This window comes from Hibiscus syriacus, unplaced genomic scaffold, assembly GCF_006381635.1.
Source record: "Hibiscus syriacus cultivar Baekdansim isolate YM2019G1 unplaced genomic scaffold, ASM638163v2 tig00001292_pilon, whole genome shotgun sequence".
Lineage (NCBI taxonomy): Eukaryota > Viridiplantae > Streptophyta > Magnoliopsida > Malvales > Malvaceae > Hibiscus > Hibiscus syriacus.
In genome coordinates this window covers 1-71,560 of record NW_024061859.1, presented here as the reverse complement: position 1 = coordinate 71,560, position 71,560 = coordinate 1, and the positions used below count along the sequence as shown (strand labels likewise).

Here is a 71,560-nt window from a genome sequence, read left to right as displayed (position 1 = left end):
ACAATCGACTGAGCTAGACGTTAATATGTTACATGAAATATGATAGTCGTTTGAGATTTTGTGATCAAATTTTAGCATATCTCAGTCAACATATTAACGTATAGCGCAAATTGTCATCAATTTATTTAAAGAAAAATGAAGAGTTTAGAACATATAAATAGTAGAGTGGTCATTTTGTAATTTTTAATAATTGAGTGAATCAACAAAGTAACATCCTATAGTCGGATAATCATTTGTGTACTTTACCCTAATTATAAATATACATGATATTATATTAAAATAAAAATGTGGAAATCCATTTTTTTACAATTTAATAAAATTAACTATTAACGCTAAGCTTGTTTGATAATAATAAGAAACATTAAAAATAAGATTTTTAAGAAATCCATTAAAAACATTGCACCGTTGATCTTAAAAATATAATATTTAAGTATTCTGTTATACCAGGGTTCCTGTCCTTTTTCTCTCGACCGATTGGCTGTTTAAGGTTTTTGCCTTTGCCCTTTAGTCTAATCGAAACAGATTTGGCTACAATACATCGAACCTATCAAACGATTCTGCAGCAGCAGTTTGAACCATGGGAGATCTGGAACGAGACTTGGGAGCGTTGAATCTCGATGAAGAAGAGGAAGAAGCGTTAGAGATAATACATAAAATCGACAATGAGGGAATTACTTTTGAAAATTGCTTGGTGGGTTTCTTTTTAACATCTAGCTTGATTAATTTTCAAGCCATGAGAACGATGCTAGTAACGTATGGCACCCAATTGGAGGAATATCAATAACAAAATGAGGATATGGACGATTTTTATTCCGGTTGTACCATGAAGTTGATGCAGACAGAATAGAAAAAGAAGGTCCTTGGTACTTCTACTCGCATATATTGATCTTTCACAGATTACAACAGGGAGAAGACCCGAAGTCAGTCCTACTGCAGACAGTCAATTTCTGGGTTCACATCAATAACCTACCGGTAGGGTTTATTTCAGAACAAGTGGCAAGACAGATGGGAAACTTTACGGGAAAATTCTTCATATATGATACAAAGGCAGTATCGTTCGGTTACAGAGGCAGAATAAGAGTACGAGTAAGACTTGATATACGTAACCCCTGAAAAGGAAGAAGAAAATAGCTTTATCGAATGGAAACTTCACATATGTTTCCTTCCAAAACGAAAAGCTGCGATTGTTTTGTTATTTATGCAGAAAATTAGGTCACGGGGAGGTTTCTACCCACTAAAATTGATGAAAGAATACAAGAACGCAATACCGCAGTGGAATGAATCTTTAAAAGCTTTGCCTTTACAAAGAATGATTCCAAAAAACCCCTGGTTAAGAGAAGACAATGATGCACAGGGAACAAGGACAAATAATGATGCTAGAAGAGGAAATCAAGCCACGACCCCAACACAGGAGACTAAAGCTACTTCTAATTGGGTAAACACCCTAGTTAGACAATTTTTTCATAATGAAGGGATGGATTCTCTATCCAATCAAGCAAAAGATATGGTAATGTTGGGAAGCGAAGAGAACAGACCTATGGACAAAGAGGAATGATTGAAAAGGCAACAAATTTCTCAATCCAAAATCTCGAACCCGAAGTAGCAAGATTTGACCAAGGAAAAAAACAAGTTATCAGCAGGCCTGAAGAATCAGGCTGGCCTGTCACAATGAAAATCCTAAGCTGGAACGTTCGAGGTTTGGGGAATCCTCAGACGGCTAGACGTCTCAGACACATGGTGCGAGACGTTAACCCCTTTGTAATTTTTCTCATTGAAACAAAATTACGGAGACAAAGAATGGAGAGTATTCGCAAATCAGCTGGATTTATCAATGGAATTGAGGTGGATTCGTTGGGTTGCAGTGGAGGATTGTGTTTGGCCTGGAAACACACGTGAAACATTATACTTCGATATTTTTCAAGATCGCATATAGATGTTCTGATTAACGAGGAACACGAAGGAATCATATGGAGACGTACGGATTCTATGGAGCACCAGAGGACAGCAGAAGAAGAGAATCATGGAATTTACTAACACAACTCAACGACTCACCTGATTTACCATGGGTAGTCATTGGAGATTTCATTGAGATTTTATTTTTGAATGAGAAGCAAAGGGGCCTCGATAGGAACGAAAGACAAATGAACGAGTTTCAACAAGCATTAATTGACTGTGAGCCGGATATCGGATACCATGGCCCATCGTTTACCTAGGACAGGGGAAAATAGCATAAAACAACATTAAGAGAGCGCCTTCACTGGGGAATAGCAAATTCCATCTAAGGGGATCTTTTTCGCCAACATAACATGACACATCTACCACATTCCTTCTCGGATCACTGTCCATTACTACTGGACACAAAAGGAGAAACGGGTGGAAATAGACATTGGCATTTTTAGTTCGAAGCATCTTGGCTCTTGGAAGACTTGTCCAGAAGAAGTCGAACATATTTGGAACTCTCATTCTGGTTTGGTGCCAGAAAAGTCGAATTTAATTCGAATAGGGCTAGATAAGTGGTTTCAGAAGATCCGAAAGGAGAAAGGGTTGACAGAAAGAGACTTAAAGAAGCGACATCATGAACTTACGGAGATAGACCAGTCTGATGACACGTTGGGGGAGATGACTGATGTAAAACTGCAATTAAATTTGGAAGCTAATAAAAAAATCTACTGGGAACAAAGGGCAAGAGCAAATTGGTTAACAAACGGGGACAAGAACACCACATTTTTCACCGCTATGCAACTCAAAGGAAAAGACAAAATCATATTAAATCCCTTAAGAATGAGGGAGGCGAAAGATTTGATGATGAAAACGAAATTCAAGATTTGGCTTGTCAATATTTTCAGAATCTTTTCACGACGGAGTTTGAAGGGGTAAACGAAACCATCACTTCCGGTTTCACGGCAAGTATCTCCGAAGAAAAAAACGAAAGCCTACAACGTTCATTCTCATTCGATGATGTCACACGAGCAGTTAAAGCAATGAGTCCTATAAAAGCTTTTTTGGGCGAAGATGGATTGGGTGCTACTTTCTACTAAAGATTTTGGCATATAGTGGGACCAGAAGTATCGGAGTATTGTATTGGGTTAATTAAAGGTTCCCATAATATGAAGAGTGTTAATCGTACACACACTGTTTTAATTCCGAAGGTTCACACGCCAAACAGGTTATCTCAGTTCAGACCAATCAGTTTGTGTAACGTTTTATACAAAATTGTCTCCAAAATGCTTGTACACAGAATGCAAGACTGCCTTCATCTTTGTATTGACGAGGCTCAGATTTATGACAGGGAGACCCTTTAAGTCCGTATCTTTTTCTCATATACAGTGAAGGTTTATCTGCGCTATTTAGAAGGCTAAGATGCGCATTAGAGAATTTTACAAGTGAAAAACATGCATAAATACTTGTAAGTATTTGGGCATTGTGCTTTGCCCGAAACAAAAGGTTACATGAAGGAAAAACTACAAGCAGAGATGAACTCATCACCATCATCAAGGGCCAGTGCAAAGATTTTACCTTGGCAAATTCCAGATTAAATGACCCCCAACACAAGACTGTCGAGAAATGGACTCCACCTCCACTCAACATAGTCAAGGTAAACTACGATGCAAGTTTCAATCAGAATGAAAACAAAGCATGGTCAGGAATCATAATGAGAAACAACGAAGGCTTGGAAAGGGAGCATGCAGACGACTAACCTCACGGGTCTAATAGGCATTTGCAATTGAAGTAGTGGCTGCAATCCATGGTATTCAATTCGCAATCGACTTAGGCTTTGATAAAATCATACTGGAAGGTGATTCTCGAACGGTGACCCTGAAACTTAAGACAACAACACCAGATTACTCGAAAATAAGTGCCCTGGTGTGGGAAGCACAACACCGAGCTCAACATCTTACCACATGTGAGTTCAATTTTATTCCCAGACAAGGAAACAAAGCAGCTCATTTTCTAGCCACAAACTCGTTCCCAGGAAGTGAAGATGCGTTTTGGGTAGAAGAAATTCCAAATCGAGCGGCGAATCAAGCGGCAACAGATAGACGGTGGATTGACCCACCATAGCCGCCAACCATGATAAAGAATCAAGAGTAGATAGCTCCATCAATGTAATGTGTTTACATCTTCTTTGCGCAACCATCACAGAAGGATAGCAGACGAGAGAGGCAAGGAAGAAGAAGGGAGTCTCTGTATAATTAATTCTAAATGTGATATATTATTTGATAATATTTTGAATCATTTAGAATATATTTTTTTATTAAATTATTTAATATTTTTTTATTAAATTAATTAGTACTGAATCATTTAAAAATATAAAATAAATACATTAAATATTAAACGGTTTAATATTATTTGATAATACTCTGAATTATTTAAAATATATTTTTGTGGTGAATTATTTAATACGTTAAATAAGAGGCAAACAAAACCTTTTCTTTTGTTTTAATTAGGATTTACTTTTTTATGGGTTTTTTTTACTTTAACGCTTTAAATGCAATTTATGATGTACAATTGGAACCCAGCTTTTCGTTTGTTTGCAATAAAGTAATCCGGCGTTTTGTTTTAAAAAAAAAAACAAAATCTTGATTTTCTCTGAATTAAGGCCTTGGCCCAATTAAAATCAAACCAGTATTTATAATTATAAATTTAATTTTTTAATCAAACCCAGTATATTAAAACTGAACAGTGTCTCCAGGAAAATAAACGGAATCAAATAAAGAGTAAATTATATTATTAATAGCTAAATTATCAACTCATATATTTATTATTATTTTTTGAATAATTTGAAATGATTAAATTAATATTGAAAAATAACTCTTGTCGTTATTATTAGTTATTCGTCGTCCGTCACATGTCTCATTCTAAGATTAATATCAAAATCTTCACCTTTCACTCTTATTTATTTTTCTTAGATTGATTTTTGACAAAGTCAAGTTAAATTCGAGGAAAACTCATCTAAAAATTTGATGTTATAATATCCTGATTTTCTTCGACGATTATCTAATGATGTTAGTTTTGAGATATATTAGTCGTCTTCTTGAAAGAATACTTCTCACTATTTTGAATTTTCCAACAAACACAAACCCCTCGAATATATATAAAAACTTATAAATTCCTAAAAAGGTTTATTTTTGTATTTAAATTCGTGAATTCTAAATATACCTTGAGAAAAGTAAACTGATAAAAACGTATAGTACAATGAAATAATTCATCAATGTTTAAAATGATCATAAAAAACTTTAAAAAATTAACATTAACTGAAAATAGATGAAAAAACTCAATTTTAATAAAAAAAATTAAACTTCCACGTAAATATGGATCAATCTCAATCTAACACATCATCTATTTGTTAATGATTTAATAACTTTTAGTGACATAATTGAAAATTTTAAAGTTCAATCATTAAATCAATATAGACACCAAAGTTTAGTTACTAATAGTATAATTTATCCAATAAATTAATATTTCAAAGTTAGGAAAAGAAGAAAAGGGAAAGAAAGGGAAATGCTAGAAAAGAAATATCCTGATCTTGAAGTGGAGGCATGGTGGCATTTGAAGCATTGTTTGTCCATTTGAGTGATTATATATATATATATATATATAAAAGAATGCTTAATATAAAAAAATATTGAATTATATATTTTTTCTATTTTGATGTCGATTTGTATCTATTCAAATATTTAATATTATAAATATCATCATGTATTGATCATAAAAGTCGTTAAAAAAATTTAGTAAGTGAAGCATGCCATATTTAAATAATTCTATTTTTTTTAATTATATACTTTTAAAAAAAACTTTAAAAAATTTCAAATATTAAAAAAATCTTAAAACTTTAAAAATCCTAGTTCTAATCCATCTGCTTACATTGCTCGTCATCGTTTGTCATTGTTATTATCGATTGAACTTCTATCAAAATTTTCACCTAACAAGAAGTGTAACATCCTCAATACCGGGAATTATAATACTCATGTGGAGCATGTTTTGAGAATATAAGTTTACATACTTATCTTCTTCATCTTCTCCAACGTGAAGCCCCGAGATAAGGTGAGTTCGATTTCTTTTGCTTAATCCTTAAAATTTAAGTATGGTTTTGGTTAAGGAAGGCTCATGAAACACGATGGAGATTAAAAAGGTTATAGAAACTCAAAGATTGGTAAGTTATGAAAGATTAAAGAGAATGGGTTTTTAAGAGAATTTCTGGAAAAGAGTTGATAAGTTGAATTTGAAACTAAATTTGACTTGTCATCAACTTAATTAAGAGATATGAATTGATAGAATTAGATTTAGAGCATCTTGAAAATTTGGTATGATTATTAATTTCCATATGAAAGATGGAATTTGAGGTTAAGGATGTATTGAATGAGTAGAAATTAGTTTAAGTATATGTACATGAGTTAAGAATAGAAAAGGGAATGAAGCATGAAGAATTAAAGCTGAAAAGGATGAATTTTCGGGCTTAAAATATAATTATGGGCTAGTGTGCATCAGTACATATTCAACATGTACCGATGCATCAAGGATAAATTTCTAGAAATTATTCAGTGTGTATCGATGCATCCCTTAAAATGAAAACATCGAATGTTATGAGTGCATCGATACACTATAGTGTGTATCGATGCACTACAAAGGAAAAATGGAAATATATCTTTATTTTAGTTTAAGAAATGAAAGATTAGAGTATGCCTAGGGGAATGTTGATATATATATATTATATGTGTGATTATGTAGATATATAACATAATTCCGTTCTAGAATGATCAAAGAATTAGGATCGACTCAAAGTAAGCAAGGCTAAGGTGAGTGCAATTTAACTTGTACTTATGTTATAGAACAAACATTGGCTTGCGATGAGCCAGTGACGGAGTTATTATGGTAAGAAGTGACTCTTAAAATGTTATTTGATTTGTAATACATGCATAACATTATATATAGATGTTGTATACATCATTGGGAAAGATTTATGATAAGTCTCATTTCCATGTTTAAATGCATGATTCCATAAGCACAAGCCTATGATGGTTATGATTTATATGTGTGCATAAGTATATGTTAGTGTGATAAGTCGTGTAGAATAATAAATTATCTATATGATTGTATAAGAATATGAAATAAATTATGTGATAAAGGCATAAGGAATGAAATGAACATGTGAACATAAGATGACCAAGTATAATTTATACTATATGGTATAAGTGAGTACACGAGAAATGTTATGAAACTCTATGAGAACAATATTTAAGTTATGAGGTATAGACATAAGTGATTTTATAAATATGTAAGATAAGTTATATGGTAAAATTTATGTGTTTAAATGAAAGCTTAAATTTGTATGAGTTTTATATAAGTTGAGTTGAAGTTACTGTAGCAGTGCATCGATACAATGTAGTAGTGCATCGATACACAATTTATATTCGATGTTTTTGTGTATCGGTACACTGTAGCAGTGCATCGGTTTTAACGAAGCATAATTCAACAATTTATTATCGTATTTTCTTAATATAAGTCCAATTATATGAAATGATATAAGTTAGTATATACTTATATGATATATATGTTATTAAGCATGATATATTTGATTATGAGAAGAAGATTATAAATCATGTGAATGCAAGTTTATAAACTAATATATATGTCTATGAGAAGTCATAAGAATAAGATACAAGAAATATGAAATGACATGAAAAGTTGATAGAAGCTAGGTAAAAGTAATCTACGTGACTACATGTATATGTAATACAATTTATGTGACATAAGCTACGTGATGGCATTCCATGAGAGAAGGTATATGTGATAAGCTATGTGCTATGTGTTATATGTTATATGACATGGACCTATGTGACTACGTGAGAAAGAATATAAGCTATGTGACTATGTGAACATGTGAATATATGTCTATGAAAGGACATAATGTTGAAAACATTTTGTGTTTCGATATAACAAATTAAATTTAAATGAATTTTAAGATTTTACAAATGATTTTCTAAGTATATTCGATTTAATTAATTGAATATCAAATTATTACTCCAAGTCTTTTAAGATCAATTTCAAACCTTACTAAATGTGTAAAATTGTGTTTTATACTTAATATATTTTTGAAACAATTTTCACAAAGTATTTTGAACCAAAATCAAGCCTAAAATCAATTTTTTAGAGTGATGCACCGATGCACCAATCCATGCATCGATGCACCATGAATTAAATTAAACATCGAATGCATTTGATGCACCAACCATGCATCGATGCACTCTGGCTATTTTGAAACATCGAATGCACTTGATGCATCGATGCACTCTTAGTGCACCGATGCACTAAGGGTCCAACTGTCAAAATATTTGAATTTTACACGGATGCACCGATGCACCATGGGTATGCATCGATGCATTGACGCTCCCAACTATTTTTAATTAATTATTTTCACACTTAAACGACTATATTGACTCCATTAAGCATCCCCAACGTTCAGAATCATTTGAAGCTATATTTAAACAAGCTTAGAAGCCATTGATCAAAAACAAGAAACATCAAGCAACTAAAATCAAGAGTGAATCAAAGAGAAAGCATCAAACCTCAAGTTTGAGCATTTCAAGCCTATTTTTCATTCAATATTCATTTTTCTTTCAAGAACACTTATTGTGCTCAATTGTATTCATTCTTGAGTGTTCTTTTCTTTGTTCTAGAATTGTGCAAACAATCTACCTTGTGAGGATTTCCCTGTAAGTTTGCAAATTTGTATTGTTCTCTTTGGGAGAGAGTGTTCTTAAGAATTTGGGATATAATTCTTGAGGGTTTGTAAGGTTACTCTTTGTCCTCAAAAGAAAGACAAATTAGTGAATTTGTGGAAAATTCTTAGCATGGATAGCTAAGGTAGTGGACGTAGACTTTAGTTGAGAAAGTCGAACCACTCTAAATCGCTGTGCAATTTCTTTCAATTTTCTGCAAAAGCTTCCACCAAAATTTTTATTGTCAATTCACCCCCTCTTGGCCGATTCCGTCAATCGATTAACTCAATAATTGGTATCAGAGCCTAACTCAGTTGAAGGTTTAATCACCTCTTGAGTCGATTCGGGAAGAGTTACATCGATAATCAAAGTCATCAATGGCCTCTACTTCAAACTTCGACTCCGGTCTCGATTCGATGCCCGTCAACAAGCCCCATTTCTTCAATGGGGCTAATTATGCCTATTGGAAAAATATGATAATGTACTTCATTCAAGCAAGTGACATGGGAGCATGGAATGTCGTAGAAGAATGATACTTCAAGCCTCTCACTCATCCAAGATTATGGAGTGAAGGAGAGACAAAAATGTTCCAGCTCAACTCTAAAGCCATCCATATCATATTTTGTACTCTTGGACCAGATGAATACGGAAGAGTTTCATCTTGTACAACCGCCAAATAAATATGGGGAAAACTTCAAGTCACTCATGAAGGTACCGATGAGGTAAAGAAATCTAAAATTAGTATTCTAACGCATAGCTATGAAAATTTCATGATGAAACCAAATGAAGATATCAAAGCTATGACGGATAGATTCCCAACAATTGTCAATGGTCTCAAATCATATGGAGAGATCATTTCAAATGAAAAGCTTGTGAGGAAGTTAGTCTACTCCCTCCCAAAATCGTGGCAATCAAAGAAGATGACAATCATCGAGTTTAAGGATCTAACATATTTAACTCTTGAAGAGCTAATCGGTTCACTCCTCACTCATGAAATGATGCTTGAAGATGAGTGGACCTTGATAAGATTGAAGAGACACCAAAGGAGAAGGAGAAGAAGAAAAACATTGGAGTTACTCTCAAATCCACAAAAAATGAGAGTGATTCGGATGAAGATGACGAGGAAATGGCATTGTTTGCCAAACGGTTTAGAAAAATAATGAGACCTTACCGAGGAAGAAAATTCAAACGAAATGAAGGCCTCAAAATTGAACCAAAAGAGAAGGACCCGATCATTTGCTATGAAAGCAAAAAGCCGGGGCATGTCAAATATAATTACCCACAACTTAAGAGAAATGGTCAATCAAAGAATAAACACAAGGCTCATGTGGCTACATGGAGCGATGAAGAAGGTTCCGATGAAGAGGAACAAGAAGTAGCAAACTTGTGCTTGATTGGCTTTGGATTATGAGAAATTGTTTTTAAAATATAAAAATGATGTTTCAAAATTGAAAAATGAAAATAAACTCATATCCAAAACCAACAACGATCTTGAAAGTAAAATCAAAGATTTACAAATCAAACTAGAAGAGTTTGAAAATAAAAATTTGGATTTGAAAAATTTACTTTCAAAGGTCAATGATAATCATCAAAAGAAAATTGATGATCTTAAAACTTCTTTTGATAAAGTTGGAACAAAACGTTTTGAAAATGGAGAAAATTCAAAATCCAACTTTGCTAGAAAAAGTTTTTAAAACTACAATCATAGAGGTCCCCAAAGAACCTCTAATGGAAAAATCGTTAGAAGTATATGGGTTCCTAAAGAGCTCATTACTACTAAATATAAGAATATCCTACACAAATGGATACCTGAGGGGACTAGAATTTTGGAAAGTAATGAATATGGACCCAAAAGATTTTGGATACTAAAAATTAGAAATTAATCTATGTTTATAGGAAAGGAGCATTGCTACAAGGCACATGAAACAAATCCAAACTCATGGTACCTTGATAGTGGATGCTCAAGACACATGACCGAAGACAAAAACCGGTTCAGTGAGTTTAATGCCAAAAATAGAGGAGAAGTGACTTTTGGTGATGATTCAAAAGGTCACATTGAAGGTATTGGTACTATTGGTAATACCTCTTCCATGCAAATTAAGAATGTTTTATATGTGAATGGATTAAAGCATAATCTATTGAGTATTAGTCAATTTTGTGATAAGGGGTTCAATGTCATGTTTGATATTATTGGTTGTAAAGTCATTGACATTGCATCTAATCAGATTATGCTTGTTGGTCATAGAATAGGAAACATATACATGGTGCATTTAGATTCTATTGATATGACTAATTTGTGCCTAGTTGCTAAGGATGAACATGATAGTTGGTTATGGCATAAGAGACTAGGACATGCTAGTATGAGTGTTTTGCAACGGCTAATTCAAGGTGATTTAGTTCGAGGGTTGCCTAAGTTTAAATTTGATAATGATAAAATCTGTGATGCTTGTGCTAAAGGAAAACAAAAGCTAGTTTCTTTTAAATCCATTAATGATGTATCAACTAGTAGAATATTACAATTGATTCATATAGATCTTTTTGGGCCAACTAAGACTACTAGTTTGGGTAGAAAACAATATGCATTTGTCTTGGTAGATGACTATTCTAGATATACTTGGGTTCTATTCTTAAGTACTAAAGATGAAGCATTAGAAAATTTCATCACATTTTCAAAACTAATCCAAAACGAAAAAGGTTACTCTATCACTAGTGTTAGAAGTGATCACGGCACTGAATTTGAAAATCTTGGATTTAATGAGTTTTGTAATTCTAATGGTATTAGCCATAATTTTTCAGCACCTAGAACCCCTCAACAAAATGGAGTTGTTGAGAGGAAAAATCCAACTTTAGAAGAAATGGCTAGAACCATGCTTTGTGAAAATAATTTGCCAAAATATTTTTGGGCAGAAGCCACAAATATCGTTTGTTATGTTGTAAATCGAGTAATGATTAGGCCAATTTTAAAGAAAACTCCATATGAAATTTTCAAAAATAAAAAGCCTAACATTAGCTATTTTCATCCTTTTGGATGTAAATGTTTTGTTTTAAACAACGGTAAAGAAAACCTTGGCAAATTTGATGCTAAAAGTGATGAAGGAATTTTTCTGGGTTATTCCTTAAATTCTAAAGTTTATCGAGTATTTAATAAAAGAACTTTAGTTGTAGAGAGTCTATACATGTTATTTTCGATGATAATCCCCTTCCGATGAAGGATTCTTGTGTGAATGATGATGATATAGGTATTATAAATACAAATGAAGTTAGAAATGATGTTGAAGAACCATCATCAAAGGAAAAAACAAAAGATGAGGTAACTCATGATCCTCTTGAGAATCCAACCATTGAAGAAAGGGAAGTATCTTATCCAAGAGAGTACAACTATGTCAAGGATGGTGAGATTATAGGTGATTCATCCAAAGGGGTAACAACTCGATCTTCTCTTAGAAATATTTGTAATTATGTTGCATTTATTTCATGCATAGAGCCTAATAATATTAAAGAAGCATTAAAAGATGAACATTGGATTATGGCTATGCAAGAAGAATTAAATCAATTTGAGAGAAGTAAAGTATGGACATTAGTTGAAAGGCCTAGTAATAAATCTAATGTAGGTACTTGACGGGTATTTAGGAATAAGCTTGATGAGAGTGGTAATATAGTGAGAAACAAGGCTAGACTTGTTGCTCAAGGGTATACTCAAGAAGAGGGCATAGACTATGATGAAACATACGCTCCCGTAGCTAGGATGGAAGCAATTAGAATGTTATTAGCATTTGTATGTTTTCATGAATTTAAATTATATTAAATGGATGTTAAAAGTGCATTTTTAAATGGTTTTATAAAAGAAGAAGTGTATGTGGAACAACCTCCAGGTTTTAAAGATTCAAAATTTCCTGATCATGTTCTTAAATTGACAAAAGCACTTTATGGTTTAAAACAAGCTCCAAGAACTTGGTATGAAAGATTGTCAAACTTTTTAATTGAAAAAGGGTTTTTAAAAGGGAAGGTTGACACTACATTGTTTTTAAAGCATAAAGGTAAAGATTTATTAGTAGTTCAAATTTATGTTGATGATATAATATTTGGTTCTACTAATGATTCTCTTTGCCAAGAATTTTCTAAGCTAATGCAAAGTGAGTTTGAGATGAGCATGATGGAGGAGCTCTCATTTTTCTTGGGACTCCAAATCAAGCAAAGAAAAGATGGCATCTTCATCAATCAAGCTAAGTACGTCAAAGATATGCTCAAGAAGTTTGGACTGGAAAATGGCAAACCTCATGACACTCCAATGAGCTCTTCAACAAAGCTTGATTTAGATGAAGGAGATAAATATGTAGATGTTAAATTATATAGGTCAATGATTGGATCTCTACTTTATCTAACTACAAGTAGACTGGACATTATGTTTGGTGTTTGCTTATGTGCTAGATTTCAATCATGTCCTAAGGAATCACATTTACTAGCTGTTAAGAGAATCTTTAGATACCTTAAGGACACTCCTAGTTTAGGACTTTGGTATCCTAGAGACTTTAGCTTTAGCTTGCATGCTTTTTCTGATGCGGATTATGGAGGATGCAAATTAGATAGGAAAAGCACATTTCCTTGGAAATATGTTGATTTCTTGGTTTTCAAAGAAACAAAATTGTGTTGCATTATCTACCACTGAAGCGGAATACATTTCAGCCGGTAGTTGTTGTGCACAAGTTTTATGGATGAAACAACAACTTTTTGATTATGGAATTGAAGTAGGTACTATTCTATCAAGTGTGACAATACTAGTGTTATTTGTCTCACTAAAAATCCCATCCAACACTCTAGAACTAAGCACATTGAAATAAGACATCACTTCATTAGAGACCATGTCACTAAGGAAGATGTAGTTCTAGAATTTGTTGATACTTTGCACCAATTAGTGGATCTCTTTACAAAACCTTTAGACAAAGAAAGATTTTGGACACTTAGGAGAGAATTAGGTTTAACTGACATATCTTCACTTAGTGTTTAAAATAGTTTTTAACACTTTTAAGAATAAATGAAAAATGCTTATAATGATAAATTTTGATGCATCTATGCATCCCTTTGAATGTGCATCGATTCATCATGTTGATACACCGATGCACGCCTTGAATGTGCATCGATGCACGAGGTCATGCATCGATGCATCCATCGGGTTTTAGGTTAAATTGCATCATTTTCTTCATTTTCTCAAAACCTAAAATCTATTCTTTCCAAGCCGTTCGTCCCTCTCACTCTAAAATCTCCATTCTTGCTCAAAATCAACGATTTTTCGTCAGAATCTTCAAGCTTTTCAACTTGCAAACATGCTTCAATCATTAAATCGTGCAAAACAACTCCTCATCCCTCTCAATCTGAATTTTCAAGGTATTTTTCTAAAAACCTCTATTTTACAAACTTTTGATTTTAGAACTAGTTTTGATTAGTTCTAGAATGTACATAATATTGGGCATTGATTGTTTGTTGGTTCTAAACTAGATTTTACTACCAATTTTGTCAAAAACAAACAATTTTTCAAAATTTTTAATTTCGAAATTTAAAAAAAATTATTATGATTTCGAAAATTAGTAAGATTTTTTATTTAATTGTTTTGTTTTCATGAAAACTATATTATGATTATCAAAATAGTTTTCAAAACATGCCTATTAGGATATGGTTTAGAGAACCTTGAATTATTGAGGACTGATTTGAGTTTTGAGATTGATTATGCATACATGTGTTTCAAATTGCAGGTGACATTCCTTATTCTAATTTCCTGTAATCATATCAAATCCTAAACGACCTAGGTCATCTTCGAGTCGAACAAACCAAAACCGTCTTCCCGTTCCTCAACCTCCTAATCCCGTTCCTCATCTACCTTCATCTCTATTAGGGTCTTGTTTTAACATGACTGAGCGTCGTAGAGATGAATTGTACTCTAGGTACAGAAACTCTTTCCAAACTTATAGAATCCGTGAAGAGCGTATTCCTTCGCTTCAAGCTATGGTTGACATTGATTTCGAATACCTTCCGATTCTTAAAGCTTGGAAGTTTGATAAATTGTTTAAGCTTAAACCTATCGTCTATCAACAATTGGTCCGCATTTTCTATTCCAATGCGGTGTGTATTCAAAATGAAACTCAATGTGGAACTATAGCCATTAGATCCTATCTTTTAGGCCAATATATTAATATTGACCCCGAAACTATAGCTTTCTGATTTGGGTTAGATGGTAATGGTGTATATAATGAAAGTGAAAATGTGGAATATCCCTATGTTCCAAACTCAAGTGTTAGTACTCTATGATTTCATCACGATCGTTTTCTCCATTTGATGATCTTTTGGTGGTTTAGACCATCTGGAGGTAGGTACTCCACACTTCGTGCTAGGGATTTATGGTGGATGTATTGTCTTAAAAATAAAATCAAAATAAATCTGCCCCACATTATATTCAGTCAACTAGTGGACATCATAAACATTGTTCCTTCAAAACATGTTGAAACATTGATTTATGGATGTCTTCTTAGTAACCTATTTATCAAACTTGGTCTAGACGTTTCTCTTGATAATCCTATCCCAATTCAAAATCAAATCAATCTCATATCCTTGAAGAAAGCGGATTGGAAACAAGACGAGGTTACCAGTCAATGGGTTTTTAGACCCGGAAAGCAAAGTCCGGGAGCTAGTTCCTCACGAGCTGCTCCTAGCTCCTTTCGTGCTCCTCCTCCTCCAGCTCCGGTTGATGACGATGATCTTGAATTTCAACAACTTATGCAAGACATCGATGATCATGTACCTGATGACGAGCCTGCACCTGAACCAGCTCCACAAGAAGAACAAATGCCTCCGTATTTTCGTTCGTTTTTGGAGACATTTGATTTACGGTATGCGTCCATGGATTCGCGCTTCACATTCATTGAGTCCCAGCTCTCTACCTTGGGAGCTCGACAACAAGATATGAATGATCGTTTGGATGCACTCTCACTTAAGATGAGAGCTCGTTACCTTCCTCCTCCTCCCGATCCTTCAATGGATGAATAGACTTATCTTTCTTTGATTGTTTTTGGGATGAACTTGAATTGTTAAAACATTTTGGATTATCTTTCTTTGATTGTTGGATGACTGTTTGATATTTTATATATATTTTGGTTTGTTGCAACATGTGCATCATTTATTTTTTAGTTGAAATATGACCAATTTACCATTTCACATTTTTATTATGAATATTGATTATGAAACTAATGGCTAACTCTCTTTTGATTGTGATCTTAGCAGCTTAAGCTATATATATATATAGTTATTTATTCAATTGGCTATGTTTTTCACTAACTTATTGTTTAAAACATTCTGAAGCTTTTTGATTTAACAAAAAGGAGGAGAGATAGTGTTAAGTGTTTTTAAAGGGGAGAAGTGTTTTAGTAAGGGGGAGTAATTTTTCAAATTTTTAGAAAATCTTAAAATAACACAAATGTTTTGTTATATCAAAAAGGGGGAGATTGTTGAAAACATTTTGTGTTTCGATATAACAAATTAAATTTAAATGAATTTTAAGATTTTATAAATGATTTTCTAAGTATATTCGATTTAATTAATTGAATATCAAATTATTACTCCAAGTCTTTTAAGATCAATTTCAAACCTTACTAAATGTGTAAAATTGTGTTTTATACTTAATATATTTTTGAAACAATTTTCACAAAGTATTTTGAACCAAAATCAAGCCTAAAATCAATTTTTTAGAGTGATGCACGGATGCACCAATCCATGGATCGATGCACCATAAATTAAATTGAACATCGAATTCATTTGATGCACCAGCCATGCATCGATGCACTCTGGCTATTTTGAAACATCGAATGCACTTGATGCATCGATGCACTCTTAGTGCACTGATGCACTAAGGGTCCAACGGTCAAAATATTTGAATTTTACACAGATGCACCGATGCACCATGGGTATGCATCGATGTATTGACGCTCCCAACTGTTTTTAATTAATTGTTTTCACACTTAAATGGCTATATTGACTCCATTAAGCATCCCCAACGTTCAGAATCATTTGAAGTTGTATTTAAACAAGCTTAGAAGCCATTGATAAAAAACAAGAAACATCAAGCAACTAGAATCAAGAGAGAATCAAAGAGAAAACATCAAACCTCAAGTTTGAGCATTTCAAGCCTATTTTTCATTCAATATTCATTTTGCTTTCAAGAACACTTATTGTGATCAATTGTATTCATTCTTGAGTGTTCTTTTCTTTGTTCTAGAATTGTGCAAACAATCTACCTTGTGAGGATTTCCCTGTAAGTTTGAAAATTTGTATTGTTCTCTTTGGGAGAGAGTGTTCTCAAGAATTTGGGGTATAATTCTTGAGGGTTTGTAAGGTTACTCTTTGTCCTCAAAAGAAAGACAAATTAGTGAATTTGTGGAAAATCCTTAGTGTGGATAGCTAAGGTAGTGGACGTAGACTTTGGTTGAGAAAGTCGAACCACTCTAAATCGCTGTGCAATTTCTTTCAATTTTCTGCAAAAGCTTTCACCAAATTTTTTATTGCCAATTCACTCCCCCCTCTTGGCCGATTCCGTCAATCGATTAACTCAACACATAAGAACAAGATATAAGCCATGTGACATGTGAATGTGACTCATATGGAAATGTTCTACGTGTAAGTGAATTGTGTGTTTATGTGAATACATGAAATGATATAAAAAATAATGATCATGTTATGTGTCATGAGAGCTAGAGGTATAGTTTGCATGTCAAGAGTTGAGGGTCTACGCGGTCTTTCGGGATATATACAGTATACAGAGGTCCTTCGGGACAAATTTCACATGCCCTTAGTGGGACCCCATACGAGCTGTGGTGACAGCATAAGTGCACAACCTCAATGTACTCGAATACCTTAAGTTCTCAATAATGCATATGAGCCTATAAAATATATCAAAAGTGGTTACATTATTATATGATGTTATGTGTGTTTCTTTGTGAAAGGATATATGTGTTATATGATTTACAGAAATGATAAGTACAAGATCATATGATAAATTGGTTAATGATAATGATAATTTATGTGCATGCATGCATTTTGTTATATGGAATGTTATATGGTTCTATTGTATGTTTTATATGTCTCACTAAGTCAAAACTTGGCGTGTGAGTGTTTCACACGTAAGTTTGGACTAGCTTATGGAGCGATGAAAAGAAAGACATGTCAGTTTCTCCTTACTGAAGGTCAGATCAGAAGATAACTGAATAGTATGTATTTTGTAATACTGATTGTAGTTGGCATGTAAATAAAGATTTGAATCTGTTATTCTCTTTTTGGTTTTGTAAAATCATATGATTATATTTTATGTAAATTATTCAGTAGTATTTAGTAAAAGTTTAAAAGCATTCACTATTTTGTACAAGTAAATGTTTTGAAAAGTTAATGTGACGTCTTGGACTCGTATTCGGATCGGGTACTGGTTGGGGGTGTTACAAGAAGATGAATCCGACAACCTATAACGAAAAACCTTGACAAACTCGACAAACCAAACTTTGAAAACTGTTACACTTAGGCAACTTGATGGAAACACGATGTTAAGGACGACGAATACCGATAAGGGAGATGTTAATGGTGAAGTCGACGATAGTGACCATGGTCGGCAAGGAAGATGATAATGTAAGGGTTATGGTTAGAGATTTTAAGAATTTGATTTTTTTATTTATTTATAATTTTTGAAAAAAAAGAAGATTTTTAATATAATAATATTTTTAAATTTTTAAATACAATTTAAAAAATTACTTGGATGAAATACGTGTCCTTTAAAGGATTTTTAACGTCTTTTATGATTAATATACTTAAAATGGTAATATATATATAATATTAAACCTCTAAATTTATTAAAAAAATATTTAAGCATCTAAATAAAATATGTATAATTTGAATAATTTCTTTTGTATTAAGCCGTAAAAGAACTTGTGAAAAAAAAGAGGAAATAAATTAGGTGATGTATTTTAATACAGTTATTCCGTCTCTTATTTGCATTTACTCTTAAACCCCACTCTCCCCAGCTCTTGGGTTTTTGGCGGCTACCCTTTCTCCACTCCTTTCTTCGTTTCTTTCCCCAACTTTCCTAGTGTTCCAAGTCTAGGGTTTTTCCTTTCTTTTTTCTTCTTTTTGTTTGTTTTCCTTCGTGCTCTCTCTAAATATACACCCTTGATCTATGATCATGTCCAGCTCTGATCTAATCCTTGCTAACTTTACTCCTCTGGGTATGCTTTGTTTTTGTAGATTTGTGGATAAATGTTTTTGTTCTTCTTTGTTCACACTGGTTATTTAGTTCTTAAGGATTTGCTTGTTATTTTGAGGTTTCAAACTCATGAATTTATATATATTACTGGAATACCTTCAATAGGTATTTTGTTTTTTGTAAGGGTTTTATTGGGGTTTATTCAAAAGATTGTCTTCTCTTATTGGTTTATACTAAGTTCTTATTTCTTGTTCTTTTTTTTTTGGTCGGGGTGGGGTGGGTGGGGTGGGGGTGGGGAATTTAGGCTTGATTGATTTTTGAAGTTTTGAATCTTTGCTATTGATATTTATATGTGATTTTCTAAATGGGGTTTGGTAGGGTTTACTGAAAAGTTCTTTTAATTGGTTTATGCTTACTTCTGTATTCTTAGCTAAACATTTCATCTTAATGATTTAGGTTTGGTGGATATGGAGGCTTACAAATTTCATGTGTTTTATCTTTGAACCATTTATTTATGCAATTTGTAGATTGAGATAAATTTACTGGATGTTTATATGATACTGATGTATTTGAAAATTTGTGGAGTTTAATTTTTAAATTGTTGGTTTTGTTTTTATCCTTTACTTCTACAATCACATAAATTGCAGATTCACTGGAGAACATGTCTCTAGATTCGCAAGCAATGAGCTCAAAAGGTCCCGAGTCCATCAAGAAGGAACTGCTTCGGTTATGAGATGATTATTTCTTATTCTTGTTTTTAAAAGCTTTAATGTTTGTTAGCTAGATAGGTTTTCAATTTTGTGTAATTCAAGCCCTGTAATTGAAGATGGGTTCCTTGTTACTTGTATAAACTGATTATCGTGAATAGCCCTCATTTCACGGGTAAAGACATTTTCTGTTATCCTAGTCTATGTTAATTAGACTCGGATGTGAATGTCAGCTACAGGTATGTGTCCAACATGGATACATTCCGTTTTTTTCTAAGTTTTCCATGTATTTGAAGGATCTTTAGAAAGGCCATATCTCCATAGTCAGGTCTGGATGTGCATCGACCATGGGTTTTGCAATCGGATACTTAAAGTAAAATGCGGAGTTGGAGTAATGTAGATCCTGCTGCAAACCATTATCTCAAGATTTGAGGTTTGATAGGTGGTGATGAGACTAATTGGAAATCTTTGAGAGAGAAATGAATTTATACTGTAGTGAATCTCATTGTTGTTTCCAGAATAACGCTATATCTTTCTGGAAGTTGCTTGGAGATTTATCATTGGCAATGTGATTTCCGCATGATGGATTTTAACAGTCAGATGGTGATAAGCTTAATGTTTTTTGACAGGAATTTTATGGTGATAATGGCTCGTATATGTACCAGCAAACTTATGGTTATATGCCCTATGGTGCATATTCTATGCCCAGTTCACCTCTTCCTGCTATGGGACATGATGGTCAGCTGCATGCGCTGCAAGAATACCACTATCCGAGCCCCTATTACCAACAACCTTTTGAAATTAGTCAAGGCAATACTTCTAAAGTTGAGGTTTCAACTTCTGGTGTACCTGATCATGCTTCCATATACACTGAAACAAATAAGGGAAATCCGAGTACTATTGCAAATGGTGGGGGTTTGAGTGGTAATAGTGGGTCAGGTTCATTGAAGTCAACTTTTAAGAACTCTCTAAATCCGAATGCTTCCTACAAAAGAGGAGGCTTGCCAACAGGTAATCTATCCCAAGGTTTTCAGGATCCAAGGTTTAGTTTTGATGGGATTCAGTCAACTATTCCTTGGTTAGATATGTCTGTTTATTCTAATGGGCAACCCAAACATGCTGCAAATAGTGGGTTCTCTTCGCACACGAACAATGCTTCATCAGGCAGGAATCAGAACCTTCGCCATTTCCATCATGTAATGGTATGTTCAAATTGCTTTGTTACTTATATCTGAACCCCTGCTCCAGTGATACCTGAATGCTAACATGGATATATACACTGATAGACGAACTAGGTGGATATTTGATTTTCTTGTCTTATTTCTTTGCCAATTGACGAGATTGTTCCAATGATTTGCATCCAGAATTTGCAGAATGCAAGATCATTATCCAGTGTGGCCCAAACATATGGATACATGAATCACATGTACCCTAACAACATGACTTATGATCACTATGGTAATTCCATGAGAGGTGGTTTTGGTCTTGGATCATATGGTTATGATGCTTGAAAGAAAGGACTAGGTGGTATTCTGTTGGTTACAACAACAAATCAAAGGTCTGTGGTTACGGAAAAGAAAATATGGATGGTTTAAGTGAGATGAACAAAGGACCTAGAGTAAAAGGGTATAAGAATCCGGATGGTCTTGGACCTGCAACAATAGCTGTCAAAGAATTGAACCTTCCACTGACTGAGAGCAATAAGGACGGTGTTTCTCTTTTTCCAGATATCGAGCAGTATAATAAAGAAGATTTTCCTGAGCATTATTCGGATGCAAAGTTCTTTGTCATCAAATCCTATAGTGAGGATGATGTCCACAAAAGTATCAAATACAATGTGTGGGCCAGCACAACTACTGGCAACAAGAAACTTGATGCAGCATTCCATGAGGCCAAGGAGAAGCCCAATAGCTGTCCCGTGTTTCTTCTTTTCTCGGTAAGTACGATTACCGTTTATCTGCTCCGTTGATTTAGTTAGCATATAATTTTCTTGAATGTTACTAGGCCTGAGCCTTTTCCAGGTTAACACCAGTGGACAATTTGTTGGGGTAGCTGAGATGATGGGCCCGGTTGATTTTAACAGAACCATAGAATACTGGCAACAAGACAAGTGGACTGGCTGCTTCCCTGTGAAGTGGCACATTATTAAGGATGTGCCAAACACTTCACTGAGGCACATAACACTCGGGAACAATGAGAACAAGCCTGTCACTAATAGTAGGGACACCCAAGAAATATTCTCTCTCTTCCAGTATATGTTTTACTTGGACTCACGGTGCTTGTTGTATATGGGTATGCACCTGAAATTGGTCTATGTTTTCAAGTTTTTTCATATATTTGGAGGATCATATCCTAGCAAGTGTATGGGTGGTAGGCACTAGTACTTGAGGGAAAATGAAGAGTCAGAGAAACATAGGTCATACATTCTCCTTTTCGTGATTTTTTTCATCCTGCTCATCATAAAAGGGTTAGTTGTTATAGGTTAATTTTGAGCAGGGGGTTCAAATTCTCAAAATCTTCAAGGATCATTCCAGTCAGACATGTATTCTCGACGATTTCAAATTCTACGAGGTTCGTCAAAAGATAATCCAATAGAAAAAGGCTAAGTGTCAGCTGTCACATAAACAGGTTTTCTCTTGCATGTAACTTGAAAATATGCTTTTTATTATATAGCATCCTACAATTGGCTTGCATAAACTGCATAAATATCAAGTACTTTATGTTATTCCGAATCAGGTTTCAAGTGGGGGGCCTAATGGTGATGCTGTAACTGATATAACAAAGGAAATACAGCAATAACAAACGAGAATTTGAAAAAATCTGTAGAGTTGGCCTTGATAGAAGAACCATCCATTGCATTAACGGACAAGGCGAATGGAAATGTGAAACCCATAGAATAGAACAGATCAGTTGCTGCGACTGAAGTCAACAACACCACGAAAGCAGTTAAGGTTGGGAGTACTTGCTAATTGGCTTCTTAGACAGAATAGGAGTGTGCTTTGGGTTTGTTTTATTAACAAGATTAGCTAATTCGTACCAGCTATTATGACTCTCATAGCATCTTTTCGGCCTTGTAGCAATCAAGCCATGGTCAGACAATCTTCACTGCTCTGTACACGTTTGATTTTTTTTTCCCGTTTTGTTTGTGATTTTCATCTACTTCCTTTTGTTTTTATTAATGAGAAACAGTCCAACGGAAAAAATTACCCAAGGGGGAAAACTTATTTGTACTTGGTGTTTGATTTATTTATTTCATCCAATATTTTTTTAATTTTGTTTGAGCTCAGACATCCGGATCTAGCGTGTGTGTCGAATCTAGGTCATACCTCTGTAACAAACTCTTCATTGGTGAATTAAAGTTGCAATTACTGCCTCAATTCTGAAAAGAGTGCCAAAAACTTCATAATGGACAGTTTACCTAAACATCTCAAATAATACAAAATGCATATATATATATGCATCATTGTTGGCATTGTGGAAGCAGTCTACAGGCCGGACAGTACCATTTTCCCTTGAATCTTGTCTCCGGTGTCAGGCCCACGCATGCATAATGGAACCATTCACCTCCTTGGCACTAAATAAGTAGAAATGAGACGGTAACCACCAAATTATCATTGTGGCAAAAACATGCGACTCTAAAACTTCATTTTTCGTATCCGTGTTCGACACCCATGTTTGAATCATATTCAAACACAAACACGGTATGAGGACAAGAAACCCTTCCAAATACATGAAAATATTGAACACTAAACTCGATGCAATAAATATTGAAAACCTAAATGATGAAGAGTTAAATATAACACAGGGCAGTAAAGAAACACTACTAAATAAATAAATAGAGGAAGACATAAGAGAAAAATAACTCACATTTTCATTGTCACAGGCAATCATATCTCCAAATGACACCTAAATAAGGTATAAAACAATTCTTCAATTTTGAACAAATGCACTAAATCAAGAAGCAATAAAAAAGAATAAGTAAATCAGTAATGAAAGCCTAACCTGATGGCAGACACAATAAGTAGGTTCATTTGGATCAATGGGTTGATCAACCTCAAGAGGGGTAGCAAAATCTTTCTTATGGCTTCCAGGAGGAGGCATTAGCTTGAAACCCCTATCACGCTCTCGGTCCCAATCTCTATCCCTGTAATCCAGCCTCTTCGACGGGGGTGTAAAATAAATGGGCTTGCGTTTCTCAACCTTAGGAACAATAGGCAATGGAGGAAGAATTGCATGCTCATCTGGTGAAATTTTTCCTTCTGGTAAAATTGCAGGAAGAAAAAGTATGGTGACAAATGTTAACAACCTGAAGCAGCATGTTGTCCATCAATGATGCTCGGTTTTGATTACTATTACTGTACCTAGCTTTAGATCTTCAGCAAAGTAGGTCAAATCCTCATCCAGGCGTTTTACATGGCTATCTATCTGAAACAAGTTTCAGGTATAAAATTTGGTGAGCTTTCTAATCAATATGATTCACAAAATGGTAGCAGCTCGAGTAGCTGTGTTACTGTGTATAAAAACAACCCAGGATGGTTTTGGGACTACATTGCATCCTTAAATGTGCCAGAACAAGGTGCAGATTGACATCTCTTAGAAAGAGGAAGGAATAAAATACATGATATCTAGTTAGTTAGTCACAAGCCAATCAATTTGCTTACAAAACTATGCTGTTAATCAAATCCTCTTCACTCAAACATGACAGTGACGAAGTAAAAGCACTTACAGCTAAGCGATACAAAAAACTATTTTTTGTTATCACTGATGACTTTAACACAGAAATGCTGGTTTAAACTTGAAAAGGTGCAGAAGATAACAATTTCATAGCGTTCCACAAAATGATACCACAAGAAACCTCAATCTTCAATAACAGAAAACTAATTATTTACAAAGCAATGCTTAGGCGATGGCACATACTCACCAAATCGTAAGCTTGGCGTGCCAACAAAACCTTCTCGGTGCACAGACTCAAGGCATTTTCGTGACTCGCCTCTATATCTTTATTGATTTTCTCAATTGTGTCCTCATCATCGTGACTAATATTCATATAACTATTGCCATTCCCTCTTTTCGCCACCAAACCTAAACAATACTTAGTCTGTTGTCTCGTCTGATTAATCGTAGCTTCGGGAAAAATTTAACATTTTAATTAAGATCCCCCAAATTTAGAAACCTAATTATTGAAAACCAAAATTTTTTATAGGCTTACATTGGGACCTTTCATCAAGTTCTCGGATTGTATTGAGGAGTCTCTGAAGCTCAGCAGGTAGTGTGCTGGCGTCTGCTGGAAATTAAAACGGGAAATTTTGAAACTTAAATTAAATATGAAATTGAAGCTCGAAATTTATTATAAAAATTCATAAAAAGTTAAATTCTGATGTGAGAAATTTGAGCAGTCGCGAGGATTCGAACTTACACTCCAGATAATCGTCAACGTAGACGCCGGTTCTCGCTATTGCCATTTTTATCAAAGATTTGGGGGTTTAGGGCTTTGCTTTGAGATATTCCGCAAATTTGATTTGTAGGTTTCGGAATGGGGATTAAAGAAGTAAAGGGTAAATAATTAGGTTTTTCACCGTTGTGAAAGCGGGGGAATGTTCAGTAAATATTCTATAGAACGGTTACTAATTCTACAAAGGCGTAATGATAAAATTAGTATTAATATTTGTTTAAATAGTTGTTTTAGAATTAGATTTTTAATATTTTAATTTTTAATCAAAATAGTTAATGTTAGATAAAAGTTATTAGTTGATATATATTGTTGATGTGGTATTTCTATATTTTTTTAATTGATAACATGAAATATATCATGTCACCTAAAGAATGATATACTATGTGTTATGTTAATAATTAAGTACATATAAAAATAACACGTTATCAATATGCGTTAACGATTTTCATCTAATATTGATTATTTTGAAAATAAATAAAACATAAAAGCATAAATACTTTAAAAAAAAAGTCAAAATGATAATTTTAATAACTATTGGAAGTTAATTTTATTATTCTACCTTTTATGAATGATAAATTCATTCTCAATATTTAATTAAATAATTATTTTAACTATTACTTTTTAAATGTTTAATGTTTAACGTTTTATTTTACATCAAAATTTTCTTTGATTGGATAAAAATAGTACGTCAACGCTTTAAACATTTTCGAAATCGAATTAGCAGAAAACTCAATTTTAGTGCACGTGCAATGATGAATGCATGTATAGCACTAATTAACCTCAGGACAAATACTAGTATTACAAAGATTCATATTATTCTTCATTAAAATATTAAGACAATCAAACAAACATACAAAGACGAGACATCGCAGTACAATCTGTGGGTATTGGACGGCAGATAAGCAAGCTTAACGTAAGTCCAACGTTATTTTTAATTCCACAACTACTTGAAGTGTAATTAGATGGAGGTACTTATTTATAAGATCCACTATTATGCATTCTAGAATAGAAGCTAAGCAGTTGGAGGATCTGGGACATAGGCAGAGTCAATGAACTTCCAGCGCCCATCTTCCTCCTGAACCATACCCTTGAACAACTCCGTCGTCCACCAGTTATCTGGTATTTTGTATTCGTCCACTAAATTATCACTATGTTTGTTTACGATCGCATTATCGAAATGAAGTTCCTCTTCCAATTTGAACTCACCGTTCTCTTGAACACCTGCAACTCCATGCTGGTAAATCTCCAGATTGTGAGGATTATTAGGGCCTTTCAAGTGGGGTGACTTGGTTGTGTCAATCTCTAGCAATTGTCCCACATGCATGTAGATCAATGGCGCAAACGGAACCATAGGAACGGGGTCCGTGGCATTCACGATGCGTAGGAGATGGAAATGCCCGAGTGTATCGCAAACTGCTTTGAAGCCTGCATTCCCAACGCGAGGGCTGGCACACGGGAAAGCAGTCACCATGAACGCCTTAAATGGGTTGCCCGTCGGCTTGTTGATTCCGTTGTGAGCTATATCCATCGCGTTTAGGGTTGCAAGTGCTGCGCCCAGGCTAGATCGAATGATGATCTCGAGTCGTTCGCTGGTAGCTAAAGTATTAAAAGGGGGTCACTTTGTGTCGAAGGGGGAGTGTAACACCTTAAACTCATACCCGATCCGGATACGAGTCTAGGATGTCACATTGAATATGCAAAACAATACTCTAAAAAACGATAAAACATTTGAACTTATATTATTAAAATACAATAATATATATATATATATATGTTAATACAAGTTTATCAAAATACTCAGAGCATACACAACTTGACCCTTTGATTACATGCCAACATTCATTTACATAACAAAAGGACCTACTGATTAAGTTACCTCTGATCTGATAGTTGCAAGAGTAGTGTTGTCCAGCTGCTTAATATGTCTCGTCTACTTTCTCGGATCCTACGTGTGAAACACTCACACGCTAAGTCATCGACTTAGTGAGACAATATAATAATAATAACAACAAAGAAATGTAATGAAAATTCCATAATAAAATGGAATGAGATGAAATCAAATACTTAACCATGATGTTTATATCACCATGTTCCTTACCTGTAAGCATAGTACATTAACATTCATGAATTCGTATCATGCTTCACAATATGAAATGAATCATGCATCAATGTATTAAATTTAGACTTCTCACAAGTCTAGAACTGAATATATCGCTATAATCATGTTATGCATATGCACTCACCTATATTTCATTGTTTTTTCCTCGATCGATCTTACTAGGCAATTGTTCTGGAACTTGTTTAGGCTCTGTATCTACATAGTAATTCATTGATACTTATCGGTGTACTAATTAATATATTTTAAACTATCATTTCTTGGGCTAAAAGAAAAGTCATTTTCATCTTTTAATGAAGGTATGCATCGATGCACTACACCATGTATCGATGCATCCATTGACGGGTGCATTGATGCACTATCTATGCATCGATACATAAATCCTATTCGATGTTTGTATATAAGGGGGTGCATCGATGCACTACTTGTGCATCGATACACTGATGGCATTCGATGTTTTTATTTTAAAAGAATGCATCGATGCACTTCATGTGCATCGATACACCTTGAACAATTTCTGGGATTTATGCTTGATGCATCGGTACACCTTGAATGTGCATCGATGCACATTGCCCATAAATGTCATTTTAGCACGAAAATCTCTTCATAATCTTCTCAACACTTTATGTTTCCCCTCTTTTTATATTCCTAACTTACATACACTTACTTAAACTAATTATTATCCATTCAATACCTTTAAAACTTAGAAATCAAATCTTCCACATAGATTTCAAGAATCTCCCTCAAATTCCAACATGTTCTAAATCTAACTTTGACCCTTCATATCCTTTAATTCCATTAATGACAAGTCAAATTTAGTCTTAAAATCTAATTAATACATTTTTGTCAAGATTTCAGTTATTCACCTCTTTTCTTTAATCATTCCTAACTTCATCATCTTTTGATTTTAAGATAATCTAAGCTTTCCTTAAGCTTAGTTATCATCTAATGATCAATAAGCAACCTTAAATTCGTCAAGAATTTGATCAACAAGAAAATTCACCTTTAACTTGGCTTCACAGTAGAGAAGAAGAATGAAAAAGAAGATAAATCTGGAAACTTTGGTCTTCCCCACTAACTTCTATGTGGTATAAAATATCCTCAACTAGTATTTAATTATGTCTCTTATTAAAAGACTTATTTACCCCTTTAGTTCCTCTTTCTTTGCTAATTGTTCCTACACAAAACATTTCAATCAATTCTTTGAACTTTTAATTTATCCAATTTAGTCACTGAATTTTTAAATCTCACAATTTAATCACTAATCCGGTATGAAAGATGTTACAGGGAGTCCCTCGGATAACCTTCTCTCCCTCTCTCCATGTCGATTAATCCTTAAATCCTCTATTTTTCACAACCATCATAATTTTTGAAAAACTTCTATAAGTCCGTCTAAATCAAATAAAATAAATCGTCATTAATTATCATCAACTATCATTTATAACAATTTCTTATAATTCTTCACTTAAAAAATTGTCTCGAATCTTTCACTAGAAGAAAATGTGTTTTCAATGACACTAAAAATGATCACTAAAATATCAAATTTAATCATTAAAGATTATAGTAATAAATTCTTTAAGTCGTCACTATTATATTAGTGATTATTTTAAAGAATTTTGTCATAATTACTGTAGACACTAATTTTCGTCGACATATTTTTTTTCCTTTATATGTACCTACATACTTATATATATATACATATTTTGAAACTACGTATATAATATATAGTTTTTAATAGTTTTTAAAACTATATAATATATAGTTTAAAAAAAAAACACATTTTAGAAAATATATATAATATATAATTTTTAAAATCATTTTTGAAAACATATATATTATAGTTTTGAAAACATTTTTTTGAAAACATATATATTATATAGTTTTTGAAGATATTTTTGAAACCATATATATTATATAGTTTTTAAAAACCATTTCGAAAACTTATATAATAAATAGTTTTAAAATCATTTTGAAATTTATATAATATATAGTTGAAATTTTTTTTGAAACATATAATATAGTTTTAAAACGTTTTTGAAAACTATAACATATAGTTTTAAAACATTTTTTAAAATTATATAGTAAATGGTTTTGAAAGTATTTTTGAAATATATATAGTTTTAAAACATTTTTATATGTAGTATTTTATTTTTTATTTCTTGTTTATTATTATTTACTCGTTTTTTTTTTTTTTTTAGGTCTATCATTAAGGTCCAATCAGTCCAGGATTAGGGCCTGAACCAACCCAGTAAAGGTTCAGGGTTCTATCATCAAGTCCAGCGCCGCATGAATCATAACCGTCAGATCAAGATAGGATCAGTGGTCAGGATTGCAAAATAACAAGGGTTTGTCTAACCCTTAAATGCGCAGCCAGATCCAGACCGTTGGATCTGACCCAATCCAACGGTCGAGATCAAATCCGGGAAGGTACCAGAAGCCTCAACGCCATCACACCGGTCACCGGGATTTTCGGCCGAGGAGATCGGGACTGACCCATCCCGAAATCCCCGGCCAATCAACCACGATGAGCACCGTGACAATCGGAACCAACAGGCCACCGGTGGGGTATAAATACTCCCACCAAGCCACTGCCAAAGGGGGACGATGAAACGAAACCAAATATAGAGATCATTGGCCAAAACAGAGCCAAACCACCATCACCGGGCATCCACAGTACCCAACAGGATCCACAAAACCCACGAGGACATCACTGAACAAAATCATCGAGACCCACGTCGAACATCAAACACAACCAGACCAACAGACAACACAGTGAACCAAAACCATCACCGGTACAACACAGCCAAATATCACAACACCAAAAACCACGAACCATAAGGCAAATACAGAAACAAAACCCAAAAAAAAACAAATACCAAAAAATACCGAAGGTAGCCCCGATCGAAGCGTTGGAACCGAGAAGAGCCGGTCGCCAGAAGTCGAAGAGTCTCATCGGAAAAAGGTGGGAACCGAGGGTTTTTATCTTAGATCTACGCTTACTGGGGTGTGTTTTAGGGATTTAGAGGTTGGTTTTGGGTTCACGGTGCGGAGGAGAGCATTTTGTGGGGGCTCAGATATTTCGGCCACCGCAGGCGGTGGCCGGCACGGTGGCCGACGCGGTGGAGGGGCCACCGGATCTTGGCCGGGCTAGAGAGAGGCGAGGGAAATTTCATTCTCTCGTTTTTAGAGAGAGAAGGGAAATGTAGAGAATGAAGAGGAATGAGGGATTTGGGGTTCTGTGGGGCTTAAATCCAGGAATCAAAACGACGCCGTTTTGAACCCTCATCACAGTGTTTTTCAAAATTTCAGGGTTAATCTCAGCTTTAGTCCTCCTCAGCTGGTAATCTCGCACGCGTGTCCCACATTTTTGGAGTAACTATGATTTTGGTCCCCCGTATGTTTTGTACATTTCATTTTGCCCCTGAAAATCATTCATTCTTCGATTTACATTGAAATTGAACCTCAAATTTGATTTTATTTCAATTTAATCCTTTTTATTATTTCTATATTTTTATTTGATTTTTATTTTTAGCATTATTATTATTATTCATTTGTCTTTGTTTATTTTATCTCATTTTATTTCATCGGCTTATTTTTATTTTTTTTCCTCTCTATTTTATCTATTTTTTTTTCCTTTTTTTTGATTTAATGATTATTTTTCTTTTTTTTATTTTCTACATTTTTTCTTTGATCTATTCAACATTTATTATTCTTTGACTAACATTTCCGATCCCCTTTTTTAGAGAAATTCCCAATCAATCCAAGGTAAGTAATTTGAATCGAATTTCTAAATTTCAATTTAAATTCCAATTTTCGCAATTAAAGACAACCGACAAATTAATCGGTACCGAAAGGGTGGTTCAAGGGTGCTAATCCTTCCTTGACCGTAACCGACTCCCGAACCCAATACGTTTCTGGTACGACGCAGATCAGGTAAGAGGGTGTCCGGCCCACCTAAATTCGTTTTAAAGTGGTCGGTGGCGACTCCAATCCACAATTTTCAAGTCGAAGCCCAAATTCCGGGGCCCAACCGAAAGACGGTTGCGACAGCTTGGCGACTCCACTGGGGACAGGTAAGTGAGTCAGGCCAGAATTAATTTTCGGTTGTCTTTTTATGCGAAAATTGTAAATTTAAATTTTAATTTATTTATTCAGTTCCGATTATTTACCTTTGATTATTTTTGAAATAAATAGTTGTACTAACATTTTTTTCAATGATTTCAGATTTTTGAAAAGTTTCCATCTCTGGCTCTATACTCGAGCTCCGAACCCTTTTAAGTGGGGGTGAAAGCGACGCCTTCGTGTGAATTTATTCACCGTGCGGGCCTAGCAAGTAGCCTTCGGGATTCATATACCTTATGCCTTCGTGTGAATTTATTCTCCGTATGGGCATAAGGGAATGTGTCCTCTCGAGTTTAACTTAGTCCACACAAGCTTGTAATGAGCTTAGGACTAAGGGTCTGGCAAGCCCAAGGGGGCACCGGCAAGGAGAACTCGAGTACCGTTTTTAGAACCTAAACCGGGAGAGTACAGGGAACTAGAGCCCACCCCAAAACCTCATTCCAAACCCTAGGCTGTTTTATTTCCTGCTTTATTTTCTGTTCAAAGCATGCGAACTAGACAAACATGCGGCTAGGATTTGTTTGAAATTAGCATGCGGGATAGAAATCATGTCTGTGTAGGAATGTTAAGCATGTTCGGGTAGATTATCATGTGGGGTAAGACTTTTTCATCATTTTTATTATTATCATCATTATCTCACTAACTTTTTTTTCTCTTCCTCCTTTCATTTTTATTCTTTGGCATTTTTTTTATCATTCGCATCATTAAAACGAGGTATTGATCCACAAAAAATGTGTTTGTTAAACATGAATAATCTGCATTAATGGACAAAGGGATTATAATACAAAGAGATAAAAAGCTCAGAAGCCCAGCCGTGGTCAAAGAATACTCGGAGGCAAAGGGTGCAGGGGCAAGACGAGGAAAAGGTCACTGACCCGGTCGCTCCTTTCGAAAACTACAAGAACAAGATGGTGAAACACTAGCTGAGCTGGATGCCATTACTGACGAATTCAAGAAGCAAGCTTCGGATAGTTTCTCCCGATGGAGGGCTCCAATGACACTTTCGTTAGAAACAAGCTCGGTAGAAAGTGAAAGTCAGAGATGCAGTCCTTCGAGATCTTTTTTGGGGCAAGCATCTCATTATTTGCACATTTTAGCCAAAGGAGCCGGAATGGTTCGACAGGATATTCAACTAGTGAAAAAGACGAATCAACTTGTCAGAAGCTGTACATGATTCGTACCATCAAAAAGAGTTTTTTGTCTCTTCAGACATAACACTTTTGTCACCAATAAGGGTTATTCAGAATAACATGCACATTTTTTGGATCAATGCCTCGGACATTTCATGCATCACATATTTAGACATTTTGCATTTCTTATTTTCTGTGCATTTTGTTATTTTCTTTGCATTCACATTAACTAATATATACATGTCTCATCAAAAGGAGTAAATACTGGATACACCGCCTCAAGTATTGGACACACCCCATCCACATAACACTCGTTTGAAGAAGAAGAGGATGGAAGCCAGAATTACACAAATCGAGGAGAATATGTTAAAACTACAAAAGGAGCTAGAAGACAAAATAAACCAGAACAGTCGAAATACTCTGGAAACAATCACAAAGAACCAAGAGTCCTTGGTTGATCAGATCGTTGCCAAGTTAGTTGGCCTACAACAGACCAGTGCGCCCGGGGCAGGTTCACCGGAAGGGGTAACTATACAACCTACCCCGCAAGTGGTTATCTCACCTGAAATCCTACCAGAACTTCGAGGGGACTCATCTGCTGCAAAAGCAAAGCCCTCGTCCTCTGTATTCAACCCTAAGAACAATCCGGGTTATTACCATGTACCGGATTTGGACGAAGAGGTAAAAGCGAGGAAGATGGAGGAAAAAATCAAACAATTGGAGGACCAAATGAATATAGTCAAAGGAGACCGTGACTACCATGAAATCGATGCAGCGGAACTTAGTCTAGTCCCGGACTTGGTTCTTCCCCCGAAATTTAAGTCCCCGGAGTTCGAGAAGTTTGACGGGAATAGTTGCCCATCCACTCACATCACCATGTTCTGCCGAAAGATGACAGGATATGGAGGAAACGACCAACTTCTGATCCACTGCTTTCAGGATAGTCTGTCGGGCTCAGCCATTCGGTGGTACAACCAGCTAAGCCGATCAAATATCAAGACCTGGAAGGACCTGGCCAAGTCATTTCTGGAACAATACAAGCATAACAATGACATAAGGCCAGATCGAGTTATGCTACAAAACATGGAAAAGAAGCATAACGAGAGTTTCAGGCAGTACGCACAAAAATGGAGGGACTTGGCTGTGCAAGTTCATCCACCGTTAGATGAAAAGGAAACCCGGAAAATTTTCGTGCAGACTCTGAAGGCTCCATACTTCGGGCATTTGGTGGCGATCACATCAGGAAGCTTTTCAGACTTGGTTATGGCCGGAGAAATGATTGAGTCGGCCATAAAGCAAGGCAAGATTAAGGATGGGGAAGCCAGTAAGAAGCCTCCTATGAGGGAGAGGGATGGAGAGGTTAACAACATCAAACACTCCAGCAAAGGTGTTACAATCTCCAGCCCAAAATCAACTGCAGCTGTACCGTTAGGTACTTCTAAACAAGATTCCAGGAGGGAAAGGGAACATTTCGACCCAATTCCCATGACCTACAAAGAGCTTTACCAGCAACTTCTTGACACCCATGTGGTGTCACCATATCCAGTAGAACCCATGAAGCCCCCATACCCCAAGTGGTATGATGAGAATGCGTATTGTGAATATCACGGCGGAGTCCCAGGGCACACAATTGAGAACTGTTACGCATTCAAGAGGGTTGTACAAAAGATGCGTAACCAGAACTGGATCGACTTCAACAACTTGGGGGCATCCAAGTGAGGAATATCATTTCATCATTTGAGGCATTCTGTTTGACTTTGTTTTTCTTCCATTTTTTTTTTTTTCTCAAGTTTTTGTAAAGACATTTTAATCAAATTTATGTTACTTTAAAGGTTGTAAGCAATGAATCACATTTGCAAACTCACAATTCTGTGAATATCATCTGAATTAAGAAACTCTGTAAACGGTTCAAAGTTACGAATCTTTGACGAAGTAACAAGGACTTTGACCTTATCCAGTTCTTAGAATTAACCAATTTCCCTTTCATAAGGTACGGACAACATGGGGCATCATTTGCATATGACAATTACTATGTTTTTTAAGATGTTCAATGACGATGATGATCTTTACAAATGAAAGAGTCGAGTATGTGAATCTAGTTTAGGTCAGCTGCTTGAAAATTAAACACTAAAGATGAAATTGTTGACTTTCAACAAATACCTAGGCTATAACAGGTTCTTCTTAACAATCTTAAGAAATTAAATCCGTAAAAACTGAGCTATTCCGCTAAGGCAATTGGTTATAGAGGAAACTTGAAAGCCCTGGCCTTATGAGTAGATTACGTTCAAACCATGACATTGCTCGGACACTTGGCAATTCGGTGTTTGCTCCACTGCTCTTGTCAGGTTGAAAACTCTGTGATGAGATAAACCCTTCAGTTGACTTGAAAAGAGTGATTATAATGTTAAGTTGTCCCTCTAAGGCAATTGGTTAAATACCCCGGCTTTATGGATTCGGCTAGCCAGATAATGACAAATTAAATCAAATTTATCTAAGAAATTTTCGGTAAAATGGACTAAGGGAGTTAAGGAACACCTGTTATAGTCAACTACACACGAGCACTCAAGAATTTCATTTTTAGACCGATATTTTTTGCACTGCCTTTGCTGGAAGAGCCTACAAAGCTTGAACAAATGAAAGATTTCAGAGGACTGAGATAAAAGGTCTAGTAATTGATCATGCTAGTTGCGTCATTTTGTCCGCACCCAATTAAAGTGCCAAAGCATGTTGCGATATTTTAAAAAATGACGTTTTTACCAAAAACCTTAGAAATGAGGTCAACCTAAAGCCGACTCGTCCCTTTGAACATTTGTCAAAGATTTGTAACTCTGAAAGCATTAAAAGAGCTCTTGATTCCTTTGATATTTTTTTTTTTTTTTTTGAACTCACATTTACAATTTGATTCAATTGCGAATAATACTTTACAACATTTTTATCATTTCTCCCTCCTGAAACAAGAAAAAGGAGAAAAACGTTTTCAAACAGAACAATCTCAGATATGAAATGTCTGTAAAGCCCAAGCTCGAGAAGCAAATGGGGCACGATCGATTCCAAGGACCAGATTGGCAGACCAAGCACGAGACTCCATCCAAGAAATAAATCATAATTCATTCATGTTGCATGCATCTTAGACATACTTAGGTGCATCACATTCATCATTTTAGCATACATTTTTTACAGCCCTTTGAGTCAGGTTTCAATTCTATTTCAAGATATACTCGACTTGCAAGCACCTTTAAAGAACGATGGTGTAACTCAGCAGCAAGAAGCTACACCTCAAGCGACTTTACATAACTACAGATCTCAGATGGGTTCGAGAACCAATTCATATCAAATCTAGTTCGGTTCAAACTCACCAGGAGCAACATGTTTTCAGTTAACACTTTCAAGCCAGATTTCAATTCCACGACGGAAGATATCCGGCTATCAGAATTTATCAGTAGGTTTTCCCAGACCAGCTTAGGGGAACCACCGGAAGAATCATGACCGTTTTCGACCCGTAAAGGGAAGTCATTTTTAAACAAACTATTTGCAGCTTAGCTCAAGGCCAGAAGGGCTATCTGCCACCAAGACCTTCGAGTTCGACTACGCTCAGCTCCAAGGCACATCATTTGCAGAATAGCTTAAGTCGAGAAGGGCTATCTGCCAAAGACCCCCGAGTTCGATTACACTCAGCTTCGAGGGCACATCATTTACAGCATAACTCAAGGCTAGAAGGGTTATCTGTGACCAAAAGACCTTCGAGTTCGACTACGCTCAGCTCCAAGGCACATCATTTGCAGCATAGCTTAAGTCGAGAAGGGCTATCTGCCAAAGACCCCCGAGTTCGATTACACTCAGCTTCGAGGGCACATCATTTGCAGCATAACTTAAGTCGAGAAGGGTTATCTGCCAACTAAAGACCTTCGAGTTCGACTACACTCAGCTCTGAGGGCACATCATTTGCAGCATAACTTAAGTCGAGAAGGGTTATCTGCCAACTAAAGACCTTCGAGTTCGACTACACTCAACTCTGAGGGCACATCATTTGCAGCATAACTTAAGTCAAGAAGGGTTATCTGCCAACCAAATACCTTTGAGTTCGACTACGCTCAGCTCCAAGGCATATCATTTGCAGCATAGCTTAAGTCGATAAGGGCTATCTGCCAAAGACCCCCGAGTTCGACTACACTCAGCTCTGAGGGCACATCATTTGCAGCATAACTTAAGTCAAGAAGGGTTATCTGCCAACCAAAGACCTTTGAGTTCGACTACGCTCAGCTCCAAGGCATATCATTTGCAGCATAGCTTAAGTCGATAAGGGCTATCTGCCAAAGACCCCTGGGTTCGATTACACTCAACTTCGAGGTCATATCAGTTACAACATAGCTCAAGGCAAGAAGGGCTATTTGTCAATAAAATTGTCGAGTTCAACTCTATTTAGCTCGATGATACCTCAATCACACTACTGTACGGCTGCAATCAAGGTTTTCAAGTCGAAAAGAAGATCTGGGTTAACCGTGCCTTAGTGATAATAAATCGTTTTTCCGGCAGTATAGCTTAAAACGAGAAAAGCTATTTGTCAACGAAGACCTTCGGAGTTCGATTTTATTCAGCTCGAGGGCCTATCAGCCACAGGGTGGAGTCAAGAAACTACTTTCAAGTCGAATTTTCTAACCCAGATCTATAAACCGAGGAAAAGACCGAGGCAGACTACAACGAAAAGCCACATCCCGATTCAAATCCCGAACTGCGGCTTCAATTCTATATCATTTTGAGATGGACTCGACTTCGTGACGGAGGAACCATCCGCAACCCAATTCGACAGGGAGTTATTTTTCAACTCCACATAACGAAAATTTGTGTCTTTTTATCTTTGTCCTATTTTTTCGTTCCACGAAAAAAGGACAAAGAGGGGCAGCTGTAGACACTAATTTTCGTCGACATATTTTTTTTCCTTTATATGTACCTACATACTTATATATATACATATTTTGAAACTACGTATATAATATATAGTTTTTAATAGTTTTTAAAACTATATAATATATAGTTTAAAAAAAAAACACATTTTAGAAAATATATATAATATATAATTTTTAAAATCATTTTTGAAAACATATATATTATAGTTTTGAAAACATTTTTTTGAAAACATATATATTATATAGTTTTTGAAGATATTTTTGAAACCATATATATTATATAGTTTTTAAAACCATTTCGAAAACTTATATAATAAATAGTTTTAAAATCATTTTGAAATTTATATAATATATAGTTGAAATTTTTTTTGAAACATATAATATAGTTTTAAAACGTTTTTGAAAACTATAACATATAGTTTTAAAACATTTTTTAAAATTATATAGTAAATGGTTTTGAAAGTATTTTTGAAATATATATAGTTTTAAAACATTTTTATATGTAGTATTTTATTTTTTATTTCTTGTTTATTATTATTTACTCGTTTTTTTTTTTTTTTTAGGTCTATCATTAAGGTCCAATCAGTCCAGGATTAGGGCCTGAACCAACCCAGTAAAGGTTCAGGGTTCTATCATCAAGTCCAGCGCCGCATGAATCATAACCGTCAGATCAAGATAGGATCAGTGGTCAGGATTGCAAAATAACAAGGGTTTGTCTAACCCTTAAATGCGCAGCCAGATCCAGACCGTTGGATCTGACCCAATCCAACGGTCGAGATCAAATCCGGGAAGGTACCAGAAGCCTCAACGCCATCACACCGGTCACCGGGATTTTCGGCCGAGGAGATCGGGACTGACCCATCCCGAAATCCCCGGCCAATCAACCACGATGAGCACCGTGACAATCGGAACCAACAGGCCACCGGTGGGGTATAAATACTCCCACCAAGCCACTGCCAAAGGGGGACGATGAAACGAAACCAAATATAGAGATCATTGGCCAAAACAGAGCCAAACCACCATCACCGGGCATCCACAGTACCCAACAGGATCCACAAAACCCACGAGGACATCACTGAACAAAATCATCGAGACCCACGTCGAACATCAAACACAACCAGACCAACAGACAACACAGTGAACCAAAACCATCACCGGTACAACACAGCCAAATATCACAACACCAAAAACCACGAACCATAAGGCAAATACAGAAACAAAACCCAAAAAAAAACAAATACCAAAAAATACCGAAGGTAGCCCCGATCGAAGCGTTGGAACCGAGAAGAGCCGGTCGCCAGAAGTCGAAGAGTCTCATCGGAAAAAGGTGGGAACCGAGGGTTTTTATCTTAGATCTACGCTTACTGGGGTGTGTTTTAGGGATTTAGAGGTTGGTTTTGGGTTCACGGTGCGGAGGAGAGCATTTTGTGGGGGCTCAGATATTTCGGCCACCGCAGGCGGTGGCCGGCACGGTGGCCGACGCGGTGGAGGGGCCACCGGATCTTGGCCGGGCTAGAGAGAGGCGAGGGAAATTTCATTCTCTCGTTTTTAGAGAGAGAAGGGAAATGTAGAGAATGAAGAGGAATGAGGGATTTGGGGTTCTGTGGGGCTTAAATCCAGGAATCAAAACGACGCCGTTTTGAACCCTCATCACAGTGTTTTTCAAAATTTCAGGGTTAATCTCAGCTTTAGTCCTCCTCAGCTGGTAATCTCGCACGCGTGTCCCACATTTTTGGAGTAACTATGATTTTGGTCCCCCGTATGTTTTGTACATTTCATTTTGCCCCTGAAAATCATTCATTCTTCGATTTACATTGAAATTGAACCTCAAATTTGATTTTATTTCAATTTAATCCTTTTTATTATTTCTATATTTTTATTTGATTTTTATTTTTAGCATTATTATTATTATTCATTTGTCTTTGTTTATTTTATCTCATTTTATTTCATCGGCTTATTTTTATTTTTTTTCCTCTCTATTTTATCTATTTTTTTTCCTTTTTTTTGATTTAATGATTATTTTTCTTTTTTTTATTTTCTACATTTTTTCTTTGATCTATTCAACATTTATTATTCTTTGACTAACATTTCCGATCCCCTTTTTTAGAGAAATTCCCAATCAATCCAAGGTAAGTAATTTGAATCGAATTTCTAAATTTCAATTTAAATTCCAATTTTCGCAATTAAAGACAACCGACAAATTAATCGGTACCGAAAGGGTGGTTCAAGGGTGCTAATCCTTCCTTGACCGTAACCGACTCCCGAACCCAATACGTTTCTGGTACGACGCAGATCAGGTAAGAGGGTGTCCGGCCCACCTAAATTCGTTTTAAAGTGGTCGGTGGCGACTCCAATCCACAATTTTCAAGTCGAAGCCCAAATTCCGGGGCCCAACCGAAAGACGGTTGCGACAATTACTATGTTTCTGAGACACACAAAATAATAACAATGATAAAAATTTAGACAGTAATATTATCTTTATTAATTAAAAAATTAATACAATGCATGATTTCTAAAATGATTGAACCTAAGACTTTTAAGAGTAGAGTGTAATATCTGACCAAGTAAGAAATATTTATTTTTAACAAAAGAAGTATTTAGGTTGAACTATTGTTGGAATTAATTTTATTTATTTGATTAAAATATATTAATTATAATATTAATTATTATAATAATAATATAATTAAATATTTTATAATTTCTCGAAATAAATTCGTAAAAGAAAAAATATAAAAAATAATTTGGTTGGTTTTAAAATATAAACATATAAATATTAAGATTTAAATCTAAAAAGGCTTAATATAAAAATAAGTGTCCAAATTATATCATTTTTTCTATTTATGTGTCTAACTATTTTTCGGTCAATTCATGTGCCTAATATTACAAAATCATTTTAAGTGCTCTGATCGTAATGATAGTTAAAAAAATTCATTAAGTGACACGTGTCGTATTCTGTTAATTTTAAATATTTTTTTTGAATTAATCACTAATATCCAATTTATTTATTGACTAATCCAGATCGGTGTACTACTAAGGTAAGGACGATCCTCCCAATCAAGTTTGCTCTATTCGCAAACGTCAAAATTCGAACCTCTAACCTTGCTTAAGAAATCTAGTGTCTCGTCCCACTAGGCCAAATGATTATTAGTATTTAAAAAAATAAAAATATATTATATTAAAAAATACTTTTAATAAAAAAAATCCTCCACTCTCTCGTGGGATATTTCTGAAGCTTCATGCTTTTCTGGGTTATCCTGAAAAGGGAGCAAGTAGGGGACTTTATTTGGTTTATTCTCTGGAACCACTTTCTCAGTAACCAAACAAAACAAGTCTAACATGGAAAAAAAGAAATTGAAAATAATCTCTATAAGCTGGAAGCTGGAAAAGGAAGGAGAAAAGCAAATAAAAGTTGGGAATATTTGGAAAATGATTTCCATGTCAGTATTCTTAAAGATTTCTCCCATTTTCTTCTACTTTTCGGTGTGGGATTTCACTTTCTAGCCCACTAGCATAGAGAAAAAAAAGAAAGAAATTACCACTATTAGTAATATTTAGTGACAATCTTCATAATCGTTGCAACAATATGAACTTGACTTTACCCTATATGTGGCCAGAATTAGGTATTGTATTTGTACATGCCTGTTTAAGTTTCAGTAAGTTATTGTTGAAATAAACTTTGGATTAATTCCGTAAACGATTGGACGCCGATGTTTGAGCCGAAATCTTCAAATTGGAGTTTAACTTGTCTGATGCCTGTATTGATCTTTAAGAACTTGGAAATGAATCATTGTTTAAGAGATCTTATTTATTGGTTAGTGATACTTGTCTTTTAATCTGTGTTTATCTGTTTGTGCCTAATGTAGAAAAACCTGATGCCGACCTTAACGATATCTGAATATTCTCTGGGAGGAGACGGTGATCTGTTCAAAGCTCCAGAACCGATCACCGAGGAACCGACTTTAGAGAGAGGGAAAGGGAGGAGAAGGGGTGGGGATTTTTTTTGGGTAAACGAGGTGTTTAGTACTTAAACTATCAATTTTAGTATGATTTAGTACTTAAACTTTCATTTTTTTCAAAACTATGCATAATATTTAGTTTTTATTTCGTTTTAGTACCTGGCCGTTTAAAACTTAACGGGTGATTTAAACATAGACCCTTTGTATGGGTAAATTGCATCGTTCATTACTAAACTATCTTCTCACTCATATTTTGGTTACTAATTTTTTTAACTTAATCACTGAACTTTCAAATTACTCCTAATTTAATCACTTTAACTTTCAAATTTACTTTTTTATTTTTAATTATATATTAATAAAATAATAAAAAAACATCACACCACAAAAATTATTAATAAAATAAATTAAAGTGATTAAAATACGAACAATTTGAAACTTGAGTAGTTAAATTGATATTTTTAAATTAGTACAAAAATAGGAGTGAGAATATAATTGAGTGATAAATAATGTAATTTACCCATAAAAATACAGTTTAGTTAAGTTTTTAACGGCGAGGTATTAAAATGAACAAAAAATAAACGTTACATATGGTTTTGAAAAAATTAAAAGTTTAAGTACTAAAACGGATCAAAACTGATAGTTTAGGAACTAAACAAGTAATTTACATTTTTTTAAAAATATTTTTAATATAATAAGGCTCTACCAACTGGGCCAGACGGACAATTCATAATTGGAGGTCTTCTACGAAAGCTGCTCTCAACCTGGCGTTGAGTGCAGCCTACTATCCTACCTCCCCTTACCCCATTACATATGGGAATAGGGTCAGTTAATTATTATTTTTTTATTTTTTAAAATAAAATCTTTAAAATTACTAGAAAATGACATGTGTCATTTGATGGAATTTTATAACAGTCGTTATGGCCGAAACACTTAAAATGATAACGTTTGTAATATTTGACACTTGTATTGACCGAAAAATAGTTTAAGCACGTAAATGAGAAAAACGGTGCATTTTGAACACTTATTTTTATATTAAGTTAATCTAACATAATATCAAGTTCCCTTAAATTATATTTAATAAAATAAAATAAAATATTTGACAATAAATTTCTTAAATTATATGTAATTTGCACATAATATAGAGACTAATAACAAAATTTTACTTTTTGGCAAACTAGTTTATAGTAATTACACTTTTAATTATTAATAGTGTCAATATTTATCATAACAAATAAAATTTTAAGCGACAAATAACTTTATTATCACAAGAAATATTAAATAATAGTGATCACTATATATATCGTCAATTTCATATCATTTTCCGCCAAGAATATAGAGGCGTCAATTTATGTATTTCAATAGTATCAAAATTTTTGTGATAATAAAATTTGTGCCACAAATATATACTTATATTAATAATTTAATTGTAAAAAAAAATAATCATTACAATTAATACTATACTAATGATTAAATAAAAATATACCATAATTATTTTTACTAGTAATATCGTCCAAATTTTTTTCACAAAAATTTAATATTTATGATAACATTACTCATAATCACTATTAATTTATCACTACAAATTTTTATTCTTATATTGTTCCTGAACCATCATATTATGTCTTTATTACTATTGAATCGGTCTATCTATAATCTTTATAGACCCATATATATTTACGATCACAATTAAATTATGCTTTATAAAAAAAAAGAAAAATTATTATAACAAATGTTATGAGAAATTGTTCTAAGGATAACTTCTAAATTTTATCAACTCTGTCAATTAATGATAATTTATATGAGTGTAGATTTGGTTAAAAGTTATATTTTAAACATGCATGCTATGATCCTATCCATTGTACATGTCAGTTGTTAATGTGGCATCTTGTTGGAAACAACTTGGCGGTGAGAACAACTGGGATGATCTATTGCACCCTCTTGATCTTTACCTCCGCCGCTATATTATTCACTGCCTCCAAAAGGCCGGAGCTGCCGGTGATGTATTCAACACCACCAAGGTTTCAAAGTGTTACGCCCTTACCCTATACCCACCCGAGGCGTATTTCGATAAGGTTGGTCTTGAAAAGGGAAACCCATACCATTACAGACTCACCGACTTCATCTATGCCGCCACAGGTGATGACACAGCGGCATATATTGCTTATGTGGCGGTGGCCACGGACGAAGGGACAGCCGCTCTGGGAAGGAGGGATATTCTGGTTTCATGGAGAGGAACCACGACATCGGAAGAGTGGGCTTCCGATGTTAATCTTATTCAAACATCGGCCAAAGATTTGTTCGGAACTGACTTGGTTCAGGTGCACGCTGGGTTCTACAGCATCTATACGAAGTCGATAGCAAGTAATCCTTATGCTAAGACTAGTGCAAGGGAACAGGTAAATATAGCTTAATGTATATATATGACCATCAATTTTCAATTAATTAGCTTGTTTTATACTTAAGTAGTCATCCCCAATGGGCTTTTGCAGGCTCTTAAAGCGGTGCGTGCGCTGGTGGATGAGTATGAACACGAGGAGGTGAGCATAACTGTGACAGGCCATAGCCTGGGCGCAGCACTTGAAACCCTAAACGCGATGGATATAGCTCACAACGGAATCAACAAGCCGACGGGGCAACCTATTTAAGGCGTTCATGGTGACTGCTTTTCCGGCTGCCAGCCCTCGCGTTGGGGATGCAGGCTTCAAAGCAGTTTATGGTCCGTATCGTGAATGCCACGGACCCCGTTCCTATGGTCCGTATGCGCCATTAATCTACAAGCATGTGGGACAATTTCTAGAGATTGACACAACCAAGTCACCCCACTTGAAAAGCCCTAATAATCCTCACATTCTGGAGATTTACCGGCATGGAGTTGCAAGAGTTCAAGAGAACGGCGAGTTCAAATTGGAAGAGGAACTTCATTTCGATAATGCAATCGTAAACAAACATGGTGGTAGTTTAGTGGACGATTACGAAATACCAGATAACTGGTGGACGACGGAGTTGTTCAAGGGTATGGTTCAGGAGGAAGATGGGCGCTGGAAGTTCATTGACTCTGCCTATGTCCCAGATCCTCCAACTGCTTAGCTTCTATTCTAGAATGCATAATAGTGGATCTTATAAATAAGTACCTCCATCTAATTACACTCCACGTAGTTGTGGAATTAAAAACAACGTTGGACTTACGTTAAGCTTGCTTATCTACCGTCCAATACCCACAGATTGTACAGTGATGTCTTGTCTTTGTATGTTTGTTGGATTGTCTTAATATTTTGGTGAAGAATAATATGAATCTTTGTAATACTAGTATTTGTCCTGAGGTTAATTAGTGCTATACATGCATTCATCATCGGTTAAAATACCTTATGGCATTTAAGCTCAGGGCACGGTGACTAAAGTTTTTAGTCTGTTCCGATACATCCTTTGTGATAAAGTTGAAACTGAGCTTTCTTTTGATTAATGAACTGACTTGGAAGCATGGATATTTTGGGGTTGGAATTCTTAGGTTTAGTTCGTTTTTGTTACGAGTCAAATCTGGGTTACTTAGGTCACTAAACGTGTTGCTTAATGATGTGAAAAAACTGAAGAAAACGGAGTTTTATTAGACGTATGATGGATGTGAGAATGGAGGAAAACAGTGAGGGCAAACTTGTAATTTAAATTGAAGATGAAGAAGATATTCCCTGTGAAGCGGGAGCCCATCCCAAAAATATTTTTGTGGCAACGGTTCCTTTTCCACGAAAATCAGACTCCTTTTCCATCTCCCTTCTTTTCTTTCTTCCAAGAAACAAACACCGTTGCTTGTTTTCTTCTACCTCCAGAACCAACAGCATTAAACCATAAGCAGTTAAAGCAAATTTCTTTCAAGAGCTAAAGCGAAACCTTTGTTCTCAGTTAAATGGCTCAATTCACACCACAAGGTCGTCTGAAGCTGCACTTTCATGGAGAGAGTGTGGAACCCAAAGACCCTTCTCATTACAAGCTTATTAGCAACGTTTTTTGTGGTTCTTTTAAGCTAAGATCAGTTCAAGTTCGTAAGGGGATTACTGGGAGGCTCTATTTTCCTTCTCATTCCATGAAGAATGGCTGCAAATTTTATGCGAAGGCACGTTTGGATGTGGAAGATGAAGCAATTTATGACGAGGATGATTATGATAGTGAGTTCGAGGCTGATGATTTGGCTTGTTTCAGAGGTCTTGTTTTGGATATCTCTTACAGGTTAATCATCCCCCCTAAAATTACTCATCTTTTCTTGTTTGAATTTGGTGCTTTGTTTCGTTGTTTCAATAGGGGGATGGCAGAATTTTTTTTTGGTGGTTGAAATTGAATCAAAATATTTTATGGAATTCAAAATGTAATTTTATGTCTGCATTAGCTTCTAACATTACACTTTTTAGGACTAAATCAGAATCTTATCATTTTAAGGGGTCAAAATGTAGTTTCACCATGAATTAGCTTATAATTTATAGTTTATAAAAGGCATTATAAACAAATTTACCATTTTAGGGGGCCTAGTATTCCTTGTTTGATTCTCTCTTATGTGGTTTGCAATGGTATAAGATCTAATTAGTGACATACAATTCCAGGCCAGTAAATGTTGTCTGCTGGAGGCGAGCTATATGTTTGGAGTTCATGGAAAAGGTTGGATCAGTTTATTGTGCACACTCCTTTGTATTTTAGATGTTTGTACTAGTTACAGTTCATGACTTGAATAATTCGCCGTGCGCTTTGCTTGGTGAAGAGATAAAATTCATATCGAATAAGACTCCTTGTAATCTATGCAAGCCTCTTATAGTTTCGATATTATATTGAGCTCGTGGTTTTCCCTTTTAGGTTCCACGAATTTGGTTTTCCCTTGTATGTTCTTATTCTTGAGATCTCGTTTTTCACTCATCGTTATCTTAACAGTATGAAACTTTTACAGTTGTTTTCTAAGCTTGAGGAAAAATCCGAACATCAAACCGTAATGTTCAGTTTGGTCATTGTTGAATTCGGCTTACAATTTTCTCAGAAATCATTTTCCAACACGAGGAAGGCTAGTGAAGTATAGGCTATAGAGTCCTCGTTTTACCATTTCATTACATGGTATGACAAATGTTTGATGAATGCATGTTCCTTCTTTTGTCCAGGCTGATGTTCTAGAATATTATGATCAGACTGTGAACTCCCCAAGTGGATCCTTCTATATACCAGCCGTATTAAGGGTAAGAAACCGAGGACTCTTTGTAGTTTATTCCGATCCTCTCTCACATCTGTCGTTCAATTTTCCTTTTTCACTCATGTTTTACGTGACTCGGACCTAATTGTAAGTGTTGTATACGAATGTGTCTAACACAATTATGTTCTGAATGTTCTTCTACCAGGTTCGCCATCTATTGCAAGTTGTTAAGAGAAGAAGAATCAGAACCAATCTTAGCCGCAAAAATATTCTGTTTAGGGATAATTTCACTTGTCAGTAAGTTGTTCACAACTTCACTTTCACTATGAATCAAACTCAGTTGATCTCCTACTTCAGGTTGTCATTCCCTATTACATAATCTTTTACTTTGACTCGAATATAAATGCCAGATGTGGATATTTCATATTTCGAACAAAAAATGAAGAATTGGAATAACAAAAGTACTGTTGTTAGTATAATACCTAAACCAATTCTATTTGGTTCTTGTGCCTGATCTTATAAATTCAGTTCAAAGGCAATCATCTGTTGGCCTTCAAAGGATCTCTTACAAAAGAGGTTTTGGTTTTGTGAAAAGGTATTGTTCAGCTCCTGACAACTTGACCATAGATCATGTTCTGCCTGTTGCAAGAGGAGGGGAATGGAAGTGGGAAAATCTGGTAAGATAATGATATTAAACAGAGCACATTAACCGATATTTTTCTACTCTTATCAATGTTACTTGGACTCTGTCACACTCAATTATGTGTCGATATGGGTTTGTCCAAATTTTCGCAAGATTTTCATGTATTTTCGTCCAAACATATCTTCTCAATTCTCATCGATGTTACTTGGACAGTATCGAAAGAGTTTAACATTTCATGGTTTTAACCACCATGAATTCTAGTTTTATAATTTTTTTGCCCCTTGTCTGCCTGTTTACAGGTCGCTGCTTGTGCCAAATGCAATTCAAAGAAGGGTCAGAAAACTCTGGAGGAAGCTTATATGAAGCTGATTAAAGTCCCCAAGGTACTTTTTTTTATTCAGCCTTGTTGAGGGTATCCTAAATTTTTTTAAACTTTTCCCATTTATTTAGAGGTTAATTGTTGGACTATATCTACACACCCATGTCTAGAGATTATTGAACATAAGTTTTGTAAATGGATACTTACAAGAAAAAAAATAAAAAGTCGGCGTGACGTAGTTGTATGAATGTCGAATACTTTTAATATGAGGATGATTTTGATATTTGAAAACTAAGATCATTGTCCCCTTTGGCTGTTCAGGCCCCAAAGGATTACGACATACTTGCCATACCCTTAACAAGTTCAGCAATGAGGATGTTGAGGAAGAGAAATGGAACACCTCAAGAATGGCGTCAATATCTCCCCTGAGCTGTAGAAATCCATCTACACTTGTTAGTCGGATCTGAGTGTGGATGTCCAATGACAAGGGTGTGATTTTCTCAAGTTCTTCAATATATTTGGAAGATCTTTAGAGGTCATAACATTATATACTCGTATCTGGATAAACCTCTGACATTGATACTATAAAAATTGAACAATCGAATTAACATTGATCAATATAGATATTTTAAACGCGCAGGCTTTTTCTTTCTGTTTTTTTAACTAAAATGGCTAAAATGGTTGCCCCTTGTTCCCATATGTAATGGGGTAAGGGGAGGTAAGATAGTAGGCTGTCCCCAACATCAGGTTGAGAGCAACTTCCGTAGAAGACCTCCGAATTATGAAATGTCTTCTGTGGGACTCGATACCACGACCTCAAGATTTTTTAACTGGTAATACATATTAAACGCCGATTGCAGTAAAAGACCTGGAAGGTGCAAGTGAAGCCTATGTTCTCTTTAAGTTTCCATTGGGAATTAACATACACCATTGTTACTGAGATATTTTACATTCAGCCCCACAAAGAAGCTTTCTGGGAAGGCTGAGCATGCATCTCGGCTGCCCATTGTACTGATGGAGTCCCCAATGACGCCAAAAATTTCCGGTTGCAATGCTCTTGGCATCCTCATCTAGAAGGCCAAACAAGTGACTGCATGTCCGGGCATTTGTTGCCTGCTAGTCTTGGCAAAAGTCACTGTAAAATGTCTGAGGCATTACCCCGAATTTACATTCTTGATTCCATAACCAACTTCCCCAATGATAAAAGGATAAACGGTTTTTGTGATCATGGCAGATGGAGAAAAACCAAAGAATCTTTCAATTTTGTCATCTTTTTAACAATTTTTTATTGCTATGATTTTTAGTTTGTGCTCAGACAAGTTAATAATTTTAATTTGCTTTCCAGTAAACTTATTTAACTTTTTATTTCATACTTAAATAAACCCTTTAACATAAATTATGAAATAAAAACTTATCTAAATAGAATTTAAAATAAAAGAAATAATTTGAGTGGAATAATAATGAAAACCTATTCAAGATTAATGAAATATGTACTTATCTTTAAATACTTCAATTAAAATTTTTGCTGTTATCAATAGCTTTCCTTTTCCTTGTTTTGACATCACCACCAATTAGGGATGATAATCTTTAGAAAATATGATGGATAATAATACTAATTTGTGAACGCAGTAATTTATTAATTGAATTTAAGAAACTCCAAGGAAAAAGCCTGCCTCATCAGCTACAGCTCGAAAATTCCCACGTTTTCTTGTTTTCCAGTGTCAAATCAAAATTTTAACTTTTGTTTTCTCCAAAATCATCCGACGAGCCTCAGCAGATGATTGGCTCAAAATCCCTTCTACAATCACGGCTACCATTTTTCCCGTGCATTAAAGCACAGTTTAAGAGTTTTTAGACCTTGAAGCCCAAATCTATTTTTCAGACAGTAAAATTTCGAGATTCGAGCTTTAAACCTGCTAAATATCATCATAGGCTTTGCTTGGCATGAAGATGAGGAATGATGAAAAATTTGTTAATCAAATGGTTAAGATTCAAAGTAAGAAAGTGGTTATGAATCTTAACAGTTTAATAAACAATTTTTTTAATCTTTATTTTCATTCTTCATACCAAGTAAAGCCTTAAAAGACCCATGATCTAACAGAGCAAGCTCTGAATTTTGCCCAATGTCAATTAAGCTGGAGTTCATATTCAAACAGAACAAATAAAATGAAATGAATAGGCATCAATGGAAAATGATAATATTCTAAATCAGAGATTTTAATCTCATCTTTTATCCATTGAAAGTCAGCAATTACGGTTTTTGAAAACTTCAAAGAAAATTCAAAAGATGAAAAATGTAAATTACATAATGCAAAGCAACATTCAACAGATTACAGTAGTATAAGTATCCGAACCAACCTCTTGATCTCCTTATACCATAAGTTCATCTTCAAGAAAGTTGTACTCAAAGATGAATTCAGTCTTGATTCTTTGACACCTGAAAAACATTACACAGTAAATGTCTATAATAAAAAGAATGAGATGTATTCAACACAAGTCTGAATAACAGATGAAATCAATGTAAACCAGAAAATGAAGTGCTTTAAATAATTGAAAAGCTACTGTAATTCCAAGCCAACTTACCATCCATGTTGGTGGTCATCATTTGCTATGTGGAAATCAAAGTAAACATAGGTTCCCTGTTCAAATTCATCAGTAGCGATTTTTGGCTCCTCATGCCGCTGAAACCATGTGTTGTATTTTCTATGGTATCTCCAAGATTGCTTCTTCAGCTCCTTTGCTGCTAGATATTGTTGGTAAGTGTTCTGCACAAAATTTGACACATTGGAGAACTCACCAACACATTGTATTAATTTATGCATGCAAACACGGCAAGTGAGAGAGAGAGAGAGAGAGAGAGAGAGAAAAAAAAACTTATTTACTTGTTGATAATAAAATGCAAAGAACAGTGTATCAGTGCCAGTGCCGTATCCATCAATGCTCAAGCGTTCCCAGAAGGCAGGATTGTTCACAATGGGTGCCTGAACTTGAGGGTAGCTAGCAGGGATTGCCGTAGGATGCTTCTGCAATATACAAGCAGCAAATCTTAACTATATGAATCTACACAATAGTTATCGTCTTTTTGAAAACAAAATATATCATTGGAAATTCCATACTGGAATGTAGTTCCTCGCTCGTTCTGAGTCTTTAGGTTGGGGAAGTTTGTAATATGCAGACTCAAGCATCTGCAAATTGTATAATTGATCATGCATTCCCCCAGAATTTGTTGAACCACTGAGGTTGTCACCAATGGCACCAAGATCGGAAACACTTCTCCGACCAATAACTCCGAGACCACTAGAAGATTGGTTGTATTGCAAGGGTTGTCCAGGAGAAAGATCAATATCCCGAATGTTTCGAGCAGGTTCTGTCAAAGATCCAGAATCTGCACCCTGCACAAAGAAGCATTTATAAAACCACTTAAGTTATCCTGATCTCTGACGTTTTTCATTCCATCTAGCAAACAATGTATTTTTTAAACCAAGAAAAACACATTATTATGCCCACATCTTTTGTCTATCCAGTCAAGCCCATGAACAAGTAGTTTTAGAAACTAAGCACATATATAGTGGAAAACTTAAGACGGATTACCAAATTAAAGCGTAAAAAGTTAATTATGATTATAGTATAAGATTGAACATGTTTACAAATACAGCCCCAAGCCTGACTATAATGTGCATAATACATAAACAAGATTAGTAAGTATTTTACATACAGGAGAATCAATTGCATATGGAGCTTTCGAATCATCTTCATTCATGAGATTTTTGGCAAGCCCAGAAGTCGGAATAGCTTCAGAACTTGAACCATCAGATAAATTCTGCAATTGTTGTTCCTCAACTTTTGCAATGCCAACATCTGAACATATATTAAGCTCTTAATTAAGTATTATATATATATATATCTGAGTGATTAAAGCACCATTATATTTTTTCCATAACAACTTAAATAGCAGCCCACAGTCACTGTGCATAAACCACTATGATAACAGGTTTTCTGACAATAACCTTCTATATTCCAACATGTATGAAGAAAGATTGCACCAATTGTTCTAGAAACTATTATCAGAAATGAAATAGATTTACTGTGAAACAAAACATGACGTGGTAGAGAGAGACCAAAATAGTTCCTCCGTGCATGCACTCATAACATTAAATGATATGATATCCTTCAGAAATCCCTCAAAAAGACCTCACCTATAAAAAAGAATTAAGGTCCAAAAGAAATTCAAACAAATTGAATCTTACCAGCATCATTTGGAACATTCGTCACCAATGCCTGCTGATTAGACTGCTGGTGGATGGACTTTGGTTGCTGCTGTAAGCTGGGAGAAATAACACTATTAAGACCAGGTGTTTGGCCACCGAGTCCAACACCGGATTGGATAGAGAATGATGAACTTTGAGAATTGAGCTGCCAATATATGAGCATAAAAGATTATTTACCATTTCTTTCATGAAAGAAACTAATCTCAGTTTCCACCAAAGGGCAGTACATAGATACAACATACATATGAAATATGAAATGAAAACAAAAATCTAGATTTGTGTTAAACTTTGTTCGTAAGAAATTTAACAGCATGGAGCAGGCAAAAGAACAGAAAGAATCCATCTATGAATGAGCACCTGCTGCATGAGAGGGCTTTGTTGTGGTGCAGAAAATTGATTATGATTTCCTCCGGCAAGAGCAGGCATGTTGCCAAGCAGGTTGCTATGACCTTGCTGCACTTGCTGGAACCGTTGCAAAAACTTTTCCCTTATATCAGGAGCTATCTCAGTTCTTCCACGAAACTGACCCTGAAATAGATACATTAGCTACAATACCAAACCTAACACATATGACACGGATATAAATTGATAACAAAGTAGCATACCAGCTCATTTTGATTCTGAAATGAACTTCCAGGCCTCCACTGCATGCCCGAAACCATTGAAGGGGAAAAGGCTCTGCCAGGTAATCCAGCAGACTCAATAGGATTACCAGAATCAGCAGATGAACTTCCATCATTAGCCTTGGCTGCATGAGGCAAGATCATTCTATTACTAATAGGTGATGCCAGAGATTGCCCCATGCTACTATTTCCAAGTCTCTCATCAACCCCCAAAATATTTCTTTTGGACATGTCAGAGGCTGAAGAGACAACACCAAGGCCTAAATTGCCAGAAGTCACACTTCCAGACAAAAGGGGGGTACTAGATGAAAGCTGACTGGATAGACCTCCTCTACTAATGCCTCGTACTCCAGTTTCAACAAGGGATGGAGACGGCCTACGTCCAGGGAAGTTTGTTATATCTTCTTCCTTTGTAGAATTAGACATATTTACAGGAGAAGAAGGATTGGTATGGGCAGTGCTTTCCAAGACACTTTGAGCAGAAATTGAATCTGGAAGAACTGAAGGAGTTGAAGCACCAGACAGACTCTGAGGTGGAAGATTCAGTGCAGGGGTTGCATGGCTCCCAGTTGGTGTTGCTGCAGCAGAAGAATTAATTACACTACTTTTTGAAGGTGGAGTCCTTGCCATATCAGAATTACTGTCCTGGGAAGCAGTATCTTCAACATGCTCTTGGGAGGAACTGCCCGGCTGATTAGATCAAAACAAGACCCAATCTTATATATCAAAACCATTCATCAAGCCATCAACTAATGATGAAACAACTTCTTTAGGAAACTTGACACATTTTTAAACATCTGACTGCAACATTAAATATAAAAAAACAAAGAAAAAGAGAAAACCTACAGGCATTTGAGATGTTGGCGCAGCCAAAGAAGTCTTCAAGATTGGAGCACCCTGCTATTAAGATTTTTTTCCAGGTTATTTTAATGAAAAAGGCAATTTCATGACTATACTGTAAAAATAATCACATGAATGCACACACGATAAAAGGCCTTATTTAAGTGCCAAACAGAACCGACAAGCCTTAATCCCAATATATTTGGGGTCGGCTACACTAACCAAGACATAAAAATTTACATCAAAACAAAGACTCGAATCCTCCTCCAATCATTTCGATCAACCCATCTATTTTGGTATCTCCTTCAACCTTCAACCCTTTGCCAGGTTAAAGTGCTACATCCTTGATCTACATCCTATGTGGCCAAACTACTGTGAAGTGCAGTGTAAACTAAGTTCTCAGGATTCACATCTCCCACGATCATGTTTACTATATGTTGTTTCTTGCTAGCCTAACATTTTGTACCATGTAGCAAACACATTTGAAAGTCATCCTATCACTTAAGCCAACCCATCCTTGATCTAATGGTTAACATCTCTATCCATATGCCCATCACTTTGAAATATTGACCCTCGGTACTTAACATACTCCGCTACTATATCAATATACCATCAGGTGCGATCACAAGTTCACAACTTGTTTATTTTTCTTTCTTTTACTAAATGTGTCAGTATTCAATGATCCTATCACCTTTGCTTCTAACATTAACAACCCACCATTAAACCAGTAGTTTAAAACTATACTTGCTTCATGTCTTTCTTATCTCTACCAACATACCACAATTTGAGCACCAGAAACCTATGGAATTAGCTTTCTTGATCGGAAGGCAGAAATGGTTTATGTGTCTCCTAATCATAGCCTTTGTAGCTCTACTTATTCCTTACCCAAATGAGGTTCTAGTTCTACAGTACAAGATGCTAAATAGAAGTCAAGGTTTTGGCCTTTCTTTCATTCCTTCCAACCGTTAGCCATTGTCCATTCATCACTACTCCCGGTATTGTTAATATACAACTTTCAGAAAACAATATACTAGTAAATAGCATGTCTTAGCAAGTAACATTGTCACGAGAAAACTGATCTGAATTGCAATTTAAGGCATGATACAAGAAATCAAAAAGACTTTACCTTGGAATGTGGGCCAATTACAACTAGATCTTCAAGAGCCTCCACCTTGTCTAGAGCTAATGAGCTGTAGAGCTCATCAACATCATTAAATTCATCGAAATCCTCCTAAGAAATAATTGGGAAAATATGTAAAAGTGAAAACCCACATAAATGACCAGCAAAGGGCATAAAAATGATGCACTTATAAAAGTAAAGTGAAAACAAATTAGTATAAAACATAAGGTAACATCAACAACCAAAAAAAACTGCAGCTTTTTTTTTAGGGGGGGATGAAACCTGATTACGTTCCACATAATCATCCAAGAAGTCTTTCACATCATTGACTTGCTCCGGACTCAATTCATCATTGTCCAATAGTCTCAAAATCAATTCTAACTTCATTATATGAGCTTTGTGTCGTGTAATTGATGTCTCCAAGTGTGTCTGAAGCCAAAAAAAAAAAAACAAAGAAAAAAAAATTATATCAAAACAAAGCATTAGACTTGCATTCATATTTTCCCTTTCAATTTTACCAGTCTAGGCGGTCTTGTCTTTCCTTTCTTCACAGACAGCCCCTCAATCTCAGCTTCAAAACTATCAATCTGGGATTCTAACTCTGAAACCTACTCAGGAAAAGAGTGCATTGTTACAAAATAGCTTCAAGATATAACTAAGTTCAAGTAATCTAATAATTACTACTAAACACAAAATATACAAAGAAAAGTTCAACAGTAGCGGAAGTTGAAAAAATGATATTTAGTTTATTCAAATAAAAAGGATAGTATGGCAAAGATATTATGAGAACAAATAAAGCTTGCACCATAAAGGAGTTGAAACCATTTCTACACGAGAAAGAAAAAGTGGTAGAAAGGGTTAAATCCATACCACATTGTTCAGCCAATCCCTTGTCTCTGATTTAGCCTTCTCCTTCGGATCCTGCAATGAAATAGACACATCAAAAATAATTCAAATAGAGCGGACAATTTTGTGACCTCATGCTACCAAAACATTAATTTCATTCAGTGAGGAAGCTTTCAAGATTTGAAGATTATTCAATAAGCATGGTAAGATGAAGCAAAACAGAGCTAACAAAGAAAAAAGGGAAAAAAGAAACCAACTATGTCTATTATTACTGTCAGCAGAAGGGGCCAACTTGATGTTTGACTAGGATGGTTGAATATCATAAAAGGAGAAAGAAGTTCCAAGTGCTCAACTAGACTAACTGGAGGTCTATATCCCAACTAGACCTAAAAGGTACCAATCAAATTTTATGTTTAGTTCAATAACATATAAAGTCTTGATATGACTGCAACGGTATAAACCATAAAGAAGATCTCATGTAGTGGAAAAAAGGCCCAGTTTGTGTCATCATCATCACTTATTCATATGTAATAGAAAAAAAACGGAGCCGTTCAGGAAGCTTACAGTCTTGGGTTGCTGGCCTAAGCCTTCTTTAGAGAATGCTTTTGTCTTAGTCTCCTTCTCGCATATCTTAAACCTTTCCATTTCTCGTTCAATTTGCTTCCGAGCATCCACCAGTGCCTGCTCATAAGAGGCACTAATCTATGTTGATAAACAACAGAAGCAAAGAGTAACAATAATCAGTTTCAAATCAATTAGACAAGTACATAATGAATGTAAGAATAAAGTTTTGATTATCAATAAAGGCAAAGGTGATTCAACAACACCACATACAGATTATGAGATTACAATAAGAAGGGCAATAAAAAATTACACAAAATTACCTAATGAAGCATAATAATTAAATAACCAATGCAAACAAATCATTTAAAAGAACTTAAAACTAGTAACTAACTTTCTTATCCTTGATCTCGCTCGATTGAATCCATGTCTTGATCTGATCCCTATACCTTTGCAGCTTCTTGATTTCCTTCTTCAAGTCAGCCTCAAATTTTTCCTTCTGATTTGCGTTATCGGTATCATAAACCTAAACCATACGATAAAAAGGAAAACCAAAAATCAACACTTGACAATCAATTTGCTCCACGGAAAACTAATTACTTGACAAAAATAAATTATTTACATTATTTAACACCTCTTTCTTCCTCTTTTATCAAGATAAATCTGAAAACAAATTGAATCATTAATAAAGAAAAAATACAAACAAATTCAATATATTTCCAAACACACTTCAAAAAGTAACGAGACAATAGTTAACAAATGTTAGCTTTAATTTCATAGGAACTACAGTTGACTACCATTGTTTAGAGTCTACTTTCCCGCAATCTCTCGGGAACCAAACAAGAAAAGAGAACAGAACAGAAAAAAGTGACTTATTTGAAATGATGAAATCCTAATGGTAAACCTTGTTCCAGATGCTATCGAACACATCGACACCTTCCTGGACTTTCTTGAGAACACGATCTATCTCTCCTTGTAGCTTGCGACTAGCTCCCATTTTTTGAATCGGGATGTTATCGTGTCGACTTAAAGAGAATTTATCATCCAAATGATAAAATCGTAAACCCTAGCCGAGACTGATTGCTCGATCGTTTCTAGTGAAATTTTGCGTTAGGTCGTGAGATTTGATATCGTTTCGCTCTTTTAGGGCATTTATTTATCGGATAAAATATACAAATAATCCCACAACTATAAAATATTATTTTATTAAATATTTCGATTATTAAAATTTATAAAATAATTCATTGATTATAGAGAGTTGGTTTGTTAAATTCCTCGACTATTAAAAGTTATAAAATTGTCATTGTATCTTAAATTTATCCTTTTTTATTAAAAAAAATTGAAGATAATCTGAGCTAAACTAACCTGTTGACTGAAATTTCAAAAAATGAAAATTTAAAGATGAAACTAACAAGTTCCCATCAGAAGTTGTTAAAACATTCATTAATCATTTTAGGTAAACTAAATCAGTGTTATAAAAAATTAGGATAAATTACATTAATTATAAGATCATTGGATTATTATTGATACAGTAAGATTTTTTTATCATTTTATAATATTTTATTAATTATTCAAAATCTGTTGTTTGATCGATCCGACGATGCAAAAAGTTAAGACATGAACCTTTTGTGCTTGATCTATATATTGCATCTCTGATTTGTTTTCATTGTCCAACAATGCAGTTTTTACTATTTTTTTCTTCTCTCACGTTTGTGTTTTCTTGTTGTATTCAGTTCGGTTTTTTAATAAAATATGAATTGAACGGTATTTTTTGAGTTTCTAAAATTTAAAACCAAAATCGAATGGTATTAAAATCACAATTTATGATTTGATTTTACAGTTTTAACTGAAAACTCAACATTTAAATAAAGCAAATTTAAAGCTTAAATCGAATACAATATATAAATTTAAATTCATAAAAAATACTATTAGTTTTAAAATTTTATTTATTTAATTTTTCATATAATAAATTCAAAATTAATTTGTTTTGGATAATTTTTTTCTAATTGGGTTGATTTGGAAGTTGGAACAAAAGGTGAAAAAACCGAAACTGAATCGAATTGTAAAATTATATTTTAAACTGAACTGTTAAATGAAATACCCGAACCCAACCACATAACTGGGCTCGGATTAATTTTCGGTTTTCTCAATTTTATTAATCAACCCTACTTGTCGGTATTAATTTGTAGTCCAATTCTTTTTGTATAATCTTTTATACAATGTCTTTGTATTGATTATCGTTTTTATTTTATTAATAAATGTTTATTCCTAAGAATTTATTAAGTGATTTAAAAGGTAAAATGAAAATGTTATTCTTTTTAGAAGTTATGGGCTTGAACAACTATATCTGTAAAATGCAACGTTATCAATTGTTTAAGAAAGTTTTGAACATATATTAATTTATAATAATTCAGATTATTCAAAAAAATGTCTCTTCTTAAGAAAACAAGTTTAATCTAATATTTTTTTTTTTAAAAAAAGATTAATTTAATACATTAAAATTAACTTACTTTATAATATATGTGAAACACTAATTTATAAGGTTTTATTCATCGGCGTATATTGACGCTTCTCAAAATTTAACTATTCAAATATACTAATTAAAAATATTTTTTAAGAATTCAGTGATAAAAGAGAATGTTTTCCTTAAATATCTTAAATTCGAACAGTTGCATCAACAAAGTATATTATCAATTGGTCAAAAAAATTAAACAGATATTACTTTGTAATGACCGCGTACCACTAAAAAAAAATCTTAAATCTTAGATGTTCGGATAGAGAAAAACAAAAAACAAAACAAAATTGCATCGTGTTGTTGAAAATATATAGTGGCGGATCTAACCTAACTCGGTTGTAACCCAATATTAAAAATGGGGAAGAACGATGCTTTTGTTTGGAGATTTTTTGGTGGCAAAGGATGGAATATGGAATACGTCCCATAATTTGTCTGCTACACCAGGTTTGGTACTAATTTGTTCAACTTCTATTTTTCTTCATAACATATTTGGACGCGAGTATAAAAATACACTTCTTTAAATCTATAAAATAAATTAAAGATTATTTGGACACAGATAATGGTGGATTAACCATAGTTGATTCCCTACGAAACAGTTAACCTGGCACTTTAAGTTCAATAATCTCTGATAGTAGCTTTTACAATGTTGTTCGAGGCTGAGCCACTATTTTTCCTCTTGCAGTCTCTTCGGTTTCAATGGTTTTGGTTCTGATGGATTTTTCCATTGGACATGATGCAAAATTCTTCAAGGCCGATACTGTACATGCAACGATTTGATATATTCATTCTCCTCGGACCCCGTCAAGGCCGATACTGTACATGCAACGATCAGATTCCATGACTTCTTTTTCGCGTGTTTGGATTCGGACAACTCCCTATGTTTTCTCTTCTTCACATCTATCGACCTTTCAAAAAATTTCCGTTTCTACAAATACATATCCTTCGATTTGAATGAAGACACTTGCACGAATGACCGCCGAAACTCGTTGCGTAGGTCGATTTGGCGGCAGAAAAGTCTCGACTCACTTTGATCACCGTAACCGGTATTTACATGGAACTGACACTATACATATATGTTGCCAATGTACAGTACTTTAAAAGGACTTTGAAGACCTATTTCCTTTCAGCTTTATGTCGAACAAGATTGAAAAAAACCCAAATTCAGCTTACCGTCAACATGACCATAGTCCCTCGATGCCTCAACAACTATTACACTGCTACTGCTTTGTGTGTATTTATAGACACAAAGCTGCTTGACGATGATGGCGGATTTCGTAACGTGCCATTCATCGGTGTTATCGTTGATATTGTTAGACGTGATTGGCTTTTGCCTTCCATCGGCAACCTGATCAGTGGTTGTATAGCTACCGTTGTATGTGTAGCCACCATACGCAGCCATTGCCTAGCTTAAGGTTTGCTCTTTCTTTCTCTTTTAAACTACTGGGATGTTTCCTTATCAAAAATGTTGAGATGGAAGCTCTCTTTATATAGAAAATTTCATATAAACAATAGAAATTGTTCCCTTTTTAACTTTATAGTGATAAAAAATTCCATTTCAAAGTCTTCGACCTATTATATACAGAGTCGCGTATTCTTATTTTTTTTTTTTAAATTAAATATCTAAAAGATCATGTTCTCCTATTCATTTTTAATCATATCTCAAATATTAATGTTAAACATATGACATAAAATTCATCATTTAATTCAATTGAGCACTTTGAGAATTGAGATTCCCAAGTTCTGAGAAAATTGCTTGAAGAATCATATTCTTTTGATTTTTTTTTTTGGATAATGACATCCATTGACGGATGTAAATAGTGTTTGGGTAGGTCGGCATTCATTTTGAAATCTGAAATTTTCATGTTAGTTATTCATTTTACTGATAATGTCTATTCTGAAATTTTATTTATGGTTACTCTGTATAAAAATTTCTATTACCAATATATATACTTATCATCAAAAATATTTTTAGATCTGCAGTGATGATATCCATTAGCTGCATGAAATATGCAATCTCTTGGTATCACAATATCAGTATGTCAAACAAAGCGCATAATACAGTTTACAATCTTGAAGAAAAAGAAGAGAACCAGCAATTTGATGTGAATTGTCACAATCTCATTAATTTACCCAGTAGACTTGATAATTTAGAACCAGAATAAATGGATGAAAAGTTGAAAACTACCGCCACAAAGAAGAAAAGAGAACATTCAAGTAGTTTATCAAATTTAAAAGCATGCTTTACTACTTTTTAGCTCAATAGATACCCCATAGATAACAAGAGGATAACAATTCAAACAAGTTGATTGTTTTCAACAAAATTACATGAATAACGCGATGGAAAAATTTTTGTTCATATAAGATGTATCAAAAACTATTTTTTTAATTAGGGTGATTGGTACAATAATCGAGAAAATTGATAGAACTCCATGATGATTTTTTGAATTAGGGTGATTGGTATAATAATCCAGACAACTTTAATAATCATCTTAATTGAAAACAATTTCCGCTACATTTTATATGGGCAAATTGCATTCACCACAATATTCAAGAATTTTTACCGGTACCCAATGAGTACACAGGCTCAACAGAGCAGTCACAGACAAATGAAACAAACACAGTGTTAAATTGACAAAATTATAGGTGAAGCATCAAATTACTCGCATGCTTTCTGTAAACAACTAACCAGCCTCCCCAACAATCCTTGAAATATAGATAAATAATAAGCTGCCACTCACCTGCTCCCACAGTCAACAAAATAACCTGCCCTGGATCACTCTTATATAATTATTAATATAATGCAGCTTTAATTAATTTAATTTCTCCGGTTATTAATAAATATATTCTATCACCTTAACAAGTTGTTGAAGATGGAAATTGACATGTCAAAGATAACTCTTCGCCCATTCAAGCTAGAAGACGCCGATGACTTCCTCTTATTCGCAGGCGACGATCAGTTCACCGAGAACCTGAGGTGGAAAACACTGGCTTCAAAGCAAGAAGCTTTGGATCACATCAAGGATGTGTGTATTCCCCATCCATGGCGTCGATCAATATGCATCGACGATCGTTCGATCGGGTTCGTTTCTATATTTCCATTCTCCGGCGATGAAGACAAACATAAGGCCAATTTTGGATATGGCGTTGCGGTCAAGTATTGGGGACATGGGATTGCGACGAAAGCAGCGAAACTGGCAGTGTCTCGATTCTTTCTTGATTTCCCAGAAGTGGTAAGGCTTGAAGCATATGTGGACGTGGAGAATTTGGGTTCTCAAAAGGTTGTTGAGAAGGCAGGGTTTCAAAAGGAAGGGTTGTTAAGGAAATATGCATTTATTAAAGGCAAATCAAGAGATTTGGTTTTATATAGTTTTTGTCCACTGATTTTCCTGTTGCTGCAGGCGAAGGTTGTCATAGTTAAGCCGTGAGAGCTTCTCTATGAAAAGATCGTAGGACTTAATAATTTCATGTAGATTCCCTCGTATGTTTTGATGTCCAATAAATGTATTGTTTTTGTACTAGTTTATAATATAGTGTTCGTGTTAATTTTGATGCTTGTGGTAAAACAAAATTCAAATAAGGGAAAAATATAAGAAAAATTGTTCATATACATATTATATAAAAATTGTTCGAATATTACTGGACATATTTGAATGACCCAAAATCATAACATCTGAAATCTAAATTTTAAAGCTAAACCATAAATCCTTCAATATCACCCCAAACCCTAACTTTAAATAAAGATAAAAACGGATAGCATCAATATAATCTCACTTATGAAATATTTTTTCCATGCTAAAATTTACTCATAAATGACAACTTTCCCTTTGTTTTTATAGACCTTCTTAATATACATTGCAAAAGATATTTTTTGTACAAAACTGCCGTATTTTTTTCCCCTGGCAGCAGAACAGCAATATATATAAACACAAACAAGCTTTTTCCTTTCCTTATCTTTTTCTCCTTTTTTTTTTAAAATGAAAAATTAAAATACATTACCCACATTTAAGGTAAAGAAACAGAATATTTCTTTTTCACAATTGAGGAGCTTGTAAATTTCCGTTTCAGGGTGTAGAATTTACTGAAATCTCGTGTCAGAGGTGAGCTTGACTGGTCTTGATGCGACGGAATAACGAACCGCTGCAGTGGCTTCATAGCAACCGCGAGTTCCGCAAATGAAGGGCGAAAATTTGGATAGCTGGAAACAATGGGGTAATAAATTAGACTAGATATCTAAAATGATATAACTAAAAACTGTAGAATTCCAAATTTGTGCTTTACTAACGTCTGCCAGCATTCCCAAATTATCCTTGCAACCAAAGGATCGAGTTCCTTGGGAATGTCGAGCCCACGGTTCTGGAAACCAACAGCACCAACAACTTGCATTGGTCCAAGGCAATCTGTGAACAGCAAGTTCCCAAAGAATGACTCCAAAGCTATAAACGTCGCATCTTTACATACAACAAAATAAGCATGTGAGTTTTAAGCTTTGGTTATTTTACCAATTCAGCAGGCAGCGTCAAAACCCATGAGTTTCTGCCAGCAAAATGCAGCCACTTTTAACCATAGTCATCGATAACAGTGAGTTGCAATTAGAAAAACATTTCTGCATAGATACTAGAGTCTAGACATTAATGCAAATATGCAATTAGATGAAGGTGGCAACGATAACTTTTGCAATGAGTTCTGAACTGCTAGAAAAATAAGTAATTTAAACGCCAAGGAAAATTAAGCAACCAGAGTGGAATATAAGTAGAATGCGCAATCTTATAATCTAAGAGATTGAAGATAAATAACTCACTCCTCATTTGAGGGCTCATTGCGAAGTACTTCATGTGCCATCCACTCAGGCTTAAACATAAGACGGTACTAATCAGATACGTCCAGAAAATATCTAAATATTTAGAATTTATGAAATATTTTGACATAGGCTATTGATTTTGATGATAAAAAGGTATTATGCTTCAATCGCGACAACCCAAAATCACAGACCTGCATGGTTGAGTTTCAGGATTGATCAGAAGGTGCATTGCAAAAATTTCAGTCTCATTCTTCAATTCTTATTTGTTTCCTTAGAATGAAATTAAAAAAGGTACATTTAAAAGTGCAGAAGTTAGAAACATTTAGAAGCAAAGTATCCAAATACATTGAAAATCATTTACCTTCACACTCCAGTTTTTATCAACTAAAAGATTAGGAGACTTTAAATCATGGTGCACAATGGTTGGTGTGCTGGTGTGTAGGCAATTCATGCCTCTCGCCTGCAAAATGAAAGCAAATTTGACATTTTATGTGGTTGTCACATTCTTCACAAAAGAATTGCAGAAGCAATCAATTCCATACCACATCAAGAGCCATCTTAATTCTACGCTTCTCATCAATTTGAGAATGAGGGCGATGAAGAACCTGAAATAAGCTTCCCTGAAATGCCAAAAAAGCATTTGCACGATTTAGAACATCAAAGATTATCTGCAAGGAAACATGAACAAATGTGCATGTTGACAACTGCCAACCTGAAGCATTACTTTGCATAATTCAATAAGAAGACAATATGACAATATGCTGGCACAAATGCTTACCTTGGAAGAAACTCGGTAATACTAATTATTGATGGCGCAGTCTACGCATTATTCGCACCTTAAATTAAAGAGAAAAACAAAACTCAGGATCAGTGATCATTTAACTGCCATGATCTTAGGCATATGGATGTTTGTCTGAAGTTATTTAAATGAAAGAAAGAACAAGCAAAATATCAGAAAGAACATTTTTCTATCACTTCGATACAGAAATAAAAGCTTAAAAAGTTGCTTACTTATCTTTTGAACTCATCCAAGTCCTGTAATTCAATAACCATTACCACCCACAAATAGAAACTATTTTTTTTCTTTTTTCTTTTGAAAGAACTCTTAACAGATTAGTGCAAATATCATTTAAAAAGGTAGATTCGTAGCTAAGTTTAAAACAGGGCCAATAGTTCTCACCATGATGCCTTTGGCAAACAATTACATGGATAGCTCAAAACCTATTTCCTTTATGCTAAATAGAGACAGCACAAAGTCACATACAAGATAAAACTGTGATAAAGGGTATAAGCTAACCGTGCCATTCCAGTCAGCATGATAGACCTCACCATAGGAACCTGCTCACAAGAAAATAAAATTTAATAAGAATTAGAGAACTTCCCAAGAAAAGGTAAAAGTTCTTGCAAAGCAAGCATCAGAATACCTCACTGAATTTAAACTCTTAAGGTTTTCATGATGAATAACAGGAGTTCTTGAATATAAAACAAAATAATAATTCAAAATCACAGACGCAAAGTATGGCTAACAGAGTAAAAAAAAATTGTTTATAGGAGAAAAATTACCTTTGCTAACTAGATAAATTCCATATGAAATGAACTTCAATGAGCCATATTCCTTACCTAGTCCAATTCTTTCACCAATATCCAAGTCTTCCCAAGGAATTTCACATTTGCCCACATCTGCATCATCAAATAGTAGATCAACCCTGCTTGTACCACAATCAACTGACGAGCTAAGAATTTCCGGATCCTTTAGTTCGAGATTATTCGCCATATATCTATCCTCGGTGTACTTTCTATTATTGAAGAAATCAGTGTCATTATCTTTCTCTTTAGCCAAATCCTCGCTGCTATTTTGTAAATCATGCCCATTCCTCTTGAGATTACCTCCCTTAAATTTAATGCTTGCATCCTCGGCCAGTTTCAAGCTATTGAACTGACTGGCAGAGGATGCCAAAGATAAGCTAGTATCAGCCAAAGATAAGCTAGTATCAGCCAGAGAATTCCTGATTTTATTATCTCCGCCTGATACATCAAAACCAACATGTGACTTAAAACCATGAGGATGGACCTTTTCAGGATTGGAAGCGCTAGTTGAAGATGACGATGAGTGATTAAAATCATTAGGTTCAAGATTGGTTTTTGGAAAGAGACCCTGCATATAACCATACTCCTTTTTCTGAGGAACCTCGTTATAAGCAGGTTGATTCTTCCCATCAACTACATTATTTCTCTGTCTCTGAAGCTCAACAATTTTGGTTTCGGTAGGTGGTCAGTTCAGCTGGGATGTTTTTCCTCTCCCTTTAATCTGGAATGGATTAAGATCAGCAAAAGATTTTTTGGGTCATCTTGACTACTCTGACCATAAGGCACTACATTGACATTCATCCTCAGGCCATCACCAACTACATTGCCACCACGAGCACCCTTATAAACTGAAGATCCAATGGCAGTAGATGGGAGATGATCCAACTGATTACAGGTCTGTTAGATAATCTGGAAGAACCAAAACCAGAATCACCACTTGGACCAGATAATGAAGACAATGATTCTGCCCTTCCAGAATTCAACCCATTATTGAAGGGCAGACTTCTATTGATCAGAGTATGTTGACTACTGCCTTCACCGTTTAGTGGCTTCACTTTAGAATACTCATCATCAGACAACTGAAGGGCTGGGATACTGCTAATTACCGGATTGTGTGGCTTAAAAGTTGTATCTTTTGCACTTAAAATGTCAGCAGGTATAAGTGTACCAGGAGCTGTCATTAGATCACCAAAAATTCCCTGAGATATAAAAACAGAAGATTAGACCTAAATAAATGTAAAGAGTAAGTAAAGAAAAAAGCACAAGCTATAACCAAAAATTCAGATTCGATCATGTAGGCAACCATAGTCCATGACTCTCTGATGCCAACATCCACTAATGGATAACCAACTCTACCTTGTCTTTATGCCTTGAAATAACTCTCATTGATAACCCAAGAGAAGAACATAACATGCCCAAGAATAGTCCTTTCATGGCTGTAAGGATGGTAAAAACTCAAGTATCTCCGGTACCCTCTCAAACCAATTGATTTCAGAAATAAGTTTACACTTTCTTCACTAGCCTTTTTCCTTTCGTTAGTCCAAATGGGGGTCGCGGTTGAACTTCAATACAAATAAAAAATCTCCAAATGGGTAGCAGATTCTTCTTCCTCGCAAAACCCTTATTTAACTCTAAATTCCCAAATCCACATTCCTTCTCTACCTCTTTCCTCATAACCAAACTCTCAAGGAAACATAACCCAAACTCGACATTCCCAGTACCAAATTCGTCACACCTGACCCCTACAAAACCCCCACTTCGAATCGCTCCTCATCCGTGACACCAAATTCTGACTCCTCGCCAAAACCCATTTAGCGCAATTCAGCAGTAGCAGTCGCCAAAAGGGGCTCTCTGCTTCATGCTGAAGCATTAATCCCACAGCGATGCAGTACGCGAAAGGAGAACAAGCGTGGTGTTATAAATAAGAAGCAACTAGCACCATTACAACATACTTACCTGGGCGGGGTCAATGGTTGATCAACAAGGCCCATGGCCTAGGTAAGCGACTTCCATTGCACTTGGGAGGGGCGCTTGCCTAAGATCTCCTCAAAGTAGGAGAACCTACGTCATAATTTGTGGTAGTGGGGTCTGCGTTCGCGCGGCCTCTGTCCAATTTCAGTATAAAGTTCTATACTCTTAGTCTGTTATTATCATTTGTGTTAATATGAGGTATTTGAATTTGATATTCGTTTCATCGGTTTGATGATCGAACTTGCATTTGTTGTCTACAAAGAGGGTAATTTAACAGTCATTTTGATGGATTTAATTGTGTCTGTAGTTCACATGATTAGTTTACCGACTGAAGTTGCTAAGATTTTTTGTCAAACCTGAAACACAGAGTACCTACTTCAGTTTTCATCTTCACAAATAGTACAAGTTTCAATTCGAACTGCACTCTATTACTCCATCTTCTCAAAGGTACTTTGTCTAATTCTGCACGGCTAGCCAGAGCTAAACTACCGAGAAACTTGGGGCTGATAAGACGAATCTTACTTGATTCATGTGTGTAGAAAGTAGTTTTCTGATAAATTACGATATCATTAAATATGTTTTGTTTTGTTTAATCTTGCAACAAACAGAGGCTCCAATACCATTACCAGATGGTGGATATCACCTTGCTATAATCTATAGAAAATCTAACACGGCAAAGCTACCTTATTATTTTAGTGTTTCCTGATAACCCGAGAAAAAGAGAAGCATCCATTGGAAACTTTGGCACGCTGTTTGAAAACCAAGTTAAGGAAGACCACCTGTTTGGCTTCACAATTCAAATATTAGGATAACCTTAATGGATTCTTTGAAGATATTTTAGGTTTAATTAAGGATTTACCTTGAAATCCAAGTGAATATAGGCAAATCATGGAATCGCCTGTGAAGGGAAAAACCATTAGTAGTTTGAATAAAGAGCGATTTTATGCTGAAGTAATATCCCACATTGGGGAAGTAGGATCACTTATTTGGCATTATAAATAAAAGGTAGCTACCTCATTTCAACATACTTACCTGGACGGGGTCAATGGACGATCATCAAGGTTTATGACCTAGGTAAGCGACTTCCATTGCACTTGGAGGGGCGTTTGTCTAGGTCTCCCACTGTGGGAGAGCCTACGTCATAATTTGTAGTAGTGGGGGCCTGCGTTCGCGCGGCCTCCTTCCGATATGAGACGTAATTTTTCCTCCTTGTTTCCTTTGTATTGCCTGGGTTTAGTTTCTTACGTAGGACTTTTTTTTAGTTCTTGAAATATCTAATCATAATCCAATCTATAATTATGGGCTGGAAAGTGTATGCAATGGAAACACGACATTTTATTTATATCAAAAAATGCATTGAAACATGATTGTTGTTTTGTTTAATCTCACAACAGACTAGTTATTTTATCAAATATTACACTAGACTAGTTATTTCATCAAATATTACACTAGACTAGTTATTTCGACAATCCATCCATATGAAAGATTGACATGCCGCTCGACAACTAATTTCTGACATCTTGATGCTTGGATTTGGTACATTTCAAGGCTCGAAAACCATGTTCTCCGCTTCACGTTTCACAGACTCGAACAGCACAGTAGAGAGATAACGCTCTCCGAAGCTAGGGAAGACCACCTGTTTATGTTCGAAATGTAAAAGATTAGGACAGCTTTAGTTTTGTGGTACCAGAAATAGGAATGTATCTTCTCAAGTCATCATTTCGTGTTATTGGTATTGCCTTCAATGGCATGCTTAGACAAAATAATGCAGGATTGACTTCAAAAATAAACAAATAAAGACTTACAACAATGAGTTTCCCAGCGTTCTCTGGCTTCTTGGCTATCTTAATTGCAGCAGCAGCAGCAGCACCAGACGATATACCGACCTGTAATGTGTTCCGAACAATTATCAATTACGGACACCACAGAACGAGTCCGAAGAAACTTGTGAATTCAGTTTACGGGTTAATAAGTAGGTTTAAGTCTATTGATTTCCTTATCAAGTTATATCACTTAAAGTGAAGGAACTTACCAACAATCCTTCTTTCAAAGCAAGTTGCTTTGCAGTTTCAATAGCTTCTTCACTCGATATCTGCAGTCATACAAGTAACAAACATTACAACAAAAACAATAGCCTACGTGCGTGGAAGAAAAGCTACAAACGGAGACAACCTATGCTCATAAATGTCAAATAGGTCATATTTCCTTCCTATAGTCCTCTAAAATATATATATAAATCCTAGTAGGAGAATCTATGCTATTCCAACTCTTCATTTTGTTGAAGTAATAGTGTCCGACACATATTTGGACATAGACATGCAAATATGACCTTCAAAGGATTGTCCAAATAACAGAGCAACATAGTGTGGAAGTAACAAAAACCGTTAATTAATTATGGCATCGGAAAAAATGCAAGCTAATTTGCATGCCCTATATAACAACATATAATATGTATTGATCCTAGATGATAAGAAAGCAGGTTGTAAATTATGGTATAGGAAAAATGCAAGTTCTTTACACTTCCACATAAAATAGCATTTATATCCCACACTGACCGAAACATAATCAATGAATAAGTACAACGAGACTTACTTGAACAATGTCATCAAGTAAATTGACATCTAAGACGCCAGGAATGAAGCCAGCACCAATTCCCTGGATCTTGTGCGGACCTTGAACATTAAAAATGCCGCAATTAATCAATAGGTAGAACTTTGTTATAAAATTCTACATTAGCATAAGGAACAAAAGGAAACAAGTTTCAGTTAACAATGCCAGATCTAAGAGACTAAAGGCAATATAGCATGCTGGTTATTACAGGAAAATACAAGGAAATCCTGAAAAATATACGCGTGACGACACTCACACCCGAGTCAGAATAACATAGATCCTATCTACTCAACTAGATGTTATAGATTGTAGAAAAGATGGAAAACGTTACAAAGAACAATGTGAAAAGGAAGCACTGTAACATTATGACTTACCGGGTTTCCCTCCGGAAAGCACTGCACTTTCAACTGGTTCCACACCAACGACCTGAACAAAAAGGATAAGGGGCAATATAAGCAATACATTAGGACACTTGTGCATAAACGTTATTACTAATTGAAGTCAAAATTTATTCCCCGTAATTGAGCATTGGAAATCTAACCTTAATGTCAGGATTCCGCTCTTTGAGATACTTCCCTGCTCCAGTTACAGTGCCTCCTGTCCCAATACCCGAGACAAGAATATCTATCTTCCCTCCAGTGCCTTTCCATATCTCTGGTCCTGTTGTCTCATAATGTATCTAAATCAGGAAAGAAGAATCAGATCATAACACCCTCCTAGACTCCAACACCAAATATGCATGGAAAATGCTTCAAAATGATACCTTTGGGTTGGCAGGGTTTTCAAATTGCTGAAGAATGTAAGAATTATGCGTTTTTTGCATGAATTTCTTCAGCTTTCTGAACAGCCCCTTTCATACCCGTGCAGGATCTGTAAGAACTAGCTCAGCTCCAAAAGCTCGGAGGACCATTCTCCTTTCTAAACTCATTGAAGAAGGCATTGTAATTATGAGTCTGTAACTCTTAGCAGCTGCCATGAATGCCAATCCTATTCCGGTATACCACTGGTTGGCTCAATCAGGACACTCTTTAGCATATAGGAAAAAAAAGGAAACTATGTAGTTAAAGCTTCTCTGTTAAGTTTATTACTCAGAACTACACGGAATGATAACATTGAGACAGCCCTACTTTTTCAAATAAAAATGTTCAGATACAGAATTAAAAGGAACAAAAATAGAAGCTATGCTGCTCCAACTCTTCATTTTTCTAAGTACCCATGTCCAACACCTGTGCTCAATGCATATCCAGACATGGGTATGGGATACGATCCTCATTCCTTCAAGACTTTCCAAATATATGGAAATCTTGAAAAAAAAATGAACATCCGTGTCACAAATGTAACGGTGCTCGACAGTTGCACCCGAGTCGAGTAAAATAGCATAAAGGCCTGGGGACTCAACAGAAACGCTTTTTCAATTGACAACAACGCATAATTTCATCTTATGGCACAGAGACAATAGTATAATCTGAAGCTTTGAAGAGTTCTATGAAACCTATGTTATCCCCAATCTTAATTTTTATTGAAGATCCGTATCTGACACATTTACAGACATGGGTATGGGATATGACCCTCTAAATATATGAAAAATCTTGTATAAATTTGAACATACCCGAGACACATATTGCATTTAACACTTACACTAGACAAAGTAAACATAGATTGAAACTGCTATTTCAAGGAGGTTCATGGTGCAACAAGTTTGATTATCATTAGCATGTTTTAAACTAGAAATATCAAATGAATAAAACAATCACTCTATTTGGGTACGAAAAACTTAAAAAGCATTTTCCAGCAATAAGGCCTAACATCGTTATCATAAGAGACTAGAGAAGTCGATGCATAATTTTACTTGCAAAGGAAAGGTGATTAAACATTAACTTAAAATTTCCATTCCATAAATGTCTCGGATAGAAATATACAAATACCAACCTCGCCCGGTGTAATGAGACCCTTCCTCTGCATCCGCAATCATACTATATCCGATCCTGCAAAGAAAAGAAGGGTTTGCAACCCATCAAAGATTATAAACTCAGTCTACATGACTGAATGTGGTATAATAGAATCGTTAACGATAAAATCATGTTTGACATATCATCTGACACAACTTTGATTGAATTGCGAAGTGGAAATAGTTTATACCTGTCCTTGACACTGGAGCAGGGTTCCATTGCCTCCAACTTCGCAGCAATTGGGCGACACATCCTCGGCAATGTTGTTCAGATATACCAATGGCGTTCTACCAATCAACTTTTATACCAAAACCAAGAAATTTAACAAGGTTAGCAATAGTTTTCTTACATTAATCAAATATAAATTGCTGTAATTTATTAACAAAGATGATCATTGGCTTACTTCAGTGACATCTT

At 35.1% G+C, this 71,560-nt stretch overlaps 5 protein-coding genes, 2 non-coding genes and 4 pseudogenes across 11 annotated transcripts; 6 read left to right on the top strand and 5 right to left on the bottom strand.

The window, feature by feature from the left end:
- The first annotated feature begins 18,739 nt into the window (after positions 1–18,739).
- On the top strand, positions 18,740–22,758 carry LOC120124404 (annotated as a pseudogene).
- Positions 22,759–23,017: 259 nt separating this feature from the next.
- On the bottom strand, positions 23,018–25,166 carry LOC120124321 (PHD finger protein ING2-like). 2 transcript variants are annotated; one of them, XM_039143028.1, is made up of 7 exons: positions 25,072–25,166; positions 24,865–24,939; positions 24,577–24,779; positions 24,017–24,080; positions 23,658–23,914; positions 23,523–23,561; positions 23,018–23,229 (listed from the first exon to the last, which is right to left on the bottom strand). In XM_039143028.1, the coding sequence occupies exons 1-7, from the start codon at positions 25,115–25,117 to the stop codon at positions 23,116–23,118; spliced, it is 798 nt and encodes a 265-aa protein (XP_038998959.1). In that variant the 5' UTR covers positions 25,118–25,166; the 3' UTR covers positions 23,018–23,115. The 2 variants fall into 2 exon arrangements, with proteins under 2 accessions (XP_038998959.1, XP_038998966.1); XM_039143035.1 differs by having other exon boundaries at positions 23,020–23,229; positions 24,865–24,936.
- Positions 25,167–26,119: 953 nt separating this feature from the next.
- Positions 26,120–26,635, bottom strand: LOC120124345 (phospholipase A1-II 1-like). The gene has a single exon (XM_039143053.1). It carries the CDS (start codon positions 26,633–26,635, stop codon positions 26,120–26,122), a length of 516 nt encoding a protein of 171 aa, XP_038998984.1.
- Positions 26,636–43,197: 16,562 nt separating this feature from the next.
- On the top strand, positions 43,198–44,491 carry LOC120124336 (annotated as a pseudogene).
- Positions 44,492–44,939: 448 nt separating this feature from the next.
- Positions 44,940–48,039, top strand: LOC120124387. Of its 2 annotated transcripts, none has more exons than XM_039143089.1 (7): positions 44,940–45,553; positions 45,922–45,976; positions 46,465–46,539; positions 46,699–46,790; positions 47,053–47,170; positions 47,436–47,519; positions 47,777–48,039. In XM_039143089.1, the coding sequence occupies exons 1-7, from the start codon at positions 45,234–45,236 to the stop codon at positions 47,882–47,884; spliced, it is 852 nt and encodes a 283-aa protein (XP_038999020.1). In that variant the 5' UTR covers positions 44,940–45,233; the 3' UTR covers positions 47,885–48,039. The 2 variants fall into 2 exon arrangements, with proteins under 2 accessions (XP_038999020.1, XP_038999022.1); XM_039143091.1 differs by having other exon boundaries at positions 44,948–45,553; positions 47,089–47,170; positions 47,777–48,036.
- A 1,614-nt stretch (positions 48,040–49,653) lies between these two features.
- Positions 49,654–56,821, bottom strand: LOC120124366 (general negative regulator of transcription subunit 3-like). 3 transcript variants are annotated; one of them, XM_039143082.1, is made up of 17 exons: positions 56,618–56,713; positions 56,336–56,376; positions 56,108–56,239; positions 55,717–55,854; positions 55,177–55,227; positions 54,825–54,914; positions 54,589–54,735; positions 54,313–54,417; positions 53,193–53,243; positions 52,329–53,036; positions 52,081–52,251; positions 51,703–51,868; positions 51,171–51,313; positions 50,572–50,847; positions 50,338–50,478; positions 50,039–50,220; positions 49,654–49,892 (listed from the first exon to the last, which is right to left on the bottom strand). In XM_039143082.1, exons 4-17 carry the CDS (start codon positions 55,795–55,797, stop codon positions 49,826–49,828), a joined length of 2,379 nt encoding a protein of 792 aa, XP_038999013.1. In that variant the 5' UTR covers positions 55,798–55,854; positions 56,108–56,239; positions 56,336–56,376; positions 56,618–56,713; the 3' UTR covers positions 49,654–49,825. The 3 variants fall into 3 exon arrangements, with proteins under 3 accessions (XP_038999013.1, XP_038999008.1, XP_038999000.1); XM_039143077.1 differs by lacking the exon at positions 56,336–56,376 and having other exon boundaries at positions 52,081–52,245; positions 56,618–56,821; XM_039143069.1 differs by lacking the exon at positions 56,336–56,376 and having other exon boundaries at positions 56,618–56,820.
- Positions 56,822–61,072: 4,251 nt separating this feature from the next.
- Positions 61,073–61,728, top strand: LOC120124310 (putative [ribosomal protein S5]-alanine N-acetyltransferase). Its single transcript, XM_039143021.1, has one exon. The coding sequence runs from the start codon at positions 61,099–61,101 to the stop codon at positions 61,651–61,653; it is 555 nt and encodes a 184-aa protein (XP_038998952.1). The 5' UTR covers positions 61,073–61,098; the 3' UTR covers positions 61,654–61,728.
- A 473-nt stretch (positions 61,729–62,201) lies between these two features.
- On the bottom strand, positions 62,202–66,424 carry LOC120124302 (annotated as a pseudogene).
- Positions 66,425–66,561: 137 nt separating this feature from the next.
- Positions 66,562–66,722, top strand: LOC120124414. Its single transcript, XR_005516275.1, has one exon. It is a non-coding gene; the product is annotated as a U1 spliceosomal RNA (small nuclear RNA).
- An 886-nt stretch (positions 66,723–67,608) lies between these two features.
- On the top strand, positions 67,609–67,767 carry LOC120124421. Its single transcript, XR_005516276.1, has one exon. It is a non-coding gene; the product is annotated as a U1 spliceosomal RNA (small nuclear RNA).
- A 132-nt stretch (positions 67,768–67,899) lies between these two features.
- On the bottom strand, positions 67,900–71,560 carry LOC120124356 (annotated as a pseudogene).

What these genes read in the sequence shown, in the direction of transcription:
- LOC120124321 (XM_039143028.1), bottom strand. Translation starts at nt 25,117, where the DNA reads ATGGCAATAGCGAGAACCGGCGTCTACGTTGACGATTATCTGGAGT. An exon ending in TGCTGAAGATCTAAAGCTAG is followed by an intron (nt 23,915 to 24,016) that starts GTACAGTAATAG and finishes CAATTTTACCAG; the next exon opens with AAGGAAAAATTTCACCAGAT. An exon ending in TTGCCTGTGACAATGAAAAT is followed by an intron (nt 23,230 to 23,522) that starts GTGAGTTATTTT and finishes CTACTTATTTAG; the next exon opens with TGCCAAGGAGGTGAATGGTT.
- LOC120124310 (XM_039143021.1), top strand. Translation starts at nt 61,099, where the DNA reads ATGGAAATTGACATGTCAAAGATAACTCTTCGCCCATTCAAGCTAGAA.
- LOC120124345 (XM_039143053.1), bottom strand. Translation starts at nt 26,635, where the DNA reads ATGGATATAGCTCACAACGGAATCAACAAGCCGACGGGCAACCCATTT.
- LOC120124387 (XM_039143089.1), top strand. Translation starts at nt 45,234, where the DNA reads ATGGCTCAATTCACACCACAAGGTCGTCTGAAGCTGCACTTTCATGGA. An exon ending in GTTTTGGATATCTCTTACAG is followed by an intron (nt 45,554 to 45,921) that starts GTTAATCATCCC and finishes ATACAATTCCAG; the next exon opens with GCCAGTAAATGTTGTCTGCT. An exon ending in AGCTGATTAAAGTCCCCAAG is followed by an intron (nt 47,520 to 47,776) that starts GTACTTTTTTTT and finishes TTGGCTGTTCAG; the next exon opens with GCCCCAAAGGATTACGACAT.
- LOC120124366 (XM_039143069.1), bottom strand. Translation starts at nt 56,710, where the DNA reads ATGGGAGCTAGTCGCAAGCTACAAGGAGAGATAGATCGTGTTCTCAAG. An exon ending in TAGGCCAGCAACCCAAGACT is followed by an intron (nt 55,228 to 55,716) that starts GTAAGCTTCCTG and finishes ATTTCATTGCAG; the next exon opens with GATCCGAAGGAGAAGGCTAA. An exon ending in AAAGCCCTCTCATGCAGCAG is followed by an intron (nt 51,869 to 52,080) that starts GTGCTCATTCAT and finishes ATATATTGGCAG; the next exon opens with CTCAATTCTCAAAGTTCATC.